The sequence below is a fragment of the Mangifera indica genome, chromosome 6 (genome assembly GCF_011075055.1).
Source record: "Mangifera indica cultivar Alphonso chromosome 6, CATAS_Mindica_2.1, whole genome shotgun sequence".
Lineage (NCBI taxonomy): Eukaryota > Viridiplantae > Streptophyta > Magnoliopsida > Sapindales > Anacardiaceae > Mangifera > Mangifera indica.
The window spans coordinates 8,046,358-8,116,767 of NC_058142.1; the positions used below are offsets into that span (position 1 = coordinate 8,046,358).

General features: G+C 33.3%; 8 protein-coding genes and 1 pseudogene across 13 annotated transcripts in view; 3 read left to right on the forward strand and 6 right to left on the reverse strand.

Annotated features, from left to right (window-relative positions):
* Positions 1–5,900: 5,900 nt before the first annotated feature.
* Positions 5,901–11,165, forward strand: LOC123219045 (inactive protein kinase SELMODRAFT_444075-like). 3 transcript variants are annotated; one of them, XM_044640753.1, is made up of 11 exons: positions 5,901–6,160; positions 6,442–6,621; positions 6,997–7,434; positions 7,740–7,894; positions 7,988–8,082; positions 8,231–9,273; positions 9,589–9,749; positions 9,945–10,021; positions 10,105–10,252; positions 10,434–10,583; positions 10,692–11,165. In XM_044640753.1, exons 3-11 carry the CDS (start codon positions 7,251–7,253, stop codon positions 10,935–10,937), a joined length of 2,259 nt encoding a protein of 752 aa, XP_044496688.1. In that variant the 5' UTR covers positions 5,901–6,160; positions 6,442–6,621; positions 6,997–7,250; the 3' UTR covers positions 10,938–11,165. The 3 variants fall into 3 exon arrangements, with proteins under 3 accessions (XP_044496688.1, XP_044496687.1, XP_044496689.1); XM_044640752.1 differs by having other exon boundaries at positions 6,442–7,434; XM_044640754.1 differs by lacking the exon at positions 6,442–6,621.
* A 3,193-nt stretch (positions 11,166–14,358) lies between these two features.
* Positions 14,359–17,972, reverse strand: LOC123219047 (U2 small nuclear ribonucleoprotein B''-like). The gene is made up of 10 exons (XM_044640755.1): positions 17,592–17,972; positions 16,935–16,997; positions 16,367–16,448; positions 16,172–16,246; positions 16,007–16,085; positions 15,821–15,860; positions 15,364–15,467; positions 15,117–15,186; positions 14,824–14,906; positions 14,359–14,702 (listed from the first exon to the last, which is right to left on the reverse strand). The coding sequence occupies exons 1-10, from the start codon at positions 17,832–17,834 to the stop codon at positions 14,672–14,674; spliced, it is 870 nt and encodes a 289-aa protein (XP_044496690.1). The 5' UTR covers positions 17,835–17,972; the 3' UTR covers positions 14,359–14,671.
* Positions 17,973–22,765: 4,793 nt separating this feature from the next.
* Positions 22,766–23,678, reverse strand: LOC123219510 (PRA1 family protein F3-like). Its single transcript, XM_044641505.1, has one exon. It carries the CDS (start codon positions 23,576–23,578, stop codon positions 23,012–23,014), a length of 567 nt encoding a protein of 188 aa, XP_044497440.1. The 5' UTR covers positions 23,579–23,678; the 3' UTR covers positions 22,766–23,011.
* Positions 23,679–30,963: 7,285 nt separating this feature from the next.
* LOC123219506 lies at positions 30,964–38,932 on the forward strand (annotated as a pseudogene).
* Positions 38,933–39,504: 572 nt separating this feature from the next.
* On the forward strand, positions 39,505–41,925 carry LOC123219509 (calcineurin B-like protein 10). Its single transcript, XM_044641504.1, has 9 exons — positions 39,505–39,934; positions 40,145–40,313; positions 40,414–40,496; positions 40,776–40,835; positions 40,922–41,030; positions 41,128–41,180; positions 41,256–41,336; positions 41,411–41,523; positions 41,613–41,925. The coding sequence occupies exons 1-9, from the start codon at positions 39,881–39,883 to the stop codon at positions 41,665–41,667; spliced, it is 777 nt and encodes a 258-aa protein (XP_044497439.1). The 5' UTR covers positions 39,505–39,880; the 3' UTR covers positions 41,668–41,925.
* Positions 41,926–46,076: 4,151 nt separating this feature from the next.
* Positions 46,077–48,897, reverse strand: LOC123219508 (protein FLX-like 3). Of its 2 annotated transcripts, none has more exons than XM_044641503.1 (5): positions 48,755–48,897; positions 47,324–47,864; positions 47,030–47,175; positions 46,479–46,558; positions 46,077–46,377 (listed from the first exon to the last, which is right to left on the reverse strand). In XM_044641503.1, exons 2-5 carry the CDS (start codon positions 47,851–47,853, stop codon positions 46,303–46,305), a joined length of 831 nt encoding a protein of 276 aa, XP_044497438.1. In that variant the 5' UTR covers positions 47,854–47,864; positions 48,755–48,897; the 3' UTR covers positions 46,077–46,302. The 2 variants fall into 2 exon arrangements, with proteins under 2 accessions (XP_044497438.1, XP_044497437.1); XM_044641502.1 differs by having other exon boundaries at positions 48,688–48,876.
* A 7,874-nt stretch (positions 48,898–56,771) lies between these two features.
* Positions 56,772–60,468, reverse strand: LOC123219507 (3-epi-6-deoxocathasterone 23-monooxygenase CYP90D1-like). Its single transcript, XM_044641500.1, has 8 exons — positions 59,997–60,468; positions 59,602–59,926; positions 59,099–59,248; positions 58,759–59,010; positions 58,577–58,666; positions 58,316–58,501; positions 58,085–58,215; positions 56,772–57,221 (listed from the first exon to the last, which is right to left on the reverse strand). The coding sequence occupies exons 1-8, from the start codon at positions 60,260–60,262 to the stop codon at positions 57,125–57,127; spliced, it is 1,497 nt and encodes a 498-aa protein (XP_044497435.1). The 5' UTR covers positions 60,263–60,468; the 3' UTR covers positions 56,772–57,124.
* A 2,303-nt stretch (positions 60,469–62,771) lies between these two features.
* Positions 62,772–67,081, reverse strand: LOC123218254. 2 transcript variants are annotated; one of them, XM_044639558.1, is made up of 3 exons: positions 66,925–67,081; positions 66,505–66,711; positions 62,772–63,172 (listed from the first exon to the last, which is right to left on the reverse strand). In XM_044639558.1, exons 1-3 carry the CDS (start codon positions 66,968–66,970, stop codon positions 62,865–62,867), a joined length of 561 nt encoding a protein of 186 aa, XP_044495493.1. In that variant the 5' UTR covers positions 66,971–67,081; the 3' UTR covers positions 62,772–62,864. The 2 variants fall into 2 exon arrangements, with proteins under 2 accessions (XP_044495493.1, XP_044495494.1); XM_044639559.1 differs by lacking the exons at positions 66,505–66,711; positions 66,925–67,081 and adding an exon at positions 63,406–64,114.
* A 2,233-nt stretch (positions 67,082–69,314) lies between these two features.
* LOC123218573 overlaps positions 69,315–70,410 on the reverse strand; it is a 2,981-nt gene continuing 1,885 nt past the window's right edge. For both annotated transcript variants that reach the window (XM_044640065.1, XM_044640064.1), the window contains 2 exons: positions 69,786–69,888; positions 69,315–69,658 (listed from right to left, as the gene is read on the reverse strand). In XM_044640065.1, coding sequence (XP_044496000.1) covers positions 69,540–69,658; positions 69,786–69,888 — 222 coding nt within the window. In that variant the 3' untranslated portion in view covers positions 69,315–69,539. The remainder of the gene's footprint in view (positions 69,659–69,785; positions 69,889–70,410) is intronic.

Here is a 70,410-nt window from a genome sequence, read left to right on the forward strand (position 1 = left end):
CCTATAATCATATGTTACTTGGGAATACATCCAATTTTCAACCTCTTCTCTCTTTATGTTATTTGGTGGCATCTTCATTCCATCATCATCTCACCTTCATTGCTATAAGATTTGACAGGTCAATGTGAGTACATCAACTTGTTAATTAAAGTGATGATGATGATAAGATATAAAGAGAATTAACAAAGGTTGTGAGGCTCCACGATCTTTGTTTAATTGCCTTGAAACTTAGCATCCCATCCCATGGACAACTTATTAATTACAAAATTAAATGCAAGAAGCAACAAATTTTCTGTTTTTCTGAAAACAATTATACATTGTCAAGTACCCCCCATTGTAGTTAACAAGGCCACAAAAATAATACCTCAAAATCCCAAATCTTAATTTCACTATTACCTTTGAGATCTTTTCCCAAACAAACATCCATCAAAATCATAGGGAAATTATTGAATTGTTGCAAAATTAGTATTATTAAAACGGGTGCATACTTTCTAAATTAGTAAATTCTAGTGGGTTCTTCATTAATATAAATCTAATAATCATAGTGAATTATTTTTTAAAAAATTAGAAATATTTAAATTTAATGAATTTGTTATTTTCAAATTTGATTCAGAAAAAGAGAGAGAGAGAGAGAGAGAATGAGTTTAAAGTTCCTAAGATATGAGAATGTGTTCAATATTTTTTTTTCAAAAAATAATATCATGAAAATGAAAATAAGCACAATGGGTTGAGTAGAATATTTAAAATGAGTTTTAAAACAAATATGTTCAATTTTTTTTAATAAAAATAACTAATTTTTGTATAAATTAAAAATGACTTTTTTAACTTTTCTTCGTAAAAGATGTGAAAGGATTTTAACATATTTCTAATACAAAACAATTTTATGAATTAATTTTCGAATAATTTTATTTAATCATTAAAAAAATGAGAGAAAAATAATCTGAAGATGATGATTGATTTCATTTATTAACTTTTAATTATGTTTAAAAACTAAAATAATATTAATTAGGCCAAAAGACTTATACCCACTCAAGGTACTGGGCACCCACAAATGTATATTTGTTAAGTTTTGAAAATTCAAATATTCACTTATCAACTATTAAAGTTAACAAATGTTGTTAACATTTAATGTTAAAAATAAAATTTTATTTCATTTTTCTCTTAAATTTAAAAAAATTAATAATTTTTTTCCAACTCTAAGATTTAAAAACTTTACTTTTTTTCTGTTAGGATTAACTAAAGAATACAACACAGTTCTTGACAATGAAATCTCTCCAGATATATTCTCTAAGATCGACGACAAATGGCTCAGTGCTCTCTCCCTCAATCAAAGAAACAAATCAACAAATATGATTTATGAGAAAATGAATTGTGAGAAGACAAATCCAACCGATTCATCTCTCTGATGATTGAATCGTGAGAGTAGATGGACTTCCATGGCTTTGGAGTTGGCAAAGACAAACGATGGCTCCCATCATTGAATCAAAGCATGGGTGGACGAAACGCACAACCTATCCTTTGATTTGATAATTCTTCAATCGTTGTTCTTCAAGGAGAGTACCAGGAAAGGGAGAGAGTGTTAGTGAAAAAGATGAGTGGGAAGTTGAAGCTGATTGATGGAGAAGGAAGAAAAAAATAAACTTTAAAAGAAGAAAGTGAAAATTTTAAAACTTAAAGTTGAGAAAATAAATTATAAATTTTTAAAATTTATGAAGATAAAAATAGGATAAAATTTTATCTTTTAATATTAAATATTAAATAATAAATAACAATTATATTTTTTAAACTAATTAATTTGATTAATTTTTATCATTGATGAATAGATTTTTAAATTTTTAAAATTTAATCAATAAAAATTTAAAAATACACTACATTGCGTGAGAATAAATATTTTGACCTATTAATTAAGATGTGAATGACCTAATTAATTATAAAATATTGATCAATTTAAGAGATCAGGATTCAGGAGGCAATGAACCGCCTTAAAGTACGTGCGAATCAATTTGGTGATTTTAAAATTTAGATTTCCTTGCACCCAAACATCCTTCAACATCTAAGAACTGACATTTCTAGGGTTTTAAAGTTTTATTTTTGCCCCTTTAATCCTATATTTTTCAGTTTTAAAAACTGCCCTTTTTTATTTATTTTAGTTTCTCATATTTTTTTTTTATATCAGTTACCCTCTAACTTTGTGAAAAATTTTAATTTGACTCTAGATCTTTATTTCTAACTATTTCTCTTTGGCAATTTCTCTTCCATTGGCCAAGCTTGATCTTCGAGATGTCCCCCCCTCCTGGTCTCTCTCTCTTCCCTTTTTTATTGACAAAGATTATTTTAAAATATGATTAAAGTTATGAGACAGAAATAAAATTTTAAAATTTAAGAGTAATTATAAAATATAAATTTAAATAAAATATATAAATAATATTTTTATCTTTAAAAATAATAATTAAAATTTTTAAATTTTTAAAAATTAATAATCTTTGAGTTAGAATAAGTCTTTCCACTTACAAGATAATCATAATTTATTTGTAATAAGACAAAATAGGGGGTGAAATTGAAGTTGTGATAATCACATCAATTTTGTCTTTTCCAATAATCAAAATTCATGAGTCACTCCTAGACAAGTTCTATTTCCACCAAACATGGTCATTAAATAATCTCTTAAACTTGTCTTAACTCCAAATAACAAATACTTTAGCACCTTCGAAATGCTGCTGTGAGACACGATCCGTGGCACGTGGCACAAAACCAATATTTAATAACTCGAGGGAAGGGACTAGTGCTACCGTGCGCCGTGGCTGCCAGACGGTGAACGTTAGTCCCTTGGAAAATGCGCCTATCGTGACAACTGAACGTGGTATGAGTTAACCTGACGGAGATGGGTGACGGCTGTATTGTCCATGTGTGGTCCCTACATTGGCTGATGAAAGCTAACTGGATGCTAACGTGCACGGTTGGATGCATTTATGGCGATTTTCAAAATTGAATTGGGGACTCAGATTAAGTTAGGAAAAAGGGCGTCGTTTTCAGAAGATTTACGATTTTGGGATTATCATTAATTTTTATAGGTAGTTCATCGTTTATAACGGTGAAGCATTACACGTGTCGAAATGGGTAGAGAGTAGTGTGCTTCCCCATTAATACTGTATGGTTTCTTTAATTACTTACTGAGATACGGTGGTTGACATTTTTAAAAAATTTTCTGTTTGAATTTTCAATTTTTCTAGTCATCCATTAATTTTAATAATAAATAGGTATTTTATGAATTTATATAAAATAAAATTCTTAAAACAATTTCTAAAAGCGTGGCTTCTTCTTCTCCTATTTTTAATATATAAGATTTATTAAGTTTAGTGATATTAGCTACGGACATGTGACTTTAATGCGATTATACGAGAAATCAATCCTAAATAAATTAGTCAATTAAACGGTGAAAATACCTTTTTTATTATATAAAAAATAAAATAATAATTTAAATTGAATCAAACAAAATTCATTAATTAAAATGTATAACAAATAATAAAATAAAATTTTCAAATTCTAAAAAATAAAAAAATTATCGTTTCTTCAAAGTTGAAGTGAAAAATTATTATTTGGGTTAATAATATCATGGAATAAAAAATAATGATAATTAATGAAATGAGAATACATGCATGTGTTCAATCCAAAATGTGCATATATTTCTTCCTACATAATAATATCAATTAAATAAAGGCCAAATGACTATGTCCCACCCAAGGTTTGGTGCAAATCTACCTTTTAATTTATTAATTATCAAAAGTTCAAATATTCATCTATACGTTAAATTTCAATATTATTATTAAGGGTAAAATTGTTATTTAATAAAAATATTTAAAAAAAATTAAAATTTATCACATTTTCTCTCCTAGATTTAAAAAATAACAAATTTCCTCTAACAAAAGTTTGAAAAACTTCATTTCTCTCTAGGTTTGTCCAGCACACTATCGATGGCTGAAGATTGTAGCATTCTCTTTCTCTTCCTTCCTCCTGGTTTCTTTCTCAGCGATGCTCCATTTTTTACCATTATCAACCGATAAAATTGGCCGATGAAAATGAACCGTTCAAATTTCACTGTTATTGTTAAGGGTAAAATTATTATTTAATAAAAATATTTTAAAAAAAACAAAAAATTTATCACATTTTCTTCCATAGATTTAAAAAATAACAAATTTTCTCTACCAAAAGTTTGAAAAGCTTCATTTCTCTCTAGGTTTGTCCAGCACACTATCGGTGGCCGAAGACTGTAGCATTCTCTTTCTCTTCCTTCCTCCTGGTTTCTTTCTCAACGATGCTTCATTTTTTACCATTATCAACCGATGAAATTGATCGATAAAGATGAATCGTTCATCTCCTGATGAAGACACCATTTGTTTTCGTCTCCAATGAAGACCATTCGAGTCTTTGTCTAGAGATAAAGACATATCTTCGTTGAAAATTTTTTTGAGTCGATAATGGTTGAGAATAAAACAAGAGAAAGAGAGAAGTCAAGAGTGAGAGAGAAAATGGTTGTCATCACCACCGAACACCGACAACAATGGCTAGAAAATCCTAAGGTAGAATGTTCATCTTTAAAACTTTGGCTAGGGGTATTTGTTAGATTTTTTAACCTAAGGAAAAAATATGATAAATTTTTAGTTTTTTTAATATTTTTATTAAATAACAATTTAATCTCTAATAGTAACGGTAAAATTTAACAGATAAATACGTATTTGAATTTTTAATAATTAACAAGTAAAAAATTGAATTTGTACTAAACCTTGGGTGGGAAATAGTTATTTGGCCTTAAATAAATGTAATATTTTAATTCTCTTGATTCCAACATCACAAACTTTATATCTATATACATTTAACAAATCTATAAAATTCCAAAAAGATTTCAAATCTAAATTTGTTTTTTTGGTTTCAAATTTTGAATCAATTTGGAACATTCATAAGACATTTAACTTTAGTATAACCTAGTTCACTTTTCCACGTATAAAATCCTACCCATAAATACATTTTTCCTCATGCCCGTGACCTTTCTCTCTCTTTCTTTTTCCTTCAATTGTGATTCAAATTAAATTAAAGTCTCTACAAATATTTAAAAAAGTAGTGGACCGTTGAAAAGTATGACCGCCCACCATCAATTTCAACGTTCAAGATTTGCCTGTGACAACACCACATGTCACCTACGTCTTTGCTCCGCCTAACTTTTATCAAATAAAACGACACCGAATCAGTGACAGCTTTTAAAAGCCAGCCAGAGCCAGAACTGAAGTGAAGTGAAAGCTCTTTCCCCTTTTTAACAATCAAATCACCGTCAATCTCACCTGGCGCCCTCAGCCGTTCAAATGTAGAAAACGCACCGTTTAGAGTACTTTTGAAAATAAAGGGAAAAAGTAAGGGTATCTCCGGAACAAAAATCTAAAAAAAGATCTGCATGTAAATTGGATCAGGTAATTGTACTGTATCGTAAAATTAGAAACTGTAGGGGTCTTTTCCGGCATTAAATTGACAGTCCCTGCAATTGACTCTGTCCTGAAAAATAAAAGGAAAGCATGACACGCACAGCACAAATTAAATCAGTACAAATAAAAATGACTTGTTTTTCTTAATTAAGATATTTAAATAATTACTAAAAGTATCAAATAAAAAAAATTAAAAAAAAATAATTATAAATTTGTTTCTTCTTTACTTTCTGTCCCCATCTCCTGAAAGACAGAAGTTCACAAATTACAACGTAGTAAATATCAACTTTCTAACAGCTTAACTCTCCTCACTGTAATCACCCTCGAAAGCTTTCAGTTCCGCGCTTGCAGGCACATCCACTACCCCATTTTCGTTTTCTTTATTTATTTTTAATAATAAATTAGTTTCCGCTGATGCATGTGTGTATGTATGTATGTATGTATGTATATATTTCGGCCGCATGATGTCGCGGTGGCTTGATTTTGATGTCAAACAAAAAGAAAACAAACTGAGCCCGTTGCTGGATTTACTTTGAATGGAAATCCCAAAACTGTTTTTGTTGTTTTTCTAAAACTGTGTTTCAGATTAAGAAACACTCTGTTTTCTTACTCTCCTTGGGTTTCTGCTTTATTTTTGTTTCATTCTTGTGCTTTCAACTTGCCCTTCAACTCGTTCAAGATATTAACTGGTATATATATATTTATATATTTGTTTTCTTTGGTTTTGTTTGGTTGTTTAGAAAAATTTATTGTAAGGTGATTTTTCTTGTTTTGGATCTTATATTATAAAGAATGTTTATGATTATGTCAAGCTCAGTTGAATGGATTTTTATATTATTTTCTTTTTCGGTTAAGGGAAAAATAATAGTATTTTCTTGTAGTTTCTAGGTGACCAAACAGAGTTTTGTTCGTTTGTTTGTAAGTTTATTCTTCAAGTCATCACCTTCTTTAGGTTTCTATTGTGTTGCAGGGATAAATGTATTTCTGGCTTCTAATGAAAGGCTTGATTTTTGAAGCTTAAAAAGGGAGTTTTTTGAGGTTAAAAAAAGAGACAACAAGATATATAGAAAATTACACACCGTCTCTCTTGTCATTCATTGATTTGATGGATCGATCTCCGCCTGGACACTGAGACGAGAATCTACTGGAGGTTTATTTGTTATTCTGTTGAAGCCTTAGTACTGTTTAGCCATCATTGTTGCTTTGGATCTTATTTTCATTTTTATTGGGGCTATTTTTTTCACCAAGTTGACTTCATTGATTCAAAAGTAAAAAGGAAAAATATGATACTGTAAGAGAAAGAATTGAGCTCCCTTTTGGCTTTGTGTGTCAATTTACGAATTTGTTAGTATATTCATCAAAATTAAGCATAAAAGACATTGTTTCTTACTTTCTGGGTCGAAAGATATCTAGATCTTCAAGATTGTATTATCCATTTGAGGAACATACATAGAAGTTCTGTGTTTTTAAATGAAGAAAGCTGTGATAGTGATATTGGTTTCTGACATTGGTGTGGTTCTTGAAGGTTTCTTGTGAATGAGCTGTGAAAAAGGTCTTGTCATTCTGAAAATTTTGTCTCTACAATTACTGGAATCGAGCATGTCTGTGGTACAAGCTGTGTAATCCATCTTGGTTTGGTGGGGGCACACCAATAATGCAGGAAATAGTTGTTTGTGTTCTGGGCTTGTTGTTTAGCCACTTCAATGATATTGAAATGATGGTTGTTTGAAATTGAATCTGTTAAGCCAACAAGAAGTTTCACGGTAATTGCTTGTGGTAATGAATCGAGAAATGAAGAGAGGGAAGCAGGAGAAAGGTGGTTCCGATGTGGCTGAGAAGGTGGTTGTTGCTGTTAAAGCATCCAAGGAAATTCCTAAGACTGCTCTTGTCTGGGCTTTGACCCATGTTGTTCAACCTGGTGATTGCATTACGCTGCTTGTGGTTGTTCCTGCACATTGTTCTGGTACTCCTTTTGTTGTCTCTTACTAGTTTATGTTAATTTGCTTCTCAAATTTTGAGTCGGAAAAATTATTGATGTCTATATTGATATTTTGATCAAGTAAATTTTGACAATGAATCTGCAGTTATGTTACCATTGTCATCTGTTAAAGTCCTAATTTCATTTGAAATGCCCTTACTCAGAATGCAATTTTAATTTATATTTGATAAAATTTCTGACAAATTCTGTGACTCCCTCTATCTCTCTCTCTCTCTCTCTCTCTCGCATAAGTTTGCTAACTTCTTGGTAAATTTGCTTTTATTCTTCAGGCAGAAGATTTTGGGTTTTCCCAAGGTTTTCTGGAGACTGTGCCAGTGGTCACAAGAAGTCTCATGTTGGCACAAGTACAGAGCAGAAGTCTGAACTTACAGATACCTGCTCCCAGATGATCCTTCAACTCCATGATGTTTATGATCCAAACAAGGTACAAGCCTAGGTGTCAGATTAGTAGTGTGTAATGTTATACATGAGAACTGAGTGATGATCTTTGTGCTCCTGTGCTGGTTTTGTCTTGCAGATTAATTGCAAGATCAAAATTGTTTCCGGATCACCTTGTGGGGCAGTGGCTGCAGAGGCCAAGAGAGCAGAAGCCAATTGGGTTGTGTTAGACAAGTAAATATGCTAATTTTCTTTCTTTGTTTTTAATCATTCTAAACATGGCCTGAAATTCAGGTATCATGAATGCAAGTTCTTGTTACTCGAGTTTGATGTTCACACATTTATTTATTGATCTTTGGTGTGTCCTTGGCTTTTACTTCAGACAACTTAAAAATGAGGAAAAGCGCTGCATGGAGGAGTTGCAGTGCAACATTGTGGTTATGAAGCGTTCCCAGCCAAAAGTTCTTCGTCTGAATTTGGTTGGATCATCCAGAAGAGAAACTGAAGTTGCCTGTCCATCTTCAGACCCAGATGAATCATCTGAAAAGCCTAAGAAAAACAAGAATGGTTCAGATTCCATTAGAGGGCCAGTTGTGACACCCACTAGTAGTCCAGAACTGGGGACACCATTTACTGCTACTGAAGCAGGAACTTCATCAGTCTCAAGCTCAGATCCAGGAACTTCTCCATTTTTCAACTCAGAAAGCAATGGAGACTTGAAGAAAGAGGAATCATTAGTAATTAGGGAAAATCGAGATATTGAAGACTCTAATTCAGACACAGACAGTGAAAATTTATCTGTGTCTTCTGCAAGTATGAGATTCCAACCATGGATGACCGAATTTCTTAGATCTCATAACCAGTCCACACAACAACACATTGAAGATGAATGTTCAAGAAGAACAAATAGTGAGGCTAAAACATCAACAACAAAAGCTTTACTAGAGAAGTTCTCAAGACTTGGTAGAGAAGCTGGAGTTGGAATGTCAAACTATAGGAACGATCATGAATTCAGTGGAAATGTTAGAGAAGCAATTTCACTATCCAGAAGTGCACCTCTTGGCCCCCCTCCGCTGTGTTCAGTATGTCAACATAAGGCACCAGTTTTTGGCAAACCCCCCAGGTGGTTTAGCTATGCAGAGTTGGAGCTTGCAACTGGTGGATTTTCTCAAGCTAATTTCTTGGCTGAAGGTGGATTTGGATCTGTTCACAGGGGGGTATTGCAAGATGGTCAGGCAGTTGCTGTCAAGCAACACAAGTTGGCTAGTTCGCAGGGAGATCTTGAATTTTGCTCAGAAGTGGAAGTTCTGAGTTGTGCTCAGCACAGAAATGTTGTTATGCTAATTGGGTATTGTATTGAGGATAGAAGAAGATTGTTGGTCTATGAATATATTTGCAATGGGTCGCTGGATTCTCATCTATATGGTAATTTCACAACCTCCATGGATAATTTTATTGCTTATATGACACATGCATCAAATATGTTCATGAATGGCCCCAGCATGTTAACAGCCTTTATGAATATATATGCAAGAGGTCTTTGCATTCCCATTATTGGTTTTATCCTTTTTTTCATTGGTGCTAAATATTGGCAATTGCTATTAGCATTGCCAAATCAGTTCTGGTGATTTATTATATGAATATATCCTAGACAATGGTTCACTATCATCATCATTATCATTTTATTTCTGGCTGGCATCCACTGTTCTGAATATACCAACAATTTGGTTATTGTTTCAGGACGTCATCAAGACCCTTTAGAATGGCCGGCAAGGCAAAAGATTGCTGTGGGAGCTGCTCGAGGTCTGCGATATCTTCATGAAGAATGCAGAGTAGGTTGCATTGTGCATCGTGACATGCGACCAAACAACATCCTCCTCACCCATGATTTTGAACCACTTGTATGGCTCTCTCAATCTCATTCTCTATTTTTGTAAAAGTTCAAAACCACCATTAACTTGATTTATCATTTTCATCCACTTAAATAAATTAGATCATTTAGGGTTTGCCTTGTTATGCTAGTAACAATATGATGTACTTCAGTTGACCGAATTTAGATGTTGTGGGCTTAATTTAGCACTTGCATTTGTTGCTAGGTCGGGGATTTTGGCCTGGCAAGGTGGCAGCCTGATGGTGACACAGGTGTGGAGACAAGAGTAATCGGAACATTTGGGTAAATTGAACATCAACTTTTGCTTTTAACTTCTACTTTCTCCATGCAATTACATAATTCATTAAGGTTCTTCTGTGCTGTAGGTATTTGGCACCAGAATATGCTCAGAGTGGCCAAATCACAGAAAAAGCTGATGTCTATTCCTTTGGGGTGGTGTTAGTTGAGCTTGTTACTGGACGAAAAGCAGTGGACCTTAACCGGCCAAAGGGCCAGCAATGTCTCACTGAATGGGTATGCTTTGAAATATTTTTTTATTCTCATCTGTTTATTGATTATTAGCTTTAGCTCATTCTAATAGGCTAATTTAAAGTAATCTGTGATATACACGAATTTGTTTAATATATACCTTAATCTAGAAATTTTTTGGTTTTGTTGCCCTTGATTCATTGCGAATGAATTTTGATTGGAACAGGCACGCCCACTGTTGGAAGAATATGCTATAGATGAACTGGTTGATCCACGGCTAGGGAATTGCTATTCGGAACAAGAAGTTTATTGCATGCTTCACGCAGCATCTTTATGCATAAGACGGGATCCACATTCCAGGCCCCGCATGTCTCAGGTAATAAGAGTAATTGAAGACAGCCAATTTGTTTTACATATCACATCTTATTACTTTTGCAACAAAATTTAGTTGTTTCCTTACTGCTTCATATTCATTTGGTAAAAGGTGCTTCGCATGCTAGAAGGAAACATGGTCATGGATGCAAATTATATGTCAACAACTGGATTTGATGTTGGCAGCTGTAGTGGTCGAATATGGACAGACCGGCAGCAGCAACAACTACCTTACAGTGGTCCCTTGTTAAATGAGGCTCTTGAAAGCTTTAATGGGAAGCTCTCGCTTGATTCACTGAAGCCGTCTTTCTGGGAAAGAGAAAAGGCCAGAAGGACTTCATATGGAGGTGATTTATGAAGAGCTTTAGTCCCCTCCTCAACATGCATCTTACTTGATATGTATTTGGCCCATTTTGTATTTCTTTATTTTTGTCCAATGCCCACTTAAGATTTTACTTGTGTATAGTAGTAGTTGCAGGGAAGTAGGAATAGCGAGGTTTTGTAATTCTTTTGTAATGGAGGAAACTCATTGTATGGTGTTCTAACTCTGCTTTTTTGTCTAAATCAATGAAAGGCCTTGTCAGAATTTCGCCCTTGCAGTGTTCTCTTATCAAAAACTACCCAAGGTAGCTCTTTATATTGAGAGTTTACAAAGTTAGATCACTTGGATGTGAACCTGTTATGTCATTACTGAACTATATATAGTACTAAATAATTCAAAAATTTAATTTTAAAATTAAAATATCATCAAAGGATATTTGAATTATTGATCTCTTATGTTTGGAATCTCTTTTTTGACATTTAAACTATCTTTTGGAGGTTTACGATGATGTCTTATGTTTTGATTAGTGGGGGACCATAAGATACACTTCATGGGTGCATAGATTGGTGCAGGAAGACAGTTATTTTGAATGTTTTTAGAGAGGTGGCAAGAAGCAGAAAAAGATAATGTGAGAATTGTCTTTCCTGGAGAAGCATACAAAAGTAACAGATGAACTCTGCAACTAATTAATGAGGGGGCAGGGGTCTTATCCTGGCTGTAATTTTTTTGAATTTCAAATTGTTATGGGCATATCAAGACAGACTTAACCAGGGACTGTGAGTCTTCCATTGATGACACAGACAGTCAGAAAACACAGGTGTTCATCAATTAACCTTGTCATTTCTTAGCAATTTGGCATCAAGTCATTTCTCTTTCACACATCACAAGCAACCTAAGGAGATAAAATTGCACAAATACATATGAAATGAGAAATGATTTGCCTGTCTTTTCAGACTTTTTCTGTTCAAATTGGGGTAATAGACCAGAGAGAAGTGATTAATATTATATGTCAATACCCTTGCTCTCATTTCACTTGTGTCGTTCATCCAAGTGACATTACAGCACATATACACTAGCGCTTTTCTCAATCAAACAACTAGCAAAAGCTCCAAAAAATGTTGTTTTCATGACCCGCAAGTTGTGATACATGAGATACAGAATACATCCAAGCCTAACAAAGATGAGAAAGAAGCTTCTAGTTTAAGAATATCTCTCTTTACAACTTGTGACATTTGAAGATTTCATCTTATTCTACAAATTTGAAGGATATATAATCATGAGAGTGACGAATCCCATATCCAACGCAAGATCGTGAAGACGCAGCAGAACAACCATGTTCTAATGTGAATGGCCATGACAGAAGTTCAGTGGAATAACCCCCACACCCTCTTGGAATTATCACAACTTCTAGAATGGGCATTCATTTGATGGAATAATCGTTCCAAAGTATTTTTCGTTTATTCGAAATGTTATTAAAAATTTATTTTGTTTGAACTTTTATTTAATTTAGGAATAAGAAAAGACTATTTAAAGTCAAAATGAATATTATTCGTGACACTTATTTGTTGTTATTCATCTTATTAATTATTTATTTATAATGAAAGCTTGAAGAGTACTTCTCCCTATCCAATATCCAAATCATAATACAATTCGACGGTGGTTTATCATGTGTATATTCGGATTGGATTGCTTAGTCATCTATTGTAAGTGTATCGATATCTTTTTTTTTTTTATATTTAGTAAGTAATTTTTTCACTAGTTTTACGAGGACTCGAACCTAAGACATTTATCTCCTAATGCTCTATAAGTTTTGTTAATCTTTGGTTTTGTATCGACATCATTTAGTAGCAAAGTAGAGCTTTGTTATTAATGGTTGAGCAATTGAATTGTGGTCCAGGTAAGAGAGGTGTGGTGACAGAGGACATGAAGGCTTACCTAAGGGAGACCTTGCTATTCTCCAACATGACCAGCGAAATATAGAGTTTGACAATATGAGGGGGCGAGTTCAAGATCTTCAGCAGTGGCTTGCACAATTATTGATTTCTAAGGAAACAAAAGAGAAATCTCATATAATGAAACCGTTGAAGAGAAGGGAGAAGGCACTAATCCTTTTGCGCAATAGTTGCCAAGTTGGGGGGTTAGGCCGAGGAACCAACAATACTCTCGAGATATAGACATGAAGACTAAAACTTGAAGTCTGATAGTAGGACACATCGAATTTAATGGCTGGTTAAATAGTGTGGAGCATATCTTTGATATAAAGTAGCTTTCAGAAAACAAAAAGGTTAAATTGGCCGCCATTAAATTGAAGAAACATGCTTCAGTTTGGTAGAAGCATGTAAAGGAACAACGGTCCAGGGAAGGAAAACAGAAAATTGCTACTTCGAAGAACATAAAGAAACTGTTGCATCGAAAGTTTCTTCCTAAACAATACTGGCAAGAACCTTTTATTGACTATCACATTGTCAAACAAGGCAAAATGTAAGTTGAGGAGTTCACCAATGAATTTGATGAGTTCCAAATGAGATGTGATGTGGCTGAGAAAGATGAACAAAAAATTGCTTTATTTTTTGGTGGTTTTCGTCCTGAAATTTCAGACATTGTCCAGTTACAATAATATTGGACCTTTGAAAATGTGTCAACTTGCCATGAAGGTGGAAAGCCAACTTAAAAGGAAAAACAACAATGGCTCACAATTCTCGAGTCATTATTGGGAAAGTAAGTATTCGGGTGCTCGCGCGGATTCAACTTCTTCCAAACCAACATATATGGCAGCAAGAGTCCCAAGGAGTTGATATATGATGATGTGAATGCAGAACAAGAGCAGTCAAATTCCGAAGAATACGAGATCATTTATGGAGACCAATTTGAGTCTTTATGTGGAGAATAGTAATAAGCATGGAGGGGAAAATTACAATGTGGGCACTGAAATTTTTGTTAATATAGATAATGTTTCAGTCATGGATGCAAAGGATGACAACGATGATCAAACTTATGATACATCAAATGAGTTTTCGATCGAGAACTCAAATGAAATCAAACCTGCTGATATTCCAAAATTGAGTTCATATCTGAAACTGAGAATGCTTTGATTCAGGTGATGGACATGAAGAGCCCCTTCGTGCTAAGATGTTTGATGAAACTTTTGCTCAGATGGAGGATGTTGTTCTTGAAGATTAGATAAACCTCTTGAAAGAATCCAGAGGTTTATTAGATAAACCTCTTGAAAGAATCCAGAGGTTTATTCCGGTCAATTTGTTGTCCGTTCCATTGCTTCTCCGTTAAAGAACAAGCTGCAATTGAATGTGTTGCTCCTAATCATCTGGACAATTTTATATGACAGACTGCAGTTTTGGCTTCGACGAGCAAGCTGAGTCTGATTAAGAAGCTACATACTCAGCTCCACAAATGCATCTACAAGTAGAATGAGCGCTACAAAAAAATAGGCCAATAAACATTGTAAAAGGTTTGTTTTCAAGCCATGCGTTTAGAAAAAGTGTTTTTTCAGTGGACTGATTCGAGAAATTGGCGTTAAGAGCTGATGGCCCATTTAAATTGCTAGAGCATATCAATGACACCGCTTAAAACAAATTGAGTTACTAAGAGATTCTTTGCAACTTTGCTAAAATTAAAGATTTTGATCTTGTTCTTCAAATGTGATGGAGATATAATCACAGGAGATCATGTGGACCAAAAATTTCCAACAGCAACCCAGCTGAAAAAGAACTCCATGGGGACAGATAGTTTTTTTGCCTCTGCTCCCTTTCCCCCTAGAATCTCCGCATTTTGGACCTTGCATATCTAGAGATAACAGTATAAATACATAATAAAAATCAGTCTAAATCTAGCTGCAATGATAAGAAAACACAATGAAGTCTATGTGAAGAGAAACTTTTTAACGAATGGAGTAGAGAATAGGTACTCTATGTGCATGCCGCCTCGATCAGATGATGGTAACATGGTGCCTTGAAGCTCCTCCATGGCTTTACTAGCTTGTTCAATTTCCTGGGAAATGAAGGGAACAAATGACCGTCAAGAGAGATCATAAATTCAAATTACACCATCTATTCATTAGCAGCTCAGTTCACTAACAGCTACTCAAATTTCTTGGGTTTGGCCATCATGGAACCATTACTAATATGTGGTCCCCCTTATTGAGCATCCATAATCATAGCAAAACAGTTGCCTATAACATCTCAAACATGTAAGCAATACCTCAAAATCAGCAAATGCAACTGGCATTCCACCTTTGGCACGCATTTTAAGCAAACTGAACCCTGGATATCTGGAACCAACAAAAAACAGATAAAGCCATTTAGTTTCCAGCCAAACAATTCACTGGATGATTGACAAAGACAAGAACATAGATATCATCAAAGAAAGAAGCAGAAAATCAAACACTCATCTCATCAAGCAATAAATTTCAACAAACGGATACATAAGGTTGCAATCAACAACTTACAAAGACAAAGCTTGCTTGAGCTCATCTTCGGTGCAATTTGGACCTAAATTTGCGATAAATAAAGTTGAGCATGTTTGAACAACGCCTTCAACAGTCTTTTCAGACTGCTCCCACAACCATTAGAAAAGATAAGAGTCAGAAACAACTCTATTCTGAGATGGTTTAAAAGAACTCACCACATTGATAATATGGTAATCTTTATATGTGAATCACTATTTGCATCATAAATAATATAAAGAATTCTGATTCAGTATTTTTACTCTCTCAATAGGTTTATGAGATAATACTGCCATCATACTGACCAGAGAACTATCAGTTATACCAAGAAATCTTTCAGCAAAGTTGAATAAAATAGAAGTAAGGGCCTATCCTATATTAACATTCAAAGCAACAAAGTACAGATTTTTTGCCTCATTCTTATAACATTTTTCCTCAGGCTGTTGAGTGATTCACTTACATTTATAGATGTTGCTTTGTCAGGAACAGCTGTTGTCTCACTGCATATTACCAGACACAAATACAAACTTAGTGATGCACAAAACGAGTCACTATAACCTAATAAGCCACTCAGTAACCTATCAACTAAACATTGCAAACTTCAAAAACTTCTACTCAAATTTATAACCATGCTTTCTCTTCAAACCTGGTTTCATTTCCCGAATTATCCCTGTTGCCGGAACTAGTGTTGTCTCTTGGAGATGCTTCATCTGTGTCACTATCGCCTGAGCATGAGAAATGTACCAATATGAGCAAATATAATAAGGATAATGCCTATTTTTTCAATTTAACCTGAGAATATGTGCATTACCATCAGCACTTAATGTTTCTTGGGCATTAGCAGCTACTCTAGTTCTTTTATCAATAACAACATAAGCACCACCCCCTGTGAAATAAGAAATCAGCCAACCATCTTAAAGAGCATTTTGGGGTTAATTCAGACAATTAAACTGGAGTTTCTTGCACTGATTTGCACTTATTTGGAGAAACTTCAAAACTTGTGTACCTGGTTTGCGTTTCTTCCTTGAGTTTGATCTAGCCAATTCAATATGCAGGACTGATCCATTTTGTGGATCAAATTTAACACCCTAAAGATAATAATGAAGGAAACAAAGTCAAGAGCAAAATCAATTTCCAAAACCTTCACATCATGTCAATAGAAAGGCAGCACTTCTTTCAGTTTCAAACTTTAGAGTATCACCCAAGGAGGTAAATTGACAAGAAAAATAATCAGAACCAAAACCCCATTCCTATTTGAGTTTTTTTGACTTAACAAAAATATGTTTATCAGAAAATTCACCAAATTGCTCATCTTTTAACGTTCACAATTACACAAACTCTCGGAATATTTTTTATTCTTTTCTTGTCAATACTTTATGAAGATTTAAAAAAGAAAAAAAAATCTCACCATAATAAAATAGGTGGACAAACTAAATATCTATTTCTAGCTAACAATATTTCATCATCCAAAAAGATCTTTAATAAGAAAAATCACCATAAGATCATCATATCCAATTTGATGGCACCAAGACTTCTAAATCAAACAAATACATTACTGAACATTGAACTCTCACATTCAACTCGTGCATAGCTGCAATGGCAGATTGATGATTGAAGAATGTGGCAAATGCAACAACCTGCAAACAAGAAATTAAAGCCTCTGATGTGTTACAAACCCCACTCTACTTATCTACGAACAATAAAAAAGATTGCAAACCAATAAATGACCAACATGTTTCAGCTGAAGGCATTCTTTACTTCAGCTTTTACATTTGAGTAAAGGGTTATCACTTTACATTGTTTCTACCCATTTAAATTCTATTTAAAAAACCCACATGAAAATTGTTCAGTTCTCCCGGGAAACAACAGAAAGTTAAACGCGCCCAAACCCACCCACACCCCACACCACCACCACAAACAAACCCACCCACGCCCCCCAGCCCACCACCAACCAACCCCCCCCCCCCCCCCCCCCCCCCCCCCCCAAGCAAAACTGAAGAAAATGGAGCTACCTCCTTCTTAGTAAATAGTTCAGTTTTCCCGCGACATAATAAAAACTCCAAAATAATCTTAGGACAAAGAGAAGAAAATTAAACAAAAAAAGGGAGCTACCTAGATTTCAATCAAATTGCAGTCTTCTTAACGAAAGTTTCAAATTTTCACACAAAACAATCAGGAAATTATTTTTTTTTTTTTGGAGGAAACGATGTAGAAAAGAGGAATAAAGCTACCTGGTTGCCCCGCCCCGTGTACTTTAGCTGGCAAGAGTCGAAGCCAGGTTTCCGGCGAAAAAGGTTGTGAATCTCGCGCGGTTTGACGTCGTCTGGTAGGCCGGAGACGAAGAGGGTGTTTATGCCGATATCTTGGTGTTGGTGGAGGTGATGATAAGGATGATTATGAGGCGGCGTGGCCGGAGAATGATGGTGATGATGAAGAGAAGGCATGTAGTAAGGATCGTATGGCGGATGAGCCATTTTAATCAATGGATTGATTCTATTGAGTCCACCGGTCGTGTTGACGTTGCCGATTTAGAGGTTCTAAGTGTGACTTGCAGTTTATCGTAGGTCGAACCGCTAGTTCCCTCTGTTAATGACAAGGAGTTTTAGAATCAATAAATGTGTGACATAGGGGCACTCCCGTTAAACTAAATTTATCTCAAACAATTTTATGTCTCTAGAGTTTGATAAACTCTTATTGTTTGTGACTTATAAGCTCTTCGTTAGGTTAGTAGTAGGTGAATTTGTATCGAGCTCTTGATCTAATAGTCATTCGAATACAAACTAAGAGTAACCTCAGCAAAACATTATGCCCACTTAACTAACGAAATGTCAACGATTAACTCTTAACTTGTCAATGATACAACTACTCATATAATTTGATCATTTCATTACACGATATTTTTTCAAGGTTAAGGTATAGATTTAGTATCTCTTTGAATGAACCCTCCGTATACATAGATTAGTGTATATCAACAACCAAATGATATTGAATTAAGCACCAACCTAATCTCACTCTGACCACAAATTTAAGTAGTTATTGTCATCCATCAGTAGACTTATATAAAATATCAATTCCTTTGTTCAAGAATGATGAATCCTCTTTTGATCCATCATAGTTTTCATACATCTTTTGATATGACAAATCACCACATTTTTGACAACCTTCTATAAAGACTACGTTGGATTGGTGTCAAACCATACCAATCTTTGGGTAAGATGATCTAATAACCTCAAATTTAGGGACCACATGTACCACCATTTGTTAAGAGAATTTGTTTCATAGGTACTAAAGTAACCATCTATATGAAACCCTTTTAGAGGATCTGTATGGTTAACACATCTATAACATGCACCCATGTATTGCACCAAACTATTAACAAACAACTTTGACATGTGAAATCTGTCACCATCATTCAATAAGGTTATTCAACACTATAATAGTTTTAACTATATTTCATGTGTCTTTAGTCAAGGTAATATAAAAAATATGAACGTTTTAAGAACGATCACCTAATGTAAATATAGGGTCTTCACAATCAATTGACATACACTGAATTCTCATCATGGTTCAACCATTCTAAGGTCTTGTTATAAATATATACTCTTACGAACAAAGAAAACCACAAGAAATTACATATTTGACTTTTATTAATGAACTTGTATTGTCAAGAGGATTGATTCTAGGCACCAACTTCCGTAATCTCTTATTTGCACTATAGTCAATCATTCACGTAAACAACATCGGATGATCATACATGTTGATCATGCTTTTGTTGCAATGGAGTGTTTATTTTGTTGATATCATTAGTTCATAATTTTCCAAGGTTAGCAAACCATTTTTTTTAATTATTTTTGCTAAGGTAAAATCCTCTAAGTATGCAATTAGATCCATTGATGAGACCAAGATTCCATATGGCAATGGTTTAACATTACTATACCAAATCAAATATGCCTAAAGTCAAGATCAATTCATCATTTGAACTTTCACATTCATCATGCATTTCAAATGCCTAACACGACTTTCATAATAGAATTTATATAACTGACACATGTGACCTGTCTATTTTATTTATATTCTTGTTTATGACCTAACTTATTACTATCACTATTCCTCAAGCAATGATTTCATTTTTCATAAACAAAGAAATTATCTATATTCCTTTCCAACGGTTTAAGGATAATTTTTTGTTTGCTATACAACAACACTTATTTGAACATAATTAATATCTCTTAAAAGTATCTGAAGTATTTGAGATATCAACTTAAGTGCACAACATGACATACATGATTATTCTAATAGCAAACTTTTGTAGAAATCAAATCATCTTTATCTCTGACTTCTTATGTCTAACAACACATTCCCTAATAGAGACATATCTCATGTGACGTAAAAAGATCCTTTCGAATCCTTTTATGCTAGATTTCTTTAGCTTTTCATCCATTCTATATACTTTGACTTAAATTCTTTGGAGTTATATAGGAGAAAGGTAATAAAAAGTTGGTGTTTTATGGACAACTACAATTCCACTAATAGTGTATAGAAGGGTTAACAAATTGATTGAATTAACTAAAAATATTTTAATGATTTTCGTTGGATTTGAGGAGTTTTGAGGTCTTTGAGGTCTTTGATAGAAATAAAATTCTAACAATGACGTGTACATTGGTTGTGAGAAGACAAGAATGTGACTGTCACATGTGGTAGATATTTGACATTCCATGTGTGCATGCAATATATGTTAGAATATGCCCTAAAAACCAATCGTTTTAATTGGTTTTAAAGGTTGTATATCTTGCATATACATTATTAATAAAAGAAGAGTTCTGTCATACTTTACATGTTTTCTACGTCACTTTTATATCTATGTTATAGTTGTATATTACATCCATATTAGCTATATGTATATGACATGTGAAAAGTCTTGATGAGTTTTAATAAACGTCATCAAATTGTTCCCTGCATAGGCAATCTGTTTGGGCAATAGTATTGCATAGTGGGTGTGTGCTATATCACCACAGTATATCAATGGATGATATTAGACATGGTGGATATACATATGGGTAAACAATGGAACCATTTGATGGTTAGAGAACTGATCAAAGGTTATTCTATTATATTGTTTATCGAACGTGACCGCTGAACGATGATCACATGGGCATTAATATGTAGTCAATGATACATCATGAATCATACTAGTGTATAGATCCTGTGACTTGAGATATCACAGTTGTGCTTCGTTTCGAAACGTATGGTTCATACGGTGTATACCACGAGACTAATCATGTCTTGTTCAGAAGCCGTTTTGATCATATGTTGCTTGAGCGAGAAGACAAGTGATGATAGTGATGATCATACAGGGATCCGTCAGCTCGACTGCAATCGAGTTCCTATACGAATATCGATAAATATGAAAATCTAAGACACTGGTCAGTGTAGATAAAAGACCACATGAAAAGAGTTTCGATGTGGCACGTTATGATGTATTACTTGATATTCGAAAAGATTAAATATTGGATTTTGACATTCCATGAATTCAAGTTTAATCGGGATGTAATGACGAAGGGATTAGACTACATGGTAAGTGTGAGTAAGAAATATTCATTTGACATTATGTGAAGCTTGTACTTCATTATGATGTAGGGATCATGGGACATTGCTAGATGACACCACATGATCAGTGAGAGCTTCGTTTTGTAGCGGAAAATGAAGTATATCGGTTAACGATAGTTTTAGGTTATATAGTGATATAATTAAACGTATCGTCCGATATGAGGTCTACGACTACATCATTATGAACCTTGAAGGTCACACCCATATTTCAAGGAAGAAAGTGGTGTTATGAAGCTGAAAATATTTATCCATGGTTGGCTAGCACTTTCCGAGGATAAAAATTGTGCTTTTCAAATAAAATTCAGAAAAGGGGCAAAATTGTCATTTTACACCTTTTAAATTGTTTAGAAAGTTAGAATGAATAATTTTGGACACAAATTATTCAACATGTGTCAAATTGTAATTTCTCTTAATTATCAACCAATGAGAATTAAACACATGTTTTAACTTGATAAATATCAAGTTTTAATGTAATAAATGTGAGAGAAAATGAAGAAAAATATACAATTTCTCTTCTTCTTCTTCTTTTGTTAGGAAAACTTCTCTTTTTCTTCAGTTTTTCTTCCTTGAAGGGTGCAAGTCAAGAAATTACTTATTTTAGTGATTCAAGCTTTCAAACTTCAAATCAAATTACAAGGTACAAGGTAGTTTACATGTTTCTATGTTTTATTTCTTGAAACAATATGTAAATTTTATATTACCATTGTTATATATGATATGAACATAAATTAAAAATTTTAATTTTCTTGTCAAAATCCATCAATATATTGTTTTTCTACACATGAATGTTTCAAGCTTTGAAGAAGATGTGGATGAAAAGTTGTGGAGATCACTTAATATGCAAACCTCTGTGCATATGGCCACCATTTAGGTATGCCAAAATAGGCAAACCGCCAAATACAAGAAAAAGAGATCTAACCCAACAACAAAGGAAGGAAAAAAATTTACACTTAGGTGTAGCATTTGCAATATTTTGGGGCATAACGACGGCAATTGCAAGGAAAACGGATGAGAAATAGTCTAACGCTCGTTTTCCCTTTCTTGTGCCTTAAGGTTATGAAACCTTTTGGTCTGTTTGTCATAATGATAGTACTTCTCTACATTGTCAATCGAAGGTTCTTTTATCTTTTCTCTCTCCATTGCCAATCGAAGGTCCTTTCATCTTTTCGTTCTATAAATTTTATCTTCAAATATGGTTTAGGCATCAAATAAGAATTTACTGTTATTTACTTTTTTTTTTTATAATGACTAAAATTGAATTCACTTTTTTTTTAAGTAAAGAAAAATCTCAGTGAATAAGATATTTTAAAAGCCTGCATAATTTAATTCAAATTATAAAATTTAATTAAATAGTTTAAAAATTATAATTCAGTTTGAATTATAAAATAGTTTGGTTTTAATTAAAAAAATTTTAATTGTTTTTTAAAATTTGGATTACAGTTTAAATAATTTTTAAAATGAACCAAGTTATAAACCATATTTTTTAAAATATATATATATATATATATATATATATATATATATATATATATTTATATCTAAAAAAATCTTTCAATAAATAATTAAATGTATAACTTATTTTTTTATTAATTTTATTAAATAATATATATATATATATAAATACATTATTTTAATTAATTCAAATTATAATTTAAACTAGATTAAACTATATTTTTTCAGTTTAATTTAATTTAAAAATTATTTAAATTATTTTTTAATTTAATTAAAAAAAATTTTAAACTACGCCAAATTCAATTATACCCTCAATCCCCTCTGTTATCACATAAGTTTCAGCAAATTGAAGTAAGTAAAAACAGATAAAATTGATTTTGTTGGTGGTTTACATTTCAGTGCATTGGGATTATAACAAATAAAAATAAAAAATCATAATAATGTTTAAAAAAATAATAATAATAATACTTAGTTGGATCCGGTCCAGATGTTATTCAAATAAATCCAGAAAGCTCAAACTTCATTAACACCTCTTCTTCCATCTACCCGTCAAACCAAATTCAAAATCATAAACTTTAACAAATAGCAAACGTTAAGAAGACGAAGATCTAGCTGAAGTCGCCGTCATCAACCCTGCAGCTTCTTCATCCAACGATAAATCATCCGTCCTCCTGAACGCCGCGTGCACCGCCACAAGTACCACCCCTATAAGCAGCGACACTAAGATATTGACCGTGGCGTCCGTCAAGAACAAGAAGACAAGAGTCAGCACCGACAAGACGATGAGGACAACACGATCGTCGATCATGCGGCCGAAAACCACCAAAGGCTCATCGCGCAGGAAGTAAAGAAACAACCACGCAGCCATCATGATTATGAACACAATCAACGAGATAGGGTGCCACAAGAGACTGAGAAACAATATCAACTGCACGATGATGGCGTAGTTCATGCGAAAAAACGAAACATTAGTTTTGATTCTGACGAAAGCTTCTTGGAAGTTGGACGGTAACTTGAGGGAGTGGAAATCGAACATGACTCTCCAAGGATGGCGGGAGCCTAGGCCGGCTTTGATTCTTTCTTTGGCGCGGGAGATGTAGTCAAGGTTGGAGGAGGGGCTGGCGGAGGAGGAGGTGGGAATGGTGCCGTAGGTGGTCATTTTTCCGGCGGGGGTTTGACTTGTAGGTTTGGGTGGTGGGTGAGAGCAGAGGGAAATTGAAGAAAATGAAATAAGGCGGTGAAGAGAATAGAGAATATTTATATAATTATTGGCGTCTAAATCAAATTCTAATCTTTAAATCGCAAAAATTAGGTAATAAAAAATGCACTAGATTTCACAAAAAAATTATCTACCGTTGATTGTCAATCTAATTGATGATAATAGCGCACTAAGCAGTGTGGGGACAGGAGCAATTAGGCGACGGCAGGATACTACCGAGGCCGCCAGCTTTGGCCACGTTGCATGTCCCAAGCTGCTGGAAACTTGTACGGACTTTCTTTTTATCGATCAAGAAATTTGCCTACCTTATGGGTGTCAGAAATTTTTATTTTAATTAAAAATAAAGATAAATTGTTAATTGATACCTCTATTAATTTTTTAGATTAAAAAAGATAAAATAATTTATAATAAAAACATATAGTTTATATTGGATGAATAAACGAATTTTTGAGATTAAAATTTGGAGCGTCGTCGTTTTATCCATGTTGGGTGGAAAATAGTCATGTGAAGTGGAAAGTAGTTATTGGGCGTTAGCGACGTCCATGTGCACTTTTATTATGGAGATTCTGAGATTGTCGTTTTCATTAGGGGGATGGACTATTCCCCACCCAACATGTAGCGCAACATAGAAGGGTATTAATGGTAATTCAAAAATTTAAATACCTAGATTAACTTTTATTAAAATTTTTTATTAAAGATAAAAATAAAATCGTTATTTTATTATTAAATTATAAAACCTTTAAAAATTATATTATTTTATCTTTATAATTTGAAAAACTAATAATTTTTCTTTGGGATTTAGTTTTAAAAACTTGTTATTTTTTTTTTAAAATTTGAAAAATTTTTCAGTCAACAAATTCGATGAGTCATTGATGGCCAAAACTTTAGAAAGACATGACAAAACGTTCTTCATAGTCCTGATATCAAAGGACGACGTTTCATCGTCTAGATAAAATATTGTCTCTAGATTGATGATGCTTCGAAATGGCAAAGTGTTATTGATTTGAATAACACTTTATCAAAAAGTGTCATCGATCTAAAAGATGGAGGAAGTGTTGGGGATTAAGTAATATGCATGAATAACCAATATAAAATATCAACTTTCAATTTTGATTAGATCAAAACAATGAATCAAGAAAAGATTGTGGCCCAGACTATTGCATGATTGAAGAAATAATTCAGACAAGAAAAGAAAGATGAATTGATGAGAATTGGAAGTAGGTGGGTGTCCATTACTACATAAATTGTCACATTCTTTTCATTTTATTGTTATTGTTGTTGCACTCTTGCCTTATTATTTCACCATCCATTATTACATTATGAATTTGTCTTTGAAAAAAAAAAAAAAACACTCTCAATATTTTTTTTTAAGTAATTATTTATTGGACAACATTTGTATAAATAATTAAATGAAAAAAAAATGACACAAGTTTCATTTGTATTAATATGCAGACCCTTTTATCATGTTTATTGATGAAATCATGTCAATTAATTGCTAAGAATCTTTATTTATTTTTTTAAATGTCTGATGATAACTTTAAAAAAATTCAAATGTGTACATAATTGATTGAAATATCCATAATAAAGGAATGTCAAAAAATTTATGGTAGAGAGATAGACTTTTCGAAGATATTTATTAGTTTGGGGCTGCAAAGCAATGAGCTTTTATTTGATAGCGCATGTTTTATTATTTTTAGTTGGAATTAGGGATGGATTCGGATCGGGCCGAGCCTAAACATCCTTTTGCTCAAGTTCTACTCGAATTAAAAATGATTTGGTTAGAGTTCGACTCGAGTTTGGTTTGGATGAAAAACTTCTCAACTCAGTTTGATTCGAGTTTGACTCGATTTCATAATCGAATTAATTGTTCGAATTCATAGTTTGGTTTGACTATAATCAATAGTTCGAATTGACGGTTCGAATGCATGGTTTGAGTTTGTGATTTATTGACAAAATGCCGTCATTTTATCCAAATAATATTTAAAATTTATGATTCGAGTCATGAATTCAAACTGGATTAAGTCACGAATTCAAATTGCTAATTCAAACGATTGAATTTGAGCAGATTCGAGTAATAAATTCTAGTCGAATCTAGCTACAAATTTGAATTAAAAAACAAGCAAATCTTTTAATTCGAATTCAATTTGAATTTGAATCAAATAAATTTGAGCTAAACTAAATCGAATTGAATTAGCTTTCGAGACCGAGTTGACTCGGATCATATCCAGGCCTAGGAATGATTAAGAGTTTCGTATTGTTTTAGAAATAAGACAGGGTACTTAATCACTTAACTTTATTTAGGGGGACTAAATGATTTTAGCTAATATTGTAGGAAGTATTGTAGCACCACACTCCGAAGGTTTTGTTCCTCAAGGTCGAATGTTATTTACTTAACCTTGACTATTCAACAAATATATAATCAATCATACGATTGATTGAATAACCTTATTTATGCATTAATAAATCTCAAGTATCAATAATCCCAAGCCTAACAACTAATAAATGTGTGCACGCAAATAATATTTAACAAATGATCTATCAACAAAAATCACAATATAGTATCTAATCTTATTGATGAATCCATTTATTGTATGTAGCCCTATCATTGATTGACTACGTTCTTGTCATCACATTTATGTCTTTCATCTGTGAAATTAAAAAAAAAAAAGTGATAAACACACAGTAAGTATAGATAATCTATCCAACTTGTATTCACCTTCCTATTTGTATTCTATGCATCCTCAATTTTCTTTTTCTATATAATTCTAAGGCTAATCGGAACTCAACCGAATGAGGAAATTGGTACTCCAATCATGTGACTAATTTCTAATACCATATTTGTTCTAGTTCTCCTATTATAGTTTCCATTCAACAAACTCACGATCTTGGAAAATCAATCTCTAGATCTCAATCGATAGACTATTTACATCTCGGTAAATCCTACACTTATTGACAGACTCGCAATATTGACAATTCAATCTATGAACACCAATCGATGGACTATCTCTCATCCTATCTACGGGTATATGTCTACGTCATAGATACTCTCTCACATCAGCCTAATATCTTGCGTTGTGAATTTTATATTCCATAAATATCGTCTCATCTCATTTTCCACAAGATTGTCTAAATCCCTAATGATACTCAATGATCTAGAATCATATCTCTAATCATCTAACTCTTTCCATCATTCACCTGGTGCATTTATTCATTTCTCATGCCCATTCTAGTTTTGTATCTATCGAGCACATCTTGCACCTTAGCATGCCTTATCCTCTTTTTAATATACTTAAAATAGTCATGTGTACAATCATCAATGAATCGGTCAGGTGCATTAATAGTTCTTCCTATGCACGATCATATACTCGACCATATACATACATGCTTTATTCATTACATGAACGTTCACAACCTTGTAATCACAAACGTAGATGCATATTTTCTCCAGTGTACGGGCGTGTCTCATTTGTGTGCACAATCATGCATCTTCATTACATTATCCACCTTTTTCCTCTCTTCCTCATGTCAGTATTATCATAATTTTCCATTCATGCATAGTTGTGCATCTCTTTGATGCACGAACATACATGATGTCCTTTGTTTCTCATTTAGTCATGGATGGTCATGCTAATCTATCACATAATCTTCCACTAGTGATTTTAAGTTTCTTAGAATTAGGGTATGATCATGCATGATCTTATGTACTTAAGAGTGTTACAATTATATGAATATAACCATTAGAACACTATTGGATGATTTTACCCCAAAGTATAAAGAAGATTTTGATTAAAAATAAAACTATGTATACATACAAATTGTATTAACTTATTTATATGATTGAATGATGTGATTGTTTATTTTTTCTTATATTTCAAAATCACTTAATCAAATATTATCATATTATATGAATAAGTTTGAACTTATAATATCACTTTTTGATCGATACTGACCCATCTTCAAAATGTAAACTATTACACAGAGAATTTCCAACAAAAAATTACTATTTGTCAAGTCTTTATCGAATAAAGTGGGTGTAAAAAAAGAGTATAAAGTCTTTATTGAGGATTTTTTTTTTTGTTTGTTTCAATGTTGATTGTCTATTTTATGTTTTACTATTTCAATCAATGATTTGAAAACTGGACTAAACCAGCCAATTCAACCAGTTGAATCAAGAACTTGTTTTAAATTCGATTCGGTTAATATAAAAATTTGGTTTTATTATTGACTCGATCAAATCCAGCCAAAAACAGGTTTCGATTGGGTTTGACTTTTGAATTTTTTTAAATTTTAATTATTTTAAAATAATTTGATTTTTTTATTTTTTTATTATTCTCTGATTGAATCGATTGAACCGGTTGAACCAAAAATTAATAAGATAATTGATTCGATCACCGGTCTGGTTTTAAAAACATAGATTTCAATTATGCATTTGTTAATTTTTGTTAATAAATGTCATCTTTTTTAATTAAAAATTGTTATATATATATATATATATATATATATATATATATATATATATATATATATATATATATATATATATATATATATATATAAAGTGATTTAGAAAGGGCAAGGGTTTGTTTTTTCGTAAAAAATGAGAGATTCAACATAGAAATGAGCAAATCACATTGTTAGCATTGATATACCTAGTATTCTCAGCTATTGGAAAACAATAAAACTATGTGTACCTAATTTTGATACATAATTTATGTACACAGATGAGGTGTCATCATGTGATTAGATTTTTTTTATCATATGATGACACATGTTTTAAAATTACCTAATTGCATGATGACACATTATTATGTACATGAATTGTGTACTAAATTGGATACACATAGCATTGCTCATTGGAAAAATCACACCCCCAATCGTGATTATGACATAAAATTGGCAAAATATAATTTTTTAGGTAAGCAAATTTATGGGTAAAATATAAATTTACTTGCCAAACTTCCGTCAAAAGGGTAAATAATATTTGATAGTAAGAGGAATAAGGGAGTTAATTAATATTTTTTTAGACACTAATGCTTAGAGGATTGATTGATACTTTATACTAGGCATGTCGGGTTTTCTTTATACTTTTCTATTTGCTAATGCATATCAGATTAATTAATATTTTACGATGGGCCAGAAGAGTTCTTCCTACCCAAGGTTAAGTGTAATCTTAAACTGATACTTTTAAACTTTCAAAAACTTAAACTCTTACAAATATTAGTGTAAAATTATCATTTAATTAAAAAATTTTAGAAACTAAATTTTTATCACATTTTATCTCTTAATTTGAGAATCTCACAATTTCTTTACCAAAGTTTGAAAAGTGACAATTAGGTTTTAATTTTTTTTTTTAAATTTTTTTGATAAGTTTTTCTGTCGTGGTCACTCTCTTCCTCTCTAGTGCTCTCTCGCCCTCTAGAGACTGTCAATTTCATCCATCATCAAGAAACAACATCAAAATTGAACAAAGAGAATTCGTTCATTATTGATTTCGTTCATCCTCCACCCATTGTCTTCCGTTGTGCATCATCAATCATATATGTTAGTCTCGGGGCACTACGAACAAAATTCCCATCAATAAACAAAATTTTATTAAAAAACTCAATTAAAGTTAAAAGTGAAATGGTCATTTAACAAAAAAAAAATTAAAACTAAAGTTTTATTAAATTTTCTTCCTCAATTTAAAAACTAATAATTTTTTCTTACCCAAAATTTGAAAAGTGGCAATTTCTTCTCTAGGGTTTTGAAATCGTCCAAAAAAACTGATTTCCTCCAATAAAGACAAAATTATCTTTGTTGAAGTATCTTCATCTCAGAATAATTAGTTTTGTTAAATGACAATTTTTTTTTTATTTATACATAATGTTAAATAACAACATCATAAAAAATGGTAGTCCATCAGACTTGAGACAAAGACTAATTTTTTTGTTAAATAATAGTTTTGTCCTTAATTTTAATTGAGTTTTTTAACAGAATTTTACTTGTTAGTGGGACTTTGGATTTTTGAAAGTTTGAGAGTGTTAGCTTGGAATTACACTTAACCTTAGGTGGGAACAAGTCTTTTGGCACCATTTGGTTCCAAAATAGTTGGAAAAATCTCTCATCAAACTTTGTTAATCAGGAGCATGAAAGACAACAATTATTTCCTATATGAAATTAGGGTAATCATGCCCACTCACCTTTGATGGTAACAAATTCTATTAATAGAGATTGACAAAAAGAGACTCTGCAACTATTTCTAAAGCATATTTGGGTTTCCGAGTTTCATGTTATGTAAGAATTAAACTTGTAACTAACAAGTTCATACTAGTTTATTTGATGATTTCATCAGTATGGTCAGCCCTGAATCTATGAAGATCCCCTGGCTAATTAATTGACCTGCGAAATAACAAGGACAATCCAATGGAATGAAACTACAAAATTCCATTGTTTGAGGAGAAGTGTAATCTGTGCATAAGAAACTTCAATTTTGACGTGAAAACTTGTGACAAGACTTAAAGGTTGCCTCTAAGTCTTAAACTTAACATATAAAATTACTTCCATAAGTTTCTCCAAACGCCGATACATTCCAAGTTTTCCATTCATGCTGCAATTCCAGCCTGCTGAGTGTTTCTGCTGCGCCTCTCTTCCAGTCAGAATCCAAGTCAGATCCAGTTTCAGCCACCTTGACTTTCTTGTCCTGCTGATCGTTTCAGAGTCCAGATATCTGCTTAGTTGGTTTTCTGCTATAGAAGAGTCCACTTTCCAATTGGCTGTTGCACCTTCTCCCGGGTCTCTTTCTGCTGTATCTCCCCTATCTTCCTTGTGGCAAGTTCTTTTGGGGCTCTTTTGTCACAGGCAACAAAAGGATTTTTTCCCCTCTGATCTACTGCCCCAGTTCTCTCTTGCAGCTGGTTAGTTTCACCTTTGTGATCAGCCTTTTGCTCTTCACTCTAGTTTGGCATTTGGCTTTTGGTTGGTGTTCCCCTTCTCAATGCTTAGTTCATAGCTTCCTCCGCTATTGGAAATCATGGCTTCTTACTCATCCGAATTGTATGGATATTTTTTTGTTTAATTTTGATTACCATCTCAGGCTTACTATTAGACGTGTAATTTTAGACTTTGACTTGTGTATTTTGTATCTCTTCTTCAACCTATCATGGTTGATACCATGATAGACATTCAAGAAGAGACTGGTGATTTGTTTTTTGAGTAAGCCTGGTTTTTGCTTGTGTGGCTTCCCTTTGAAAGGACGACCTTAGGTTATGTTTGAGTCTTCTTTTGAGGTCTCGCTGTTTTTCCTTTTAATATACATACTTAATTACCCAAGAAAAAAAAAAAAAAAGATGTAGGCCAAGCTTAAATTCCTCCGTGGAACACTTGAAGCTACCATTTTTTATGCCACACCATACCCCCCTTCATTTCCCTTCAACGTAAGTGGATTTTCTCAAGTCATTCTGTTATACTTCTATGCATTAATAAAGATTAGTTATCGTTTAATGGATGTGTTTTGCAGTGTATTGTTGCGAATGGGAAGCCTAGTTATGTGACATTCAAGAAGACAATAAGAAGGTGGCAAAGACGAGCCACGAGCAAGACAGTTTGAAACTACTAACCTTCCGAATATTATGTGCTCATTCCGGTGATTCAACCATCACCATTAATTACTTTGACAACGAAGTGTTCAACTTGGGAAAACTCCATATCCAAGCTCATGAGATGCTCCATGAGGCGAGTTTGATTAGTGGGTTTTTCCCTCTGATAATGTTGAATGGAAAGCTGAGCCAAGAGCTCAAGCTCAGGTTCATGTTATGGTTCAAACCGGCAGCATTTTACCCGACCTGGGGAACAGTTATTGAAAATGGTGAATTCCAAGGCCTGAGGAATGCTACATTTCCTCAGAGATCTAATTGCCATGTCAAACTGTATCATGATGCTCACCATTTCTCTGCATCTCAGCCTCCATTTGATCTCTGTGGCTCTCCAGGAAAATTATGGGAGGATGTTTACAGGGCCATTGAAGGTGCCAAGCATTTGATTTACATTGCAGTCTGGTCCCTCAATCCCAAGATGGCTCTGGTAAACTAATATCTATCATCAGACATTATTATTATTATTTATTACTTGTGTTCCTAACGTGGGTTTGTTCATCACATTATATCATCTAGTGAATGAGTATGAGATTCAACTTTTAAAGCTTGGGTCTCCATAACTAACTAGACACGCTTCAGATGAAGCAAGCTTGCATAAATTCAAAAGCAAACCCTCGCAAGCCTTGGTTAGACAAGACAGTGTGTTCTTATGCACACAATTTTTTCTTTTTTTCTTTCCGGGGTTCGGAATATTGATTTTCAGTGGAGATAGTTGTCTACAAGGAGAACAAGAAAAATGTAAAAACAGAGGAGAGAAATTAGAGAGCACGAATGGAAGAGTTTTGCTCTAGTGATGATTAATTTCTTTACTTTTCCATACATTTATATTTACATCACTTACAATAGCAGCTTAAATTAAGTTTATCCACATGTTTTCTTACAAGCTGACCAAACCTTATCAAAGTACCCTAAACATAACTACTACAATTGCATTCTAGCAAAAAGCATTACAAAAAGGTTAAGGAAGTCTGTCTTCATGTTAAGGCTGCAAAAAATAATCCACATCAGCTTCAATTTTTCTGCACTTAAACCATCTTCAAAACTTCAGAATCTTTTCAGCAGCCGACTTCATTGTTCCATTGCTTCATCATGGAATCTAACATGCATTGTTTTGTGCAGGTTTGCAATCCTGAAACCAATATCCCATATACAAAAGGAGTGAAGTTTGGTGAATTGCTGAAAAATAAAGCTGAGGAAGGTGTAGCTGTGAGAATCAAGCTTTGGGATGATGAAAAATCCCTAACCAAGGGGTGATGAGAGCTCATGGTGAAGATGCATTTGCTTAATTAAAGCACACTAAAATTATATGCAAATCATGTCCTAGATTACACCACAATTTCCCCACTCGATTTGCTCACCACCAAAGGACTAACTGTAGACAGTGACACTAGAGCACCAAATTCTTTCAGTGACAGAGAAATCATGAGCTTTGTTGGTGGCTTAGACAATGACACAGAAAATCATTCCTCGTTACACGCTGTTGACAAAGAATTACACTATTTTGATTTCTATCAAATAAATATCGCCGGTGCTAGCCTTCACAAAGGAGGGCCAAGAGAGCCATGGCATGATGTTCATGCTTGTATCACTGGTGAGGCTTCTTGGGATGTACTAACAAAAATTGAGCAAAGGTAGACCAAACAATGTAATCCTTCTTTATTATGTTGGTTTTTAATGGAGATTTGTATGCAAAGAAAGCATGAAAAAACGCAAAAAACAGAGGAGAAAAGAAGAAAAATCAGAGCTGGAACGGAGGAAGTCTATTTGGCTGTGAAAAGTCACTCTTTTTTCATTACTTTTATAATACATTTATATACATCCTATCTTACTAAATACAAGTACACAGCAGCTCAAATTAAGCTAAACCATCCAATTTCTTACAAAGCAAACCAAAAACTTACCTGCTCTAACAACTTCAAGCTGCATTGGTTACATTCCAACTAAATTCAAACTAAAACAATTCAAAATGGATAAGAAAGTTTGTCAACATAGTCAATATATCAAAAATAAATTTCAGCAGCACTGCATACTTTACTTAGCTTCATTACTCCTCCTTGACAAACTTACTTACCATTCCCAATTTGTTCCTTAGTTGAACAAATTTATTTGTGCTAACAGCCTTTGTCAACAGGTCAGCCAGTTGCTCTTCTGAACTGCAGTGAATTAGCTGGATTTCAGATTCTTCTTCTGCTTGCCTTATTGCATGATACTTGATCTTTATATGCTTTGTTTTGCCATGAAAAACTGGATTTTTAGTTATAGCCACAGCAGACTTGTTGTCACAATAAATAGGTGTTGCATTCATTTGTTTTTCATGCAAATCACCTAATATCTTTCTCAACCAAATGGTTTGATTTACTGCAGAAGCAGCAGCTATATATTCTGCTTCTGCAGTGGACTGAGCAACAACACTTTGTTTTCTTGAATTCCAGCAGATTGATCCTGATCCAAGAAAGAAAATGTAACCAGAGGTGCTCTTTAAATCATCCATTGAGCCACCCCAGTCACTATCAACAAAACCATGTAGATTGACCTCCAAATTTCTGCTGTATAATATTCCAAGATCAGCAGAGTTCTTAACATACCTGAGGACCCTTTTTGCTGCTTTAAAGTGCTCTTGGCTTGGTCTTTGCATAAACCTTGAAAGCAAACTTGTTGCATACATTATATCAGGTCTAGTAGCTGTTAGATAAAGCAAACATCCTATCAAACTTCTGAAGACAACAGATTCAATTTCTGGAAATCCATCATTCTTTTTCAGTTTCTGACTTACTACAAGAGGATTGTCAACCCCTTTTGCATTCTCCATACCAAACCTTTTCACTAATTCTTTAGCATATTTCTGTTGGCTAATGAAAATACTAGATTCTGATTGCAAAACTTCAATGCCAAGGAAGAAATTGAGTCTTCCTAAGTCAGTCATTTCAAATGTATTTTGCATTTCTAGTTTCAGCCAAGTGATCAAATTTGCATTGCTCCCTGTAATCAGAAGATCATCCACATAAATGGATACTATTAACACATCATCATTTTTTGACTTCACATATAATGTAGCTTCATTCAAGCTTTTCACAAAACCAAGTTTCACCAAATAAGTGTTTACTCTACTATACCAGGCTCTTGGAGCCTGTTTCAGGCCATATAAGGCTTTCTTCAGCAAACACACTTTCCTTTCATCTCCTTTTCTCACAAACCCAGGAGCCTGCTCTATGTACACTTCTTCATTCAAGTCACCATTCAGAAAAGCTGACTTGACATCTAATTGATGAAGAAACCAGCCCTTTTGAGCAGCCAATGCAATTAGAAGTTTAATAGTATCAAACCTTGCAACTGGTGCAAAGGTTTCAGAATAATCTTCACCCTCCTTTTGTGCATAGCCTTTCACTACAAGCCTTGCCTTTAACTTGTTTACAGAACCATCAGCATTTAGTTTTGTCCTGTAAATCCACTTGACACCTAAAACATGTTTATCAAGTGGCCTATCAACCAATTTCCAGGTTTCATTTTTCTGTATCATTTTTATCTCCTCCTGCATGGCTGCCCTCCAACCAGAAAACTTTGAAGCTTCTTCATAATTGGTAGGTTCAATCATTGCCAAATTACACCTGCTATAAATATCAGCAAGTGATTTCATCTTGACTGCTTTATCTTCATCATCACTATTATTTTGCTGCTCACTTTCTGTTTTTCTTTCATTGTGCACAATTGGCTCCTCTTTTATCTTCCTTTGGGCTGCATTTATTTCCCAATTCCACACTGATTCTTCATCAAACTTTAAGTCTCTGTGAATGCCAATTTTACCATTTGAAGGATGATATACTCTATATGCCTTGGACTTGTCACTATAGCCCACTAATACACCTAACTCAGCCTTCTTGCTCAATTTTTCTCTCTTCATTTCTGGAATAAAAGTCCAACAAACACAACCAAATATTCTTACATATCTTACATTTGGCTTTGAACCAAACCAAGCTTCATAAGGTGTTTTATCTTTTAATGCTCTTGTTGGCAGCCTATTGAGCAAATGGACTGCAGTATTTACTGCTTCTGCCCAAAATTTCTTTGGTAGATTGCTTTCAAACAAAAGACATCTTCCCATCTCTATAACAGTCCTATTTTTCCTCTCACTCACCCCATTTTGTTGAGGAGTATATGGGACAGTGAGCTGGTGTTTGATGCCATTTTCCTTGCAAAATTTCTCAAATTTTTCATTAGTATACTCTCCTCCATTGTCACTTCTTATCATTCTTAGTTTGCATCCACATTCATTCTCTACAAACTTCTTGAAGTTCACAAACACATCAATAACTTCAGATTTTTGTTTGATGAAATACACCCAACACATCCTACTAAAATCATCTATGAACAATACAAAATACTTGCTGCCATTTAAGGAATTTTCTGACATAGGGCCACACACATCAGTGTGCACTAACTGCAACTTCTCCTTGGCCCTCCATGCTTCACTCTTTGGAAAAGCAAGCCTTGTTTGCTTTCCCAATTGGCAAGCTTCACAAATTTTCCTCATCATTGCCACCTTTGGCATTCCAACAGCAAGTTCTTTCTCAGTCATCAATTTGAGTCCATGTTCATGAAAATGGCCTAATCTTTTATGCCATTTAATTGATTCATCACCACTACTAACAAGTGCTTGAGCATTCACATCATTTAGCTCTAAACAAAAACTTATATGCATCATATCTACCATCATTACTTCTACTCCTTTTGAGTCATACACATGGCATTTTTTATTGTCAAATTTTAGAGAATAATTATTTTCTAACATTTGACCAATACTCAGAAGATTAAGAGCAATACCAGGAACAAGTAACACATCATTGATCAATCTTGTACTTGAAATTGTTTTGACAGCCACTGTGCCCACTCCTTGCACTTGCAATAGCTCTCCATTTCTAATTTTGACATTGGAAATTTTACTCTTTCTAAGGTTGATAAAAAGGCTTTTATCAAAGGTCATATGATTAGTGCATCCGCTGTCTAGTAGCCAATTTCGAGAATGAAATTGAGCATTATGGCAGTCCACAGTAAACAACTGCTCTTCAGAATGCTCCTCCTTCTCTTGCAAATTTTCAGCAACTTGAGCTTGCTGCTGAGTTGTTTTTCCTTTGTTCTTGCACACCTTTTCCATATGACCAAACTCCTTACATCCTCTACACTGAATCTCAGGCCTATACCAGCAATATTTTTCTGTATGGCTAGTTTTTTTGCAGTGCAGACAAGGTGGGAACCTGCCTTTCTTTCCTCTTTGCCTCTTATCATATCCATCCTTCTTCTCCTTTCCTTTCTTGTTAACATACTGCTTGTTTGAACTGAAACCAGGTTGTGTTTTTGATGATTGGGCTGCTGTAAATGCTCCTTCAGAGATTGTAACATTATCTCTAAAGGCTTGTCTCAATTCCACAGCTTGCAATGAATTGGACAATTCTGAAATGGTCATAGTGCTCATATCCTTTGAATCTTCCAAGGAGGAAATCTTTGCTTCAAATTTTTCTGGTAAACTTACTAACACTTGCTCCACAACCTTACTTTCAGAAGTGATTTCTCCAAGAAGAGTGAGCTGGTTCACTATCTTCATCAATCTATCAATGAAACTTTTGACTGATTCTCCATCTTTCATTCTAAGTAAAGCAAACTCTCTCTTTAAGTTGAAAATCTGCATTTGCTTTGATTTTTCACTGCCATGGAACTCTAGTTTTAACTTATCCCATGCCTCCTTTGCTGTTTCACAAGCCATGATTTTTGCAAACATAATTTCTGAAACAGCAGAATGGATACAAGACAAAGCTTTGTACCTCTTTGCTGTCTCCTCAGAGTGATGTTTAATCTGGTTCAATGTTGGATTCTCAGGCAGTGGATTTGGCTGCTTATCCACTTCAACTACATCCCACAAATCGAAAGCTCTCAAATAGGCTTTCATTTTTACTGCCCAGGCTGCATAGTTTTCACCAGAAAAAACTGGTGCAGTCACTCCTGTAAAGTTGCTGGAAGCCATGGTTACTGCTGAGTTCCTTCTTTCTAACACTTCTACAAATCTTCCTTGACACAGGCCTTTACAAAGACAGAAGGCTCTGATACCAATTGTTGGTTTTTAATGGAGATTTGTATGCAAAGAAAGCATGAAAAAACGCAAAAAACAGAGGAGAAAAGAAGAAAAATCAGAGCTGGAACGGAGGAAGTCTATTTGGCTGTGAAAAGTCACTCTTTTTTCATTACTTTTATAATACATTTATATACATCCTATCTTACTAAATACAAGTACACAGCAGCTCAAATTAAGCTAAACCATCCAATTTCTTACAAAGCAAACCAAAAACTTACCTGCTCTAACAACTCCAAGCTGCATTGGTTACATTCCAACTAAATTCAAACTAAAACAATTCAAAATGGATAAGAAAGTTTGTCAACATAGTCAATATATCAAAAATAAATTTCAGCAGCACTGCATACTTTACTTAGCTTCATTATATTAATCCTCATTAGCAGCATTCTGAATCTTGTTTGCCATTCTAATGTTGCTTCGATTTCAAGCATTTCCAATGGAAGAAACAAGAAGGTGCAAGTGTTCAGATCAATTGATCATGTCTCAGCTTCCCAAATAGCTAAAAACGTAACAGTAGAGCAAAGCATACATGAAGCTTATGTCAATGCAATAAGGCGCACCGAGAGGTTTATATACATTCAGATTCTATACTTCATTGGAGGATGCCATTTCTGGGAGAAAGATAAGCAGAGTGGCTGCAGAAATTTGATTCCTATTGAGACAGCGCTTAAGGTGGTGAGTAAGATTAAGGCAAAGGAGAGGTTTGTAGTGTACATATTAATTCCATTGTGGCCTGAAGAAGAGCCTGAGAGTGAACCTGTTCAGGATATATTGCAGTGAACTAGAGAAACAATGAAAATGATGCATCAATTGATTGGAGAAGCTATAAAACAAAGTGGTGAGAAGGGTCATCCTAGAGATTATTTGAACTTCTTCTGCCATGGAAACAGGGAAGAGAAGAGCAATGGAGAGTTTGTGCCTCCATATTCTCCTCATCCCTCGACACATTATTGGAATGCTCAGAAGCATAGGAAGTTCATGATGTATGTGCACTCAAAGCTAAGATAGGTATGGACTTTGTTTTTTATTTTCTCGCCAGATTTATTCTTGTGTATAAGAACTAAACAAGCTTTGCTTTCTTGACTTTGTATTTTTTTTCAGTGGCTGATGCATACTTTCTGATAGAATCAGCAAATGTGAACCAAAAATCCATGGATGGACAGAGAGACACAGAAACTGCAATAAGGTGCTGCCTACAGCCCAGAAATAGAGATCAAAACAAGCCAAGTCATGGAGATATCCATGCATACAGATTGTCACTGTGGTATGAGCACACAGGAGTTGCTGATATATTGTTTCAAGAACCTCAAACTCTGGAATGTGTAAAGAAAACATGTTCAATAGGAGAGCATATGTGGAAAATTTATAGTGGCGAAGAAGTGATAGACATGGAAGGTGTGCAGAGCTTGTAACTTACCCTGTGAATGTAACCCAGGATGGCTTAGTTGAGGATCTTGCTGATGCTGGTAGCTTTTTCCTGATACAAAAGCTTTAGTAAAGGGAAAGAGATCAAAAGTGTCGCCTCCTATTTTTCCCACATAATGATGCTATAATCAGAATGTACATGTATATCATCTATTTTAATCGGAGATTTTAAATTAATTAGGAAATAATATCTACATATTATTTGTATTTAATTAGGTACCCAAAACAAGATACGTTTAATATTACCCTTTTATTTACAGGTTATGTACATTTACTAGACAAAGGATTTTCTCATCGTATTATTAACAGTAAAAAAGTTCTCTTTATTTCCTTTATTGAACAAAACAGCTTCCCCAACTCTTATTGCTGAATCACAAGCTTACAAAATTATCCAAAACTAGCCAGGCTGGTTGAAACCTCACTAAGTAAGGACAACTTTGACATGGCCCCAGCAATGAAATACTACTTCGATCTAATCTTTATAGAACCATTTGTCATAATAAAATCAAAATAGCAGTAGTAGTCATCTTTTTTATAACGATCTCCTACAAGACACTCGATGGACGTCAGCAGCTTCCACCATAATAATTAAAATCCTAAATTCATTAGTTTAATATCATCAGGCTAATCATGGTTATCAATTACATATGACAAGCATCTAATTATTTTAATTATGGCATATTCCTTTTTACCGATCTTCGTCCAGTCTTATCTTATCTGGCCTATATTTGAGGACCCAGTTGGAGTTCTTAACAAAATCATTCATTCATGTGATGTGGGTCAATTGGATAGAAAATTTGAAATAAGAATGTTAGACGTAGTTTTTCAGGATGAATTATATGCAGGCCATCTGGAAAGTTTGAAGCAAAAATCCAATCCAGAAAATTTCTGAAACAGTTGATGGATGAATCATAGACTAAATTAGACTTTCAATCTTGAAGAATTTCTCTCTTTCACGCTAAACATTATCTCTCTGTTCATGCATGTGACGAGGTGTTCCTTGCAGAACTATTATGATAGTTATTGAGTGGTTGCTAAAAGTATTACTCTTGCACAAAGATAGAGATGAAATATTACATACTTGAAGCAGAAATGAACCCATCAATGAGCTCTTCATTGGTAATCCCTTTCTCTAAATGACTTCTCACTTCAATTTTTGTCTTTCTTTCTGGTTTCCCTCTGCTGGGTTCATGAGAAAACATGAAAAAGCTTAAAGCTATAATACAGAGTTTGGTTTTTTCACCCGCCAAACTGAGAAAAATCAATATTTGTTACGGTAATCTAAATTTGCGTTTGTATTTTTGTTTGAATTTGATGTGTATTCATAAGGAATCAAGCTCTCTGAATATAAGCAACAAGCTGTGTGGTGTGTTAATGGCTTTGATAAACTTTATAGAGGAAGTGATCTTCTGCTTAGCCGGTTGCTTTGATCACCACCGTACACTCAAGCGTCAATACTCATTCAGTGATTTTGCTCGCCTTGCTGATGAATCCCCATGTTCGTATAACACATGCACAAATAGTTATATTATATTGGCGTATTTATTCTGCTTTGATAATGAGAGGTTTGGGGTTTTTCTACGGGCATGTTGGTGCAGTCAGTATAAACGAGGTGGAGGCTCTGCACGAATTATTCAAGAAGTTGAGCAGTTCCATCATTGATGATGGGCTAATTCACAAGGTAACATAAATCTTTTTCGTGTTTTATGTGGGCAAATCTGAAAATAAGGCATCTGGATTTAGTTTTACTCCGAGGAATTGCCTATAATCTGGAAACCTAAAACACACCCTTTTTTATCTGGGACTTTCTCATCCAAAAATGGATCCCATTCCAGTAGCAAATTTACCGAAGAATATTATGTTATATGCTTGAATGCTGTTGCAGTAATTGTACATATTGATAAAACATCAACTGTTAGTCTCCCTAGATTTTATCAACCTCTTTGTTTCTGATTTGAAGGAAGAGCTTCGATTGGCATTGCTCCAAACTTCAGCTGGGGAGAATCTGTTCCTGGATAGGGTATGGTATACCCCCAGCAACAGCTTTTAGTTTATTTTACGCTTTATGTTTCATCTATCTCCTCTATGACATTCAATTCCTTGCAGGTATTTGATCTATTTGATGAGAGGAAAAATGGTTTTATAGAATTTGACGAGTTTGTCCATGCACTTGCCATCTTTCATCCTTGTACCTCTATAGATAAGAAAATTGATTGTAAGTGTTGCAGAAGCCATTCATAGTTTGCACTTTTTAGACTTGTAAGGCAGAGATAAAACAAATTGGTTTCTTTTTCCCCTTGCCTTCCATGCAGTTTCATTTAGACTCTATGATTTGAGAGATTCTGGATATATCGAGCCGGAAGAAGTGAGTGCTGGTTGATTTTCTTCACAAATAACTCTTGTTTGGCATGCAGAATCAAATTGTTTCATGCTATTTCAGGTCAAGCAAATGGTTGTTGCCATCCTGCAGGAGTCTGGTGTGCAGCTTTCGAATGAATCCCTTGAAGCTATCATCAGCAGGGCAAGAGATTTTCATGTTGTATCTCGTTCTTGAAGCTTTTATATAAACTCCTCTTGACTTACTTCTTTTGACAGACATTTATTGAAGCTGATGTTGATAGGGATGGCAAAATTAACAAGGAAGAATGGAGGACTTTCGTTTTCAAGCATCCCTCGCTTATAAAGAACATGACTCTCCCCTATTTGAAGTACACCTTTCTTCCATTTTTCTTGACCTTGAATCATCTTTGATCTTTATTTTTCATGAATATCACGATGCATTCTCTTAATCTTTCAGGGAGATCACCACAGTGTTTCCAAGCTTTATATTCAACACTGAAGTTGATGACTGAGGATCTGGGCATGCAGCTCCCTTCTTATTGTGGTCACACGTTCAGAAATGCTTTCAGATTACCATGGAGGCATTATATGAGTCATTCAGGTGGGCTTCACACCCGCTGCATCTCTGTATTACAATGCCTTGAGGCATTATATGAGACATTCAGGTGGGCTTCACACCCGCTGCATCTCTGTATTACAATGCCTTGTATTGCCATCATCATGTAATCAACTTCAACAAAATTCTAGTCACATTTTTTTGAGATTTCACATATTCAGTTCTCTCTGAATGCCTATGAAGACCGTGAATTCAAGTGCGCATTCTCACAATACAACATGGAGCTTGTCCCATCTGGCTTTGCGAAATGATTAGTAACCCTTTCTCAGGCTACTTGTTTTGAAATGATAAGCAAAGCAATAGCAGATAATGTGCTGAAATAATCTTTATATGGTGCCCATAAATCAAACTAAATTCGGAAAGGAGAAACTGCCAAACAAAGAACGGGATCCATTTTCATTTTCCCCCCTTCTCTGTGTCTCACTCTAGCAAGGCTAATGTCAATGGAAAAATTGGCCATTGTTAAAACCAATAAGCATGACATGAAGCTATCAACCATCACTTGCAGTCCAAAGATTGGTGATTAATAGAATAAATCTTCAAACTCACCATCCCTCTTTGAAGTGTTAAAGGACTTATTTTTGTAGATCTTCAGCATGACAACTTCTCGCAGAGCATTAGAATGTTTTGTCTAGCATTGTCCTTGCAGAATTTCCTTCTTTCAACCAGGTCCACTTTGGTTCAGTGCTATTAACATACAACCATTCATGGTGCTGGTGCTTGTACGCATGAGATCCTGAGTACTAAATAGGGTCCATAAACTGAGAACTTTTCCATTTTCATTCTTTGAACCTAAAGTTAGCGCAGATATTCCGTTTGAGTGAATTTTTTGTGTTGATGCTTTCTGAATGTAACCATGACACAATCAGAGACTAAAGCATTTTCATTACCACCCTTACTCCAACAAAGTAGTAGGAATCTGATATTCTTAACTTCCTTTCACCGAAAGCAGCAGCTTTCCTTCTCATCTGCAAAACATTAATAAGAAAATCAGGCGAAATCCAGGAAGTAGCAGACTGCAAAATATGATTTTAGAAAGCTTAAGCTAAAAGAATGAAACAAAATTTTCAATCATTAGAAAAGATATTATGAAATGTTATAAACAACTAAAATAATGGTGAGAGCAGCAAACACAAGAAAATACTGAATGATCGCAATGACAATACTCCTAATTTAACTGTCATGTCAACAGTCTCTAGTTAAAGCCATAATTTTTAATTGATCAAGTAGGTTGGCCAAGAGACAAACTCTTTACACAGTTATTGCTACCACTGCACCACAATTAAAGCATAAGGAAGCAATATTAACTACTCCTAAAGAGTCTTACACTCTGTCAATCATTACCCTGACACTAGTAAAATAATTCTTCAGATACACTTAGAATCATGGTCTTCATATAATCAGAGTCCACCATATTTATCTTCACAGGAGACCGCTTCTAAACCCTATAGATGATAAAAGGCAGAAAACTATAAACCAAACATAATCAGCTCTATCCTCACATTTGCTAGAAATCCATGTAAGCCAATTTGTTAGCTCTCTAAAAAAATTCAATATCATTACAAATTAAAATGCTCCTAAGTTGGTACCAACTAATTAATCAACCTGGAGTCACAGATAACACACATATAATTGAACAAATGCTTCCTCCTTTTACCTAATTAAGGACCATTGCAATGAGTGATACCACTATTTGATTGTTCATACCATAAGAACATTAAAGATCTAATCTTAAACATTTCAAAACAGAAATGACTATGTTAGGATCCCAAGTGCAAGGTATGGGACTTGGATCCCACATTGGAAAGTATGGGCAACTAATGTGGGGTTTATATGGCCTTGGGCTCTCCCATCTCAATAGCTAGCTTTTGAGGTGTGGTTCTCCTAAGGTTCGTATCAGACTAAAACAGAATTGTTTCCACTACCTTTCTCTGCTATCCACATATTTTATATAGAAAAACTTTTGTCATTTACGAGTTTTTTGAAAATTTCAAGCGCCCCAAGAAATAGAAAATGACTCAACTAAGTAGAGGATTGCTAAATCAACCTTCTATAATTTGTGTAAAGGATTTCTCATTCATATCATTAAAGTCCAGAACTTTCCCTCTTCAGTCAGGAGTGATCATCTTCCTGTTCTAAAGAAACATATATAATATACAATTACGGTACTATACAAAATTCTAATTAATATCTAAATAAGGAACATTGACCTTTCAAGTGAAAATCACATAAATCTAAAATATCTAAGAATCCAACCATTTACTAGGCCCAGAAAGATCTTATATCATCCTGAGTGGTCACATTTCAGCACTATGCCAACATTCTTAATTCTGGTACATGCAGCAATACAACAGTTTAGTGTTGACAGTAAGACAGATAAAAACGGAATCCTTGTACATCCTAAAGCTCTCCTGGCTTATCATTTGTGACTTAAGTAGCACAATCATGAACTGATTACCCATTGCTTAGTCAAAGTAATATGAAGAGCAATTGCGAATAACTTGACATGGATAAAGGAAGAAAAACTGGTTGAAGTTATTATCAGAATAGGCTTCAGCAAATGGATGTCAACACCTGAAACCAAGTGGCCTAGTAAAACTTCCCAAAACCGAAAAAAACTGATACTGCAATGAAGTAGCTATAGCCTATTTCAAAGTGAGTTTCCCACATATTGGATCTAGAGAAAGATAAACATTGATATCAAAGAATGAAACTAGGGGTCACTGAATCAGCAAAATGCTATACTATGATGTTGATTTAAAAATTTAGCTCAGAAAATAATATCAATATCCAGATCCATAAAACTCATATAACAGAGACAGAATACCTACCTACAAAGGATATATAGAAGCCCGTCTCTCGCAACATTGGCATGCCACCATCCTTCATAAACTCCAGGATCATCTCAACATATAAAGAAGCAGTTTCGTATATGATATAAGTGGTCAAAATATTGACCAATATACAATAGTGCAGAACCAAGAATAAAACGAACTAGAAAATCTGCGCCAAAACAAGAGTCATAGCCTCATGGGGGTCTCTAAACGAAACTTCATTAAGGAAGACATAGGATATACTCCAAATCTGATGTCCAAGTGTTGGATGTTCACATCCAATTTCCGAAACTTTTTGAAGGGACATAAATGAAGAACAAGGATATTCATAATCTAGTGCCTCTGAACACTGAACAATCTTTTCTTCAAGTAAGCATATTCCATCTCCAGCCTGCCACCATATGGTTGCTATAAACCAAATCCAACCATCTGGGCTAGAGAATATAATCAAACTTTAAAGCTATCCTCCAATACTAATTTCAGGAAGGAATATTACAACCTTGAGGCTCCCTCCCTGATGTAATATATTTCCAAGAATTCCTATAAACTTGGATGGAAAGATTAACCAAAATAATAGCATGTAATGAATTATGTCATGAGCTAGTGACCTTCACATTCACCTGATAACATACACATTTTGCAATTGGTTGACCCAACAATTGACTCCTCAATTTAGACTGGCAGAAGCAACAAATAATGCTAAGTACACCTGAGGTTACACTTTTTCCACCAAGAAACCAAAACCCATGGTTAACATCATACAAAGGTCTTTCCCTTCAGTACATTATCAATTTGACAAGAACAGTAACACAGTCCTACACTTGTAAAAAAATAATCACATAACAGGAGAATAAATTTTAATTCCAATGAATCACCAGACGTATACTACCACCAAAAGTAAACCTCTATTCTTCAAACACCACTAAAAAGAACTTCACAATGAATGTGAGTACAGGCAATCTTCACTCTGGAACTCCATTTATAGGTGACCATAGGTGTGCCTTATTTCAATAACCGTCAAAATCCACTGTGGTCACACAGTCCACACACTACAGTGGTGAACCTAAAGACTATGGGTATAAAAGCCAGCAGAAACCAACTCAGAGAATCTTATATGGATAACAAAAAATCTGGACAGTTACTATCTAATGCATGATATCTTTATCACCACTCAGTCACTCACCTAATAGAAAGTCAAGAATGTTCTCTCCACATATACACAAAGAGGCCATCCTTATATCAATAACTACAACCAAATTGCTTTATCCCAAGAGTTCATATATCTCCAACTGAAAACTCCAGCAAAAACAGAGGATCACACTAGTTAAGAGTTGCTAACTTCTCTGCAAAGTTTAACGCATATATCAACAAACAAATGCGCCAAGAATAATAAGAATCATAAGATATGATGAATAAAAAAGAACCAGCCACTAAGAGTTAAAAGCCAAATAAATACATCATAATGCATGTATGAAATGAAAAACAAAGGTCTCTATTAATTAAAGCAAAGCAACATTAAAATCATATAGAATCCAGTTTTGGGTGACTAGCACTGCATTCATATAAATCGATATTGATATGGAATGAAAAAAACCATGATTATACTTCTTTCTGGTTTACAATTTGGACTCCATGGTGGGGCAACCAAAATGGACAAACTTAGCATTTCCACAATTCCAGCAACAAGCAACCAGACCCTAACGACGACTCATTCGAGGTTTCTCCCATGAAACCGGACCTGGGCCATAGATAGGCCCTTTGTCAGTAACACCCTGAGAAATGGCATAGGACCACAGTTAAAACAAAATTAGGCACATCTAGCAAGATAATCCAATATACCAAATTTATATATGAACATCAATATGAAAAATACCCGATGAACTGCATATCCATCTCCATACGGACCAGGAAAAGCCCCCTCTGAACTGCTGAAATTCATCCCATATGGTCCACCTTGACAAGCACAAGTCAGAATAAGGAGATTAGAAGAAATGACAATACAATGAAACCTTGGAAATTGAAGCCACCAGGTACTATCAGTATAATATCTCTTGTGCTGAACTTCAAGTAAGGTCATGAAAGAAATATTATGACACAAAGCAAACACAAAGATAATTGAATTGTAAAGGAAGAAAGCTTTTCATTGGCCAAAACCAATCATGGCTATAGTATACGCTGAAATAATAGATACACGATGAAACAATGAAAAAGTGATATACCTGATATGGTGACATAGCAGATCATATTCTCAACAAGGGAAACATCAGAATTAATTTAACTTGCAAATTGAAACATGTATTTAAAAAAAAGTAGAATACTTATGACAAACTTTTTCACTATCATACTACAATTCAACGGATGCTAAAAAAGAATACACACACACACACTCTTCTTTGAGAAACATCTATAAAAGACAGGACATACCAGCAACCCATGGTCTACTGTCAACGCTAGCAAGTTCAGCACGTAACTTTTCAACTTCACGAGCCATGGAAACCAAATTCTTCTCCATTGCCTGTCTCTGCTCTACCAGCTCAATGTTTGCTTTCTTTTCATAATCAGCAGCAGCTCTGCATAGAAGATAGTTCTCAGTAACAAAAAGATCAAGTTTAAGATTGCGGTTAAGTACTACAAAACACTTTGTGCTGAGCAGGACAGTTTCATACATAAGAGCAAAAGAAAACATACATATATGGCTAAGGAAACTTAAAAACAAACCTAGCATGCAGAAGCTCCTGGTGCAGGCCGTCAACTTCTGCCCGTAAACGAGGAATCTGTTGATTATCAGCTTGCGATTTTGCAAGATCTTTCTGGAGGGTCTGAACTTGTCCGCTGAGTTCATTCCTAGTATTATTCAGCTTTTGAATTTCAGAACGGAGTTGTACAGCCTCCTTTTTCAAAGGCTCAGTTGCACGAAGATCTGCTTCTAGCTTCAATCCTTTCTCCACAAGCTCCCTCAAGTGCACTTCTTGCTCTGTACGCATTTCAGCAATGACCATATTCATTCGATGAAGCTCCTCCTTAGCAGCAGCAAGTTCTCGCTGCATAGCCATTCGATCTTCAACCAGCCGACGGTTATCACTCAAGAGTCTCTGGATTTCAGCATGCTGCAATTCAAGTTCTTCCTCCAGTAAAGCAGGATGGGGGCGTGGCTGTGGCAAAGGAGGGCCACGAATGAAAGCTCTTTCAGGGGGGAACCCACGTCGGTCATTATAAGCTTCACGAGGAATACGATTTCTACCAGCCATTTGGTGTTACCCTGCATAAATATCAAAAATGAAACCACAGAAACATAATATCTGCACTGACTTTTCCCAACTGGAAATTGGAATTTTATAGAAGCTTTTACAGAATTAACAATCTTACTGTAATGTACTCAAACAGAAACTAAAGCCATTCCTAATGCCTTAACATCAACTTAGATTCTAGAATGCTTGCAACCAAAAGAAGAGGGCCAAGTATTAAAAGAACTTGCAATTGTAAAGAAACACAAACTTGCTTCAAAAGTTTCATGAAATATATCATCATGATACGCAGAGTGGGTATAAAAGGTCCCCTACAATCCAACTGATTTAAAGAAACCCATTACATTGCAATTCATGAAACGTTGCAGTAGAACTGCAGAAACTTCAACAAAGTCCTATCTACAATCAACACAACTCCATATCCATCATATGCCAAAAACCCACCACTGAAAAATTTTACATTCTCCAACTTTTCATAACATATTTTTTCCCTGTATGAAAAGGTTCTCACTATAAAATAACAAAAACAGTACACACAATTTTATTTACGCTTCTACTGAAAAATAAAATAAAAAGACAAACCAAAATTACATAATCAACATCACACGAATATTGAAAAAACCCAAAAAAATCTAAAAATAAAAAAATAATTAAAAAATTAAGATAAATCCTAATTACTTTTAAGCTGCCGAGAAACTCGAAAAGCCCAACATACTAAATTCGTCACACTAAGATAAACAAATTCAGCTACTAATTTTTTATTCAGCTAAAAAACTTCCAATAATAAAGCAAAATAACAAAATTACAATTCCGAAAACCCTAATTTAGGAAGCGTACCAAAACAAGGTGAAAATTGAAAAAATCTGAAGCGATATTAAAAGCTTCTGAAACAGATGATAGTTACCGAACCCGATTGAGAGAAGAAAGACTATCAGTGATATTTTGGGAATTTTCTTTTCAGGGTTTAAATAATATTTTCATAATTAAAAAGAAGTAAAGCGGATGATATGTTGTTTCTGGTTTTGATTTCCGGTGGCGAACGCTTTTGATAGCAGAATGTAGAAATATAAAAAATGCATGAAACGGTGTCGTTTAAAGCTTTACCCATTGATAAATTTGCCGGTAAGAATGTTCGCTTGCATTTAGGGCGTTTAATTTCAACATTTAAAGATTATTTTGATAATTTATTTTTTATTTTTTATTTAATTTATCAGTAATATTTTATTATTATTAATACTGATGTGTTTATCAACTTCACCTTAGGTATTTAAAGAGTATCAAAATAATCTTGATTTTATTATAATTATATTATTATTTATTAATTTTTTATATAAAAATAAATTTATTTTTAATAAATATGACAAATAATATAAAAATATTTAAATAAATTATATTCAATGACATTTAAGTAAAATAATTTACTAGTATTCTTTTATTACCTTTTAATCAAACACAATAATTATTTATACCTACTAAATTTTATCAAACATAGTAATCATTTATATCAAGTAATTTTTCTAAGTACTCTTTCTATTTTGATAATAAAACATTACTCAAATCAAACTCCCCTTATGGTAATACACTAATTAATATTTGTATATGATTTATTAATTTTTATGCAGTTTAAGTTAGGTCAAATGACTGTTTCCCATTAAAGGTTTGATGCAAATCTAATCTTTCATTCGTTAACTATTAAAAACTCAAATACTCATCCATCTATTAAACTTTAATGTTATTATAGGGGTAAATTTGTTATTTACTAAAATATTTTAAAAAACCTAAAATTTTATCACATTTTCTCCTCTAAATTTAAAAATCTAACAAATTTTCCCCCACCCAAAGTTTAAAAAATCAACATTTCCCCCTAAGGCTTTTCTAGCCACTACTACCTACAGTCGAAGATGGTGACGATGACGTTCTCTCTCCCTCCTAGCTTCTCTCTCAATTGTGCTACATTTTCAGTCATCATCAATCGATAAAGACAAATCATTAGTCTCCAAACAAAGAAGTTTCGTCTGAGACTTTGAAAAAGACAAATCATGTCTTCATTTGGAGATGAAAAATGATCTTGATTTGTCATCATCTCTGACTATCAGCGTTGAAAAAAACCCTAGGGGGAAATGTAAGTTTTTCAAACTTTAAATGAGAAAATTTATTAGTTTTTAAATCTAAGGGTAAAAAGGTAATAAATTTTTAATTTTTTTAAATATTTTTATTAAACAATAATTTTACCTCTGACAATAATAATAAAATTTAACAGATGAATAAGTATTTAAGTTTTTATAGTTAATGAATAAAAAATTGAGTTTACATCAAACCTTAGGTGGGAAATAGTCATTCGGCCGTTAAGTCATTTGAAAGTGTTTTTATTTGTTGCTAATATATGAACATTAGATAATATTTTTTTGATAAATTGATGATATGATGACCGATAGATCAATGAGCGAGATTATATTGTTTTTTATATAATTATTTTAGCGGTATTTTATCGATGAGGAGAGATTTAAATGATAATGCATTTAATTGAAATTATTTCAAAGATTATTGGTTGATTAATTTGATTCATCTAAATCACTTTAATCAAAAGGATCGATGATACAATGATTGATTGGTTATTGAGTGAGATTATACAATTTTTTAAAATTATTTTAGTGATATTGGATTGATGAGAAGGAATTTAGATGGTGATGCATTTAATTAAAATTAGTTTGAAGATTATTAGTTGATTTATTTGATTAATCTAAATCATTTTAAACAAATTAGCAATTTAATTGAAGATCAATAATACGATGATTGGTCGATCACAAAGCAAGATTATATTATTATTTTATAATTATTTAAGTGATATTTGATCGATATTATTTTGAAGGTTATTAATTAATCCATCAAAGTTTTTTAAATCACCTTAAAAAAATAGCAATTCAATTGAGGATAGCATAGCACACATAAATATATCTAATTATAAAGCAAATAAATAGAAGAGTGAATTACATTTACCCTTAAAATACTTTTTCATTCTTACATAGTATAAATAATATTTTTCCACCAAAAAATCGTGCGTAAATAACAATTTTTCACCCAAAAAGTAAACTCTGTTAATAAAATAATATTATTAAAGAGTAAAATTACTATTTTTATCTCTATTATTTTATTTTTCAAAATTATCATATATTTTAAATTAATAAAACTAAAAATAATATTTTAAATATCTAAATTATATAATTTTTTCATTTCTTTCTCATCATTTTTTCCTCTCTTTTTATAGATAAGGTATTTTTATCATGTAATTAAATGTTAAGAGGTCACTTATAATTTTGAAAATATCAAAGGTCTTTAAAATTTTTACGGGTTTATTTGAAATTTAAAAAATTTAGAAATTTTTAAAAATTAGTTTGCCCTCAATAGTTTCAAAATGAAAGTTACATCCTTGAAGAATTGAATAAAATACAGGCCAAAAGACTTATTCCTACCCAAGTTTTGATGTATTCTTAAAGTTACATTAATAGGGTTTGAAAAACTCAAAATTTCACCTATAGACCAATTGTCGTTAGAATTTTCTATTATAAGCAAAAGTAAAATTGTTACTTTACTAATAATATTAAAAAATATAAAAAAAAATTTCCCCCTTAAATTTTAAAAACTAACTACTTTACCTCTACTTAAAGTTTTTTAACTTTGAAAAATCACATTTTCCTCTCAAACCTAGAGTTTTTCTCTTCACCCCTCTGACTACCACCTCTAACACCGACGATCTCTTCTTTTCACCCTAAACTATTAGTCGATGTATAAGGTATAACGACCTCCCCTCTAAAAGAGATCTCTTTGTCAGAGATGAAAAGGTCTGGAGTAAGAGTCCAGATCTCAACGAGACAAAGAGACTTGTCTCGTCGTGTTGAAGAGATCTAAACTCTTCGTTTAAGAAGAGATCTCCTTCAGAGGGGAGGTCATCGACCAACGGTTAGGGTTTATAGTTGGTCATCAACGTCGGAGATAATAGTCAAAGGAGTGAAGAAAAAAACCTTAGGTTTGGGGGAAAAATATGACTTTTCAAAGTTAGAAAACTTTAGGGAAAAGTGAAGTTGTTAATTTTTAAAACTTATAGGGGGTGTTTGGTTTGGGTAATGTTTTATTACCAAAATAGAAAGATTACCTTAAATATAGATTACTTAGAAGATTACTGAGTATAAATGATTATTATGTTTGATAAAATTTAATAGATATAAATAATTATTGTGTTTGGTTAAAGGTAATAAAAGATTACTAGTAAATTATTTTACTTAAAAACCCTTGAATATAATTATTTTTAAATATTTTTTATATTATTTGTCATATTAATTAAAAATAAATTTATTTTTATCTCAAAAAATTAATAAATTATAATAAAATTATAATAAAATCAAAATTACCTTGATAATCTTTAAATATCTAAGGTAAAGGTGGTAATCATATTACCACTTATATTACTTATCACGCCAGCATTGGTAATAGAATATTACTGTAATATTTTATTACTGACAAACCAAACAAGAAAATAAAAGATAGATTACCAAAGTAATCTTTAAATACTAGAACCAAACACCCCCATAGGAGAAAATATAATGAATTTTATATTTTTTTAATATTATTAGTAAAATGACAATTTGAACCCAACCTTTAACAAAAAAATTCTAACAACAATTGGCTTATGGATGGGATTTGTGGTTTTTTAAACCCGACAAGTATGTATTTATCTTTATATTAAAACTTATGTGGGAAATAGTCCTTTAGCCTAAAATGAAACATTGTTTTTTAAGGGTCAAATTGTCATGTTTAAAATGTTTGAATCTGATAGAAAATTATTGTTTTTTATTTTTAAAATTAATAGATGATAAAATTACTATTTTACTTTTACACTATAAGTTTTTTTAAATAGAGTTTGAGTTTGGACCAAAAATGTTATTTATGCAAACTAGGGGTAGAAAAGTGTTTTTAGACAAAACCTTGGGTGGGAAAGTAATCACTTTACATAGAATAATCAGAATTACAACATTTTGATGGACTGAGACCAAAATATTTTAGGCTTAAGCCCATCTTTACACAAAATTCAGGCCCGGCAGTCGTTGGGCTAACCATTTGAGATAAACCCAAGTAATTCACGCAAGCTGCTCCCTTGATTCATGATTAGTTATAATTTTGTACAATTAAACGAAAATAAAATTATATATACTAATAATGATACTGATTTATTTATTAATGATAATATATCATTATTTAATTAATAAAATTATATATATATATTTTTTTTTTATAGAATTTAGGTATATAAACAATGTGTCATTATTTGATTGGATGATTTTGAATTAAATATGAAGTAACGTTCAATCATATGATGATATATTATCTGTGTACTCAAATTATGTATCAAAAGTATTTATAGATAACAAAACTCCTATGTAATTATGTGATATTATATATCTAATATAAAATTATCGAATTATATAATAACATATTATCATATAAATTAGTATTCATTATTTGATGTGATTATTCATAAATGCAGGGTTTTGTGTTTATTAAAAAGGCCAAACGACTTATTCCCATGGCTTGTTAAAATTAATCAAATTCACTAGTTTTAAATGTTTATCTCCTTTTCCCCCCTAAATCTTAAAAATTAACAATTCTTTTTAAGTTAAATTTTAAAAAATAACATTTCTCCCCTAGTTTATTTTTCAATCTTCGACCCCCTTTCTCTCTCGACACTACCTTTCACTCTGGCAGTTTCTCTCTTCTCATCTCTCCCTTCGGTAACTCAACGAAGTCGAAAAGAAAAAGAGTTTCATTAAGAAGATAAAGCTCTTCATCTTCTTGGCTTCTTTGGGTTGTCAGAAAAAGAGATGAGGAGAGAGAGATCGTCAACAATGATATCAGAGATTAAAAAATAAACCTTAGGAGAGAATGTAATTTTTTAAAATTTGACGTAAGAAATAAACTGTTAGTTTCTAGAATTTAGAAAGAGAAAAGATATACAATTTTAGTTTATTTTTAATATTACAGATAAAATAAAGATTTTACCTTTAAAATTAACAGACTTAACAATTTATGAGTGGATAAAATAGTTTTTTAAAATTAAAGAATGAAAACTTATGATAATAACAATTTTTGGGTGAGAATAAGTCCTTTAGCCTTACTAAAAATTCAAATTTTCGCTTATATTTGGTTGTCAATCTACATGAATAGTACAAGCTAACAAATGTGATTAGGAAATTTAAAAGAATGAAGATTACTTTAGAGAATGACATTTTTAGTTTAATCTTATACACCAATAAATAAAAGATTAATGGGCACCTCCATTAGAGAGGAAAGTCTTGCCTAATAAATTGGTGATGGCGATGCACACTAAGTAGAAGATTAATGATATTAATCAAGAATTAATTGATTAATGGTGATGATGGTGGATATGTTGCGTTTTGTTTTATCTTAAAGGGCATCTCATCTCTCTTGTACAATAAATAAATAATGTTATTATTGTGTGATTTTCCAAAGAAGTTTAGTTTTGGTGGATGAGCATGAATTATCTTTTTCCTCTTTGTCCCTTTCAATCTTTGTAATTGTCAAAATAGACTGGCTAATTGTATATAGTGGACAACTAATTACCAAATTAATCATAATTAAACAAACTTTGTAATTAAAAAGATACCCATTTTCTTGTTCTTTCTAGTTTCTAGAAATTATAAATGGTTGGCTCATCCTCAAACTCATCCTCATCCTCATCCTCCCCTCATCCATCCAAGATATTTCTTGATAAATACAATATTATTCACATCATTAATACGCCAAAGTATATAGTTCAAAGGCCAATCTTAATGTTAGTTTTTGATGTTGAGATATTAATTATATATGAAATAATTCCAAAGTGTTTAAGCATATATGAATTTTCAATTTGAATAATAATTCTCGAAAATTCTATATGCATATTTCTAATTTTTGGATACATAATCTCTAAAATAATCAATTTACATATGAGAGTATATTAGTAACATTATATGTACAAATAATAAACATAAATTTGAGCATAAAGAATGACATATTACTATATAACTGAGTATTATTTTATTTCTAATTCAAAATCATCATATAACATAATGATACATTATTTTTTGTGTACAAGTTTGTACTTATTATTTGTGTATATAGTTTTATTGGTGAGAGTATCAATATTTGAGTAACAAATTTACTTTCTTTTTTTGTTAATTAAAAAACATGAGCAAAGAAACAAACGGGTCTACAATGAAAACTTAGGAACACCTTAAGCACATCCTACCTAAACGGGCAATATAGCAAAAGCAAAGCTGATGACTAGCAAAGAGAGACAAAACAGAAAAAAAATCAACTCTTGTTGAAGGTCTATCAAAATTCTTGCAAAGATAAGATTCAAGAAGAGAACAACTTCTAAGAAATTACAACCATATGTAGGCTGGTCCACCAAGCCAACGCTAAGGGTGGATATGAACCAAGCTAAGCCTAAACACCCCTAGACTCAAGTTCTGCTAGAATAAAAAATAGTTTAGCTTGAGTTTGGTTCAAATTCGTCAAGCCAATATTAAGAGTGGTTCGAGTTTGATTTGAATGAAAATGGTTTGTTTCAAGTTTAACTTGAATTTATAGTTCAAATTCATGACTCGGATATATGGCTCAAACTCATGGAATTGATGGTCCATTGACAAAATGATGTCATTTAACAATTATTTAATATAATTCGAATCGAACCATGAGTCAAGTTTGAATCAAATTGAGTCATCTATCCAGTTTGCAAGTCAAACTTTCTATAACTTGAGTTCAGCTTAATTTTAAAACGAGTTGAATCTCTTTACTCAAACTTGGTTCATATTCAAAATAAATGAATTCGAACCAAACTAATTAAGCCGAGCTAACTCAGTTAAGGTCCAACCCTAGCCAACACTATACAAAAATTATCTACACAAGATTTCATGTTCATGTTAAAAAAGAAATTTCAGATCTGTAGTAGATGATTTTGGTTCCTAGATTTAACCGAAAATTTTGCCTTAAACTATAGTCTATAGACAGTGCTTTTTGTGCAATTTGTAGTGCTTGGCATGCATGCTTGTGTAACCTTATACTATAATGTAAATATAAAGAATCTATAAATGTAAAATATAAGAGGGAATTTTGCATCATGTTGTATCTAACTTTTACCTCTTTAATTATTTCTTATAATATCTTTCTGATTTTTTTGCCCATACTCTGTGATTAGATCACCAACCCAATTATATAATATAACCTACATTTCCACGCTTCAACATTTAAATCATGCATGCTTTATATTGAATATACCTATCTACATGTGCATGTCTTTGACGACCCATTTTAAATATTAATTCTTTATATACCCATTATTAATTTAAATAAAGCTTATATTTACCTACTTTTGAGTATGTAAATGGGTATATAGATAATATATCATCGTGTGATTAGGTGATTTTAAATTAAAAATAAAATAATACCTAATCATATGATTATATATCATTTATATAAATATTAATGTGTTCAAAAGTGTTAACACATAACATTGCTCTTATTAATTTGATTGAATTATGGGTTCAAATTAATGTATAGAAACGATTTATAAAACTTCAACATGAGTTATGGAGATCAATATAAATATAAATTCTTCCATCATTTGGACCATTTGAAGCTTCACTGGCAAATCATCAAGGGTGGACCTCTCTTTGAAAGTTCATATTCGTAAACTAAGTACTATTTTAAGTTGACTCCATTTTCTTTTTCACTTTTCATTCTCTTATGGAGAATCTTTTAGTGAAGTAGTAGTAGTAGGAATATGTCTTAATCAATCGCAAATCAAATTATCATGAAAAATAATAATAAGTAATTAGCCCTTGAAGAAGTGATTGGGTCGATCAATGTATAAGAGATAAACTTAGTTAATTTTCCAAAATGAAAGAGGTAATTAACAAAGTTATTCCCTTAATCATAATTAACCCCCTTTGAGATTGATTACATGAGTTGTAATACATAAAAGGAGGCCCCTCACAAAAAGGAAAAAATCAATTTCTAATCATAATTAATTGTCAATATATATATTTGTCTTAGGAAGAAGACAACCGAGTCTGCTATGGGGTCTGAACAATAATTTCTGAGAGCCCCCACCCCACCCGTGTGCATGCATTATTTGGTGTTTGTTGTTGGATTCTTGTTTGTATGAACGGTGTTACATGGAAGTCTCTCTCTCTCTCTGCAACTTTATAGTTTTCATGGCTCAAGATGAATCTCCTCTTCTTTTGACCCAAACCGGCATTCTTCTCTTCATTCTTACTGTGGGAAAGTTGACAACTGTGTCTTCCTCAGCCGCCCACCTGTATTTAATTTAATTAATTTAATCAAAATGTGATTGATTATATGTAATCTAATTGTAAGGTTTAGTGCTTTTAGACATGGAAGTCAAATTTAGGGCTCGGAAAATATTTGAATTTGTGTACTTTTGACTATTATTTCCTAAGGAAAATAAACCCTAGATAGCTAGCTGGAAAACCCTAATTAAGTTCTATGATTTAACATTCATGCATTTGACTAGTCAAGGTTAATCCCTTCGACAAATCAAAATTCACAAACTGGATGCCATTTTCTGATACACTGAAGTAGGTTTCAATAGCCAAGAAAGAAGCATTCATCTTCCAAATTTTTTTTTTTTTTCAGTATCAAACCATTGACTCAATTCATTGTCGCAATCCTTCGATTGCTTTCTAGTGTTATAAGCAAAGAAAGAGATCTCAAAATGGCTACTAGTTTGGTGTCTTTATATCATGACTTTGTCTTTGTTATAAAAGGAAGATCACACAGGGAAAATGTGTAAGGAATCTATAGAGAATATGGGGGGTCACATATTCATTAATAAGAAAGGTGATGGGAGCAACAGTGAAAGGGAAAATTGGGAATTCTTGTTGAGGCTCACTCATGCATCATAATTGAAAGAAAATTAAAGCTTGTGGTAAATTATGTCTTGAAAAAAGAAAGTGAGCCAACTGAGGCAGAAAGTTCTCTGTCTGGCGTCAATTTTGTCTTTGCTCTAAAGGTAAAAGTAAAGAAAAACAATAACGTGGCTCCCTTATTTCTTCGTAGCAATCAAACCTCACAGAAACGAATTGCTAATAAAATTTTCTTCTATAATACATAAAGTAATCTAGGTTTGAAATTCATTAACTTTAACTGATTTGATTACCTGAATTGAGTAACAAAGTGGTGCAGAAAGATGGAAACTTCCAGCCTGGCCAAGTCAAGACCAGGGCAAAGTCTTTGTCCCCCTCCAAAAGGAGTGAAGTTAGTGTTACAATTGCTTATGTCTTTATGATCCTGCAGTATGAGCAAAACCAAACACAAAGGTCAAATTCTCGAGAAACAAACAGAAAATAATAAAAAATTTTAAGCACTTAGAGGGCCCTTAGCTTCTTACTTGCCATCTCCAAGGGTTGAATTGATAAGGCCAATCATAGTTACTTTCATCAAGATGAACTGATCTAAAGTATGCAAAAAAGCACCATCCTTTTGGTATTAGATAACCTTTAAACTCAATGTCTTTCATGGCCTTTCTCATCACTCCAATGATTATATTTCCCATCCTTAGAGTTTCTGTAATTACCTGTTTAATTACATCAAATTAAAGTTAATCACCCGTTTAAAGTCAATTGTAATTGTGAATTAAACAGAAACATACGGTCTGTGTAAAAGTTAACGATAAGTAATCACTCCAAGATGGGGGCTCTCTAAGCTCAGCTTTTAGTCTTTTCAACTTCATGTTTTCTTCCTGTAAAATGATGCATCACAATTATCAATTAATTCATTAATAATTGACTACTTACCTCACCATCAAATCTTCAAGTATACTATTATTCATACCGTCAGTTGTTTGAGAGCAGTGGGAGAATCTGAGAGGTATTTAATAGCAAGAGTCATAAGAACTGGAACTGAATCCTCTCCTGGAATCATCATATCAATTATATTATCTGCAATTAGATCATCAGTTAATGGCTGATCGCTCGCATTGTTGAGCAACAACACATCTATTACATCTTTAGGAAATGTTGAGACCCCACTACTTCTTTTAGATTGAATAATCTTCTGTACTAACTTAACCATCTTCTTCTTTGCCTGAAATTCATGAACCAATTTCAAAAAATTTTCCAAACTGACTTGGTCAAATTTCAGTTAAGGCATATAGATTAGTTAAAATTCTTGCCTGTAAGGATCTATGGAGTTTACTTCCGGGAATGTTAACAGGTAAAGACATGAGTCCGGAAATAAATTCTTGGAACTGTTTCTTCAAGAACTCCATTTCTTCACCTGGATCTAAACTGATCAATGCTTTGACTAGTACTTGAAAGGCAATCTGGACACAAAAAATGGCATCTCTTAGTAACTTTTGAAAATGGCATAGTGACATAATTATTATTATGACTCAAATTTCCTAGACAAAATTATTCATGTAGAATTATCATTAACCCCATTCACAACTGGGTTTGTTACTTTCCAGCCAAATCATATTACAAGCCTAAGTAGAAGCCAGAGATAAATAAAATTTCAATGTTCAATGATTCCTTTCACTAGTCGTGGGGGAGGGACCGTATGTAAAGAGAGAGAGAGAGAATTGACATGTTTTTTGTTTTATATCGTGTTTTTACAGGAACTCTTCTCAAGAACAAGTCATGATGTTAAAGGAATCTGAGATTTTGATCAACTTACACTTTTGGTTTCATCTTGAATGTAAATAGGCTGATCTTCAGTCCAAGTGTCCATTGATTTCTGCACATACTTCTGCATGTCGCTGGTGATTTGAGCTTTAAGATGAGGAGACTTGAAGAAGGCTCCTATAAGTCCATGGATTCTCCTTTGTAAGATTCCATTAATGAGCAAAATCGAAGACTTTCCCATCAGTTCAGTCAGAGATTTCGGATACGATGGTACAAACGCCTTTGCATCACTCTGCAGAACGAATCTACTCACTTCTGCATCCGTTGAAACTATAGTCGGAGTTCCAAAAATATGTGACTTGAACACTTTCCCGTAGCTGCACATTAAATCATTAATCAACCATTTAAAAAAAACAAAAAAAAAAGCTTCAAATTTGCATATCTTACATGCGGCGACGTTTGTCCATGAAGCTTTCAGGGCGATCAGAATAAGCACAAGAAATGAACTCCAAGGTTTCACCGAGAAAGGGCCAACCGAGAGAGCCCAAAGGGAGTTGAGGGAGATTTCTGGTGGTTGTTGTTGTTGTTGTTGTTGTTGTGAAACATGATCTTGAGGAAGATGATGATGATTTGATTTTATTTTTGTTATGGAAAATGATGGTGAACAATAAACTCACTGTTGTGACAAACAAAATCCACAGTAGATTGTCCATTAATGGCTAAAAATTTTGCACGCACGCCCTCAATCTCTTTTCTCCTCTCTCTCTCTCTCTGTATGTCTCTTATATAAGCTTAATCATAGTGACTATGGCCGTCACCACGAAGCTTCTTTTGTGATGGAAACATATATGAATGTGCATGTGTACGTGGACGCGTGGGTATGGGAAAGAAAGAGAAGCGTTGTAAAGAGTTTGAACTAGTTTTTGTGAAAGAAAAAAGAGAATATTTGTATTGGGAGTGAGATGGTGCTTGTGTAAAGTTTTTTGTTTTATAATTATGATTAATTGCTTTTAGTTTAGTTTTTTTCTTAATTTTGTGGGCTAATGAAAATACCAATGTCACACTTATAGTTTTTGAGTATTCGAAATAGGTATACAAATTATTTTTAATCATATGCTTAAATGTTACTTTATACTTAATTCAAAATCACTCAATCATATTATAATATATTATCTATATATCTAGTTTTTATACTTAAAATATATATACATAATTTTATTGAAATTAAAATGATCATCGTGGCAAAGGGTTTTTCACTTTGCTTTTACATATGAAAAGATTTACTTCAAAAGGGTAACTAAAAAGTACTTACCCGAAAAAAAAAAAAACTAAAACTTAGAAGTACTGTACTTTCAAACACAATTACCCTGGATGATCATTTACTGTACTTTCATAACTAAGAAGTGTTTTAAGCTTGGTTAATAGAGGTGGATTTACTTCAGTTAGCCTTATGAATGATGATAAGTAGATGTTTTATCGAAATTCTCATGTGGGTATCTAGAATCAGACTAAAAATGCATGTAAAGTAAAAATCCAAGTACCTTTAGTTGTTAGAATTCGTTTCTTTTTTTGAAAGAGTGGAGATATATATTTATATGTTCATACTGATAACAAGACCCCACAGCTCCATGATTGTCTCGTGGCACAGCAGCTTGAGGGCGCCCCCTCTTAGCAGCAAGCAAGCAGCTGGTGCGGCATGGCCTCGTGCATTCATGTGGACTCTATAAGTTCATCCACATTCTCATTCTCCATCATCATCATCATCTCTCAACTTTTGTCCTTCTCACACCCTTGAAATTACAACTCAGTCCACACGTATATATAGATCAAAGGTACCTTCACAAATTACAAAATCAAAAACCAGCTGCCTTCGATCACTGATTTCTCATTTTTTCTAAATTATATGCCCTTCTCTCACTTGATCAAGGTAATGGGTAGTCATAATTGTCATAAAACTTAATTATTCATCACTAAGAGATGGGATGATTAGTGAAAAAAGTGGACACAAACTCTCCTTTCTTTTGACTGTTGATAAATAAACAATGTATAAATCCCATAACTGGGTCGTTTCTTGATTGTTCATGCGTATTATAATGTTAAGCTCCATTCCTTAGCTTTCGCTTTCTCCTTTTTCCTCTTTGTTCAATCTAACCTAATTTATGATTAAGTATCAAATTAGTACTTTAATTGAATACCATCATTGCAGCAAATTGTTAGGCCTATCTTTTGGCTTTCTCTACTGTATATTTGAGGATCCAAGAGAATATTTTGGGATATAGTTATCAATATAATCTTTGAAAAGTTTTCATTTTAGAGATCATGGAGTGTGTGTATACTTGTGGGTATTTATTATTAGGGGGATATTTGAGGGAGAAGAAATATAATTGGGGGATCGAATAGTAAGGTAATTGGTACTAAAATTTGTTGTAGTTGGTTGGAATTTAAGAGCTTTGCTGCATGGTGTGGGACTCTCAGTAATGTTGTGGGAGTCCACATCCTTTTTGGAAATTGTGCATGCTTCCAGTTAGGACCATGTGAATCTCTCTCTTGTTCAACATAAAAGTTTGGAGAATATGCTCGCTGATTTCAGAATTCGTGGAATTTGGCACCAAATGGAGTTTAAATTCTCTTCCAATGACAATGAAGTTAGCAAAACAGACACTAATGTGACAAAAAAGACAGGTGAAGAGATGAGTTTAATGCTGCATTTTCACTCCCCAGAAAAAAGATGTGGTAGGAAAAAGATATCAACAAAATTCTTTCATTTAAATGATAAGAAAAGTTAGAGAAAGAAACAAGACCAACCCATGTACCTTGAGAAGATAAACTAGATAAAATGCAACCTTAACTTTATAAATTTTCAATATTTCTGGTCAAAAAGAGAACCCTGACGTTGAATCTCATATTCTAAGGGATTTGCATCAGGTTTACTCGTAGGTTACCATATTATTTATTCTCAAGACATTTGCTATTTCCAACTTTGGGCACTTGAAATGGCTCCTGCAATTATGTTGGTGCATATTAGCATATGCCCAATTTCAAAGGGCTGCAGGCATTTCTCTGTGGTCTACATCTGACCATTCTCATTGCATTATTTACAGGTCCTTAAGAAGTTGGTATGATGCCAACAATGAAATGGGCAACATACTTGTGTCAAGATTAAGCAAAGTATTGCAACCGATAAACACGATAGAAAACATAACAAATTCCATTGAGAAGGTATTGAATTGCAATGAGAAAGTAAATCTGATATTTCAAAAGTAAAATCCAAACTATTTTATCACAGTAATGTTTAATAAGCAGGTAATCAGTTAGCTAAATACTTGGAATAGATTTTGCACGAATAAATTGTTTGAGAATGGCTTTCTCTTCATCAATACGCTTCTTTTCTTCAGGATCCTTTGGTTTGACCTTCCTTTTCTCTTCCAAAATCCACTTGAAAAGTTCTCGTTGCTGATCCATAGGAATTGGTTCACGTAACTTCACAAACTCTGCAACGGGGTTTTCAGTGATCACAGCAGTTGCTGCAGCTGTAGCTGAAACTGGAATTGAGGGCACATCTTTTGCCCCTTCTTCCTCAGTTATGCTTTCATCCTTTTTACTGGTCTTCATGTACATGTAAGCTACACAAATTATATGAAACTCAGTCAGACAAGCAGCAGAAAAATTCCAATTAGCTATATTGTCAAGGAACTACATCACAAAAATCAAGTTTCCGAATAAAAAACTAAAAACAAAAAATGTATAAATGTTGGATGCTTGGACCACAAATAAAGAAACCCATGTCCATGAAAGGAAAAAAATTAATGAAATTACAGGTATTGAATGCTTGGACCACACAACAACACATGATTACCTCCATTACAGGGGAGAGACAACAAGTAAAAGGAATCAGATACTAAGATAGAGCACCTCAACTGGTTATTATTACTAGTCCACTCTCGGTAATGATCAAAGCGGTGCACTGACACAAATAACCAACATAAGCTTATCAACATTGACACAGCACAGAAAAAAAATTGCCTTATAGCTGCTGATTTGCTCCTGCCTTGACATAATGCAATCAGCAAGCACTTGAAGCTCTAATGGTTCACTTCCATAAACAGTTAATTAATATCTAACTTGCTAGCATGAATACTACAGTCGGACAGCTTTAAAGATTACACTATACATAACCAAACAAAGTTCTTTAAGAAATTAATTGTGCTGGTGAGAAAGCTGGGGACCAGCAAAGGATAGTCTCACTCACTGCTATTATTATTAGTTTATATGCATGTGTAATGACAATTCCACACAACTGTTCACGATAACATAACGTGACATTAGGTTTAAATCAGAAGTTTATAATTCAACTAGTATCGTTTTTACTTAAAAGTTACCAGAGAATCCACAAGCCACAACATAAAAAATACACCTGAGACTTATAGAAGGAATTAGGACAGCTTGTGAGAAATTTAGTGGGTTTCACATTGCACCATTTTACGCTATCTTATTCATGCGGAATTAAAGAACAAAAGCGTGAGTTGTCACTCCTCATATGAGCATTAGTTTACCATCATAAAGGCTATGATGACAGAAATATTTTTCTAACCAGGGTTTCTTGTGTTGACTTAAGCATAGGTCACAGTAGTCTTTCTAGCAAGTTCCATATTATCATGCTCGGTAAACAATATGAAAGACATAACTAGTAATTACCAAGATGAAAGATATTACTAACAATAATTACCAAACTTCCTATCATGATGGTGACAAGACCAAATTGAGGATAAGAATTCATGTAGCAAACTTCTACCTGTCTCGGATTGACTTCAATGAGCTGAGATGTTTTTCATAATGAATAAGCTTTTTATTTTCACCCTTTTCTGGATTGGTAAAATTTGAATCTACAAGCCCTCCTAAACTCCATTCCACAACTTTTTTGAGCTGAAGCCAAAGATAAGGGAAAACAGACTTTTCTTGTTTGATTTTAGAATTTGGTTTATTACAGTTCAAGATGAAGTTCAAACAGTGGAAAGCAACATTGACATGCAAAGTTGCAAACCATATTGCACTAGATTAGATAGAAAGAATCATTTCTGGAGGTTTAATGGATGGTGTTTCTCTATATAGTACAGTTGGATAGCAAGTCAGTAGACAAATAATGTGGCAAATATTATTGACTTATTTGAGCTAACTTTTGCAAAGATGAACAATAAAAGATGTATTACATCTATTGTATTGGAGAAGAAGTAGGTATGGGTGTATGGATGTTATGATACCATCCAAACCCTACCTTAGCACCGACAATGACCATAAAAAACTTGCACGCAGGCCCATGATAACATGCCAAACATGATTCCATGCGACAAGCCATGAAGTAGCTAAGTAGACTTATAAATGAACAACAATACAATCTTCTATTGATTTGTTTGACATAGACATTTGATATATCTTCAAACAAAGGTCTATCGTAAACATGCCTCCTAGAGTTACTCAGGTCTTCCATGCATAACAAGTGTTTTTCAAAATAACTTGAAAGGTCCACATATGATAATACTAGAACCAATTCATAAGCCAAGTCTTGTAAGGGAAAAGATCACTAAACATAAAAGTGAATTTAGAGCACAAAGACCAAGAAACAAAGGTGATCATGAAGATTTGACACACAAGCAGAGGGCATTACTTCTATCCTTCTAGGAAGACAGCAAATGGACCAAAATTTAACATTGCCTATAACGGAGAATGGATTCATCATGAAATGTTTGAGGTCATAAGATGATGCACTAATAAGAGAAGCATTTCTCCCATCAATAGTACCACTGAATAAAGATATCAGCATACCATTTTAGTGCTCCTATCAGCATAACCCTTTTTTTAATGCAGGACAGAACTGTAGGAAATCAACTAAACCAAAAGCCATAACCACCAGTTGTAAATATCATTTCAATTATGTACAGATGAGCTTAGTCTCAAAATCTATTGTCTACAGTGTAACTTGAGGATAGAATAGGCCAAAGACTGATTTTGAAACCCCAGAAAAAAGGAGAAAAAACTGAACAGATCTTAATGCTATTAGCTGGGGGGACAAGATCCTACATATTCCAAAAAAGGTCTTACCGTTTTAATCCATCTATGCTTAAATCTACTTTCTCATTTGTTCCTTGCCCTATTCTTCCGACCCCCACCCAATTACTCTAGTAGGCTAGTAAAAGGAGATTTAAATCAACTATAATTGATCTTTGTCGCTTTACTTTCATGATTTAAACCTTTAAATTAAAATGGTAATGACAATGAAAATAGTAATATTCTGGACTTATAACAGTTTCCTGATAATTTCAGATATGCACCAATTCACAGTTTTTAAGGTTATAGACCATTAGGTATCCATGGTCTGCTTCTTTGGGCTACATCCAACTTCCTTTGCTCTAAACAATTAGTCCATAAATAATTTAGCCTTTTTTTTGTATGTTGCATGTCTACCTTCATCAATCTTAATGGCAGTACCATTAACCCTTTATCTATTAACATCACACTCTATCCACTGGAGATGAAAAGTTCAATTTTTTCCTGCTGTTAATTGTTATAACACAAGGAAAAGGGAAGTAAGAAAGTCACACTAGCATTCCCAATTGCAAGCTCCCACCCTCCCCCTATTCTTCTCTCTCTGACAGACATACCGCCAATAATTTTTATAGATATCAATATCAATCATTCACCCAACCAAGACAAAAACCCTCCATGAAGATATGCAATTACAGATAAATTTACCAAAATAAAATGTGATTAAACTAAAACCTAATCCCCATCATAACAACGAATCACCCACCAACCACAAACATCGAGAAAATTATTATTTTTAATTTTTCAGTTCTTCAAGCTAAGATCCAACAAATCCATTTCAACAATCAAATCAACAAGCTATAGCGTGCACCTAAAATGCACATGATACCCATAAAATTAAAGGAAAGAAAGTGACCTCCAACAGCAAGACTAACAGTCAAAAGAAGGGGCCAGAGGAACTTGTAACGCCTAGCAAAAGACTCTTTTGGAGGTGGAGGAGGCGAAGCAGCAGAGCTCGACCCCATTGTGTATGACGTTGCAGCAGCTGATGATGATTGTGGAGGTGTTGTTGAAGAAGCAAAATCTTTTCCTTTTTGTTGTTCTTGAAATTGTTTAAGCTTAGCTGGTAACACAAGATAAAGAATAAGTAAAGATCACAACTTCAATGATTGAAACCAAGAAATTGTATCAAATTCCAGCAAAAGATTCTTGCTTTGCTAGGCAAGAAAGGGATGCTTTCCACCTTAATAATTTCCGTTTTCAAAAGTAAAAAAAAAAAAAAAAGTTTTCAGAAAACATAAAAACAAAACATAAATAAAAAAGGGTTGAGATTTACCCTTCTTGGGTTTGCTGTTGTAAAGCTTTGGAGCTTCTTCACCCATTGTTAAGAATCCTTCCTAGCCTGAATCACTGACTCTACCTTCTCTTGGCTCTACTCAATGCAGTAATAACAATTGTCTAGTCAAATATTAATTTAATTAATTACCCTTGTGTTAATTATTATTTACTAATTATTTCTTAATTATTTTTAAATCAAAAATCAAATGAACTTGGAGTGCACGACAACCCACAAATTAAAAATAATTATATGCTTCCAAGAAAAATATTTTTATCATCTCATAATATCATAGATAGGCCAATTTCACTGATAAATAAATAAATAATATTATAATATTTGATTATCTCTAAAAAGGAAGGTATTATTCACTTATCTATAATAGCACATTATTTATTAATAATTAAATATAATTTTTTAGAACTCAATTTTAAGTATTGTTATATTTATTTTCTATTATTTATATAAAATTATTTCTAAAATAATTACCAATAAAAACTATGACACATTGCCTCACATGTCCAAAATATTTACTATTTTAGTTACACTTTTTTTACTGCAAATTTCATTTATATTTATTTCTCCAAATTAAATTTCCAACCAAAAGATTATTGGTTTTTTATTTTTTTTAGTAAATTTTCCTTTGTTTTAATGAGTTTAGAAATTCAAAGAAATGGATTGCTCATTTTATTAGCTCAAGCTCCAATTTGCAGTTGGAATATGGACCATCAATACAGTTTCCAAGTTCACTTCACCCAAAAGTGAACTTTATTTACCTACAGAATTACAACATTCACACCTTAAGGGTTCATTTCATTTTTTAAACAAAATGGATTTTATATTTATGGCCAAAGAACTTATTCCCACCCAAAGATTACTGTTTGTTCAAGTGCTCACCCAAAGATTACTGTTTCTATTATTTATATAAAATTATTGAATAGCAGGGTGAATTATGTTAAAAGCTTCACTTTATTCAACGTCATTTGAAAGTTTTACTATTTCAATCTCTTGTATTGGACTGCAGCTATAACCCAATGTACTTGGTGAAAATTCATTATCAACCATTGCTTTTGCTTCATGTAGATATTTGATTGTATGCATTCATTCTCTCTATATAATCCAATGAAAAATCAAAATTGAAGCACAAATTCAATAATAAAATAGAGTAAAATTCAAATCAATGGGCTACTTTTGGGAGCTCAGAATTAGTGCCATACTAAAAGGATGTAACAAACTGCAAATGCTAGATGGTTCAGATCTTACTGCTCAGAAAGTAATGTCAATCCACCGTTCACTTATTCTCATTCTTCATTCTGCTACACCAAAAAATTATTTCTTTTTTAGGTGCGGTGCTGCTGTTGTTCAAGTGGGCAATCATAATGCTTTACTGGGCAATTTTTATCCCAGTGACATCTTGTATGCCAATGACGACCTCACTGATCGGGAGAAGAGAAATTCCAGGCTCGCCTCAGAACTCAGAAGCGCGCGGCTCTGGTTTTGCCGACCTTCTAAGTTACTAATAATCAAGACGTTTAAATATTGTTATATCAAATAATATATTACTTTGATTTTGGTTGATTTGTAGTGTTTGGCATGCCATCGAATGATGTTGATTGTGGGGTTGCCAAGGAAGATGGAGATAGATATTCAATATAGTGAGCATCAACTGGTAATCTTTTACATGTATGGTGCTGAACCATCTTTGTCAAGATATCTCCACTGGCAAGTTCATAGAACCAGAAGAAGTTTTCTTATCCGAAGACTTTGTAATGTCAATATAATAACAAAGTATTTCTTAATTTATTAAACTTTTAATTACTTTAGGTTGCTAGTGAAAGGATAAGGTAGTGAACTGTGTTGGTCTAACAGGTTGTCAGTCTGCTAGTATGACAAGACCTGCAACACGGTCCAAGGCTTTGAGTTATACTTTTGCAGATTGATTCTTGCGTTCTTTTGGAACTACCTGAAACATTAAATACTTTTTATATTTTTGCCCCAAAACCCTGACAAGGCTTGCAAGTCTCCTATCATGTCTGGTAGTGAATTATTCAAGCAAGCTCCATTTGGCAAGCACGATAATGGGGTGATAATGACTGTCCATGGGAGAGCAAATCAGCTCGTATTGATTTTACTAGACTGAGTGATGATGGTGTCGTACAGGATAAACATGAGGTATTACAGAAGATCTTGAAAGGCATTAATTTAAGATAATCCTGAGATGTATAACTTTACCATAATAACAGGCTATTCTAATTTGGATTTCAGCATTCGCATAATGAAGTATTATCATTTTTCAATGACTAACAAGGGAAGCTGAGAATTTTAATATTGAATTTTAAAACAAATATAAGTCTTGAGGCGCTGGCAAAGATGAATTCGCCCTAGGACAATTTCTTAACAGCAAAATGCTATTACCGAAGATATCCAAAACCATACAATTCAAGATGCAAGAAGTTCGAGCAAACAGGTGCACAATACCACCACAACTTCTCATAAGATTTTCATGCGTAACTTAACTGTGGCACAGAACATGTTGCCTATCGATTTGCTTTGTTGAGATCATGCAACTCGTCTCGACAGTTGCATATTCAATTGAGCCACTAGAAAAGGCATGACTAACTTGTCATTTGTTTTGTTCCTCTAAGATTGGCTGTGTAGAAGAGCCAGTTGAGAATCCCAGCTTTCCCATGACTTCTTCCAAGCGATTCACATTTGTCAGGTACAGATAACCAACCTGTGTGGAAGAACCAGTTAAAGCATACAATTTAACTGGAACCCAGAGAGGAAACTAATGCATTCTTAAATGTAACAAATACTATTGCAGAAAATTTTTTTTTTTAAAAAAGTAAGAGGGTACTGACTAGTGTTTCTAGCGAAGATGCTCTGTTGTAAACTGCTGTACCGGCTCTTTTTTTGGTCCGTGTTTTGGCTGAGATGATATTCTTTCCCCAGCGAAGAACATCCCTGCAGTAGAGAATATCAATTAACATGAGTCAAATGCCAACACTGAACAAATATATATCAGTGCTATTTCAGCAGTAGTTTAAAAAGGGCTCCAAAAGATAATTCCTCACATTAAAGGAGATGCAATAGCAGCAGAAAATAACAATACATTTAGGAAAATATCAGTGGACTCCAATTGAGGGTTTTTAGCAGATTTCTCTCATTTGACAGAGTTGATGCTAGCAATAAGATTCTCTTTCCTTAAATGTCACTCTACATTTTATCCTGAAACTGACCGGTCATCCTATTATTAAAATAAAATCTATGTCACTTAACAACCATAACAATATAAAGTTACTTATCATTAAAATAATTTTCAAACACTTAGAGCAGAAGAATGAATAATTAAAAGTGCAAGATTTGCCATCATCATGAGCACAAAGCTTCTAAATCATAAGAAATAAACATGCACAGAAAATTTCTTCAACATGGACCTGCAAGATGAATAAATGTTGAAGATCATCTGGATGCTTTGCTCTTCAA

What these genes read in the sequence shown, in the direction of transcription:
- LOC123219045 (XM_044640752.1), top strand. Translation starts at nt 7,251, where the DNA reads ATGAATCGAGAAATGAAGAGAGGGAAGCAGGAGAAAGGTGGTTCCGAT. An exon ending in CCCATGATTTTGAACCACTT is followed by an intron (nt 9,750 to 9,944) that starts GTATGGCTCTCT and finishes ATTTGTTGCTAG; the next exon opens with GTCGGGGATTTTGGCCTGGC. An exon ending in AGAGTAATCGGAACATTTGG is followed by an intron (nt 10,022 to 10,104) that starts GTAAATTGAACA and finishes TCTGTGCTGTAG; the next exon opens with GTATTTGGCACCAGAATATG.
- LOC123219047 (XM_044640755.1), bottom strand. Translation starts at nt 17,834, where the DNA reads ATGGCTCATCCGCCATACGATCCTTACTACATGCCTTCTCTTCATCAT. An exon ending in AAGGAAGAAACGCAAACCAG is followed by an intron (nt 16,247 to 16,366) that starts GTACACAAGTTT and finishes CTTATTTCACAG; the next exon opens with GGGGTGGTGCTTATGTTGTT. An exon ending in AGAAACATTAAGTGCTGATG is followed by an intron (nt 16,086 to 16,171) that starts GTAATGCACATA and finishes TCTCATGCTCAG; the next exon opens with GCGATAGTGACACAGATGAA.
- LOC123219510 (XM_044641505.1), bottom strand. Translation starts at nt 23,578, where the DNA reads ATGACCACCTACGGCACCATTCCCACCTCCTCCTCCGCCAGCCCCTCC.
- LOC123219509 (XM_044641504.1), top strand. Translation starts at nt 39,881, where the DNA reads ATGAAATATTACATACTTGAAGCAGAAATGAACCCATCAATGAGCTCT. An exon ending in CCTTGCTGATGAATCCCCAT is followed by an intron (nt 40,314 to 40,413) that starts GTTCGTATAACA and finishes ATGTTGGTGCAG; the next exon opens with TCAGTATAAACGAGGTGGAG. An exon ending in TATAGATAAGAAAATTGATT is followed by an intron (nt 41,031 to 41,127) that starts GTAAGTGTTGCA and finishes CCTTCCATGCAG; the next exon opens with TTTCATTTAGACTCTATGAT.
- LOC123219508 (XM_044641503.1), bottom strand. Translation starts at nt 47,853, where the DNA reads ATGGCTGGTAGAAATCGTATTCCTCGTGAAGCTTATAATGACCGACGT. An exon ending in CAGTAGACCATGGGTTGCTG is followed by an intron (nt 46,559 to 47,029) that starts GTATGTCCTGTC and finishes GTGCTTGTCAAG; the next exon opens with GTGGACCATATGGGATGAAT. An exon ending in ATGGATATGCAGTTCATCGG is followed by an intron (nt 46,378 to 46,478) that starts GTATTTTTCATA and finishes GCCATTTCTCAG; the next exon opens with GGTGTTACTGACAAAGGGCC.
- LOC123219507 (XM_044641500.1), bottom strand. Translation starts at nt 60,262, where the DNA reads ATGGACAATCTACTGTGGATTTTGTTTGTCACAACAGTGAGTTTATTG. An exon ending in ATGGACAAACGTCGCCGCAT is followed by an intron (nt 59,927 to 59,996) that starts GTAAGATATGCA and finishes TTTAATGTGCAG; the next exon opens with CTACGGGAAAGTGTTCAAGT. An exon ending in AACTCCATAGATCCTTACAG is followed by an intron (nt 59,011 to 59,098) that starts GCAAGAATTTTA and finishes CATGAATTTCAG; the next exon opens with GCAAAGAAGAAGATGGTTAA.
- LOC123218254 (XM_044639558.1), bottom strand. Translation starts at nt 66,970, where the DNA reads ATGGGTGAAGAAGCTCCAAAGCTTTACAACAGCAAACCCAAGAAGG. An exon ending in CAACAGCAAACCCAAGAAGG is followed by an intron (nt 66,712 to 66,924) that starts GTAAATCTCAAC and finishes TTGTGTTACCAG; the next exon opens with CTAAGCTTAAACAATTTCAA. An exon ending in TGTTAGTCTTGCTGTTGGAG is followed by an intron (nt 63,173 to 66,504) that starts GTCACTTTCTTT and finishes TAATTTGTGTAG; the next exon opens with CTTACATGTACATGAAGACC.